This window comes from Neolamprologus brichardi, chromosome 6 (genome assembly GCF_056152115.1).
Source record: "Neolamprologus brichardi isolate AB-2024 chromosome 6, ASM5615211v1, whole genome shotgun sequence".
NCBI lineage: Eukaryota > Metazoa > Chordata > Actinopteri > Cichliformes > Cichlidae > Neolamprologus > Neolamprologus brichardi.
The window spans coordinates 14,490,815-14,561,964 of record NC_142109.1 but is presented as its reverse complement, the minus strand read 5'-3'; the positions used below and the strand labels follow the sequence as shown (position 1 = coordinate 14,561,964).

General features: G+C 40.5%; 4 protein-coding genes and 1 pseudogene across 6 annotated transcripts; 1 reads left to right on the top strand and 4 right to left on the bottom strand.

Moving 5' to 3' along the window:
• The first annotated feature begins 25,278 nt into the window (after nt 1-25,278).
• Nucleotides 25,279-39,375, top strand: LOC102793437 (calcium uniporter protein, mitochondrial-like). Of its 2 annotated transcripts, none has more exons than XM_006787091.3 (8): nt 25,279-25,606; nt 36,053-36,122; nt 36,311-36,478; nt 37,433-37,537; nt 37,688-37,848; nt 37,996-38,199; nt 38,747-38,863; nt 39,083-39,375. In XM_006787091.3, the coding sequence occupies exons 1-8, from the start codon at nt 25,499-25,501 to the stop codon at nt 39,158-39,160; spliced, it is 1,011 nt and encodes a 336-aa protein (XP_006787154.2). In that variant the 5' UTR covers nt 25,279-25,498; the 3' UTR covers nt 39,161-39,375. The 2 variants fall into 2 exon arrangements, with proteins under 2 accessions (XP_006787154.2, XP_006787153.2); XM_006787090.3 differs by having other exon boundaries at nt 36,308-36,478.
• Nucleotides 39,376-39,504: 129 nt separating this feature from the next.
• Nucleotides 39,505-46,133, bottom strand: LOC102793142 (caspase-6-like). The gene is made up of 8 exons (XM_006787089.3): nt 46,043-46,133; nt 45,719-45,763; nt 44,085-44,127; nt 43,845-43,988; nt 43,157-43,233; nt 42,795-42,970; nt 42,236-42,377; nt 39,505-41,768 (listed from the first exon to the last, which is right to left on the bottom strand). The coding sequence occupies exons 1-8, from the start codon at nt 46,071-46,073 to the stop codon at nt 41,533-41,535; spliced, it is 894 nt and encodes a 297-aa protein (XP_006787152.1). The 5' UTR covers nt 46,074-46,133; the 3' UTR covers nt 39,505-41,532.
• A 2,596-nt stretch (nt 46,134-48,729) lies between these two features.
• On the bottom strand, nt 48,730-53,033 carry LOC102792847 (caspase-6-like; annotated as a pseudogene). Its single transcript, XR_015719158.1, has 7 exons — nt 53,003-53,033; nt 51,165-51,219; nt 50,918-51,049; nt 50,489-50,565; nt 50,194-50,334; nt 49,139-49,268; nt 48,730-48,965 (listed from the first exon to the last, which is right to left on the bottom strand). The product of XR_015719158.1 is annotated as a caspase-6-like (transcript).
• A 2,307-nt stretch (nt 53,034-55,340) lies between these two features.
• Nucleotides 55,341-59,421, bottom strand: LOC102792551 (caspase-6-like). The gene is made up of 6 exons (XM_087841728.1): nt 58,653-59,421; nt 58,414-58,557; nt 57,476-57,552; nt 57,125-57,300; nt 56,551-56,698; nt 55,341-56,114 (listed from the first exon to the last, which is right to left on the bottom strand). The coding sequence occupies exons 1-6, from the start codon at nt 58,709-58,711 to the stop codon at nt 55,879-55,881; spliced, it is 840 nt and encodes a 279-aa protein (XP_087697854.1). The 5' UTR covers nt 58,712-59,421; the 3' UTR covers nt 55,341-55,878.
• Nucleotides 59,422-63,894: 4,473 nt separating this feature from the next.
• pla2g12a (phospholipase A2, group XIIA) lies at nt 63,895-70,114 on the bottom strand. The gene is made up of 4 exons (XM_006787087.3): nt 69,405-70,114; nt 67,592-67,668; nt 66,695-66,860; nt 63,895-64,847 (listed from the first exon to the last, which is right to left on the bottom strand). The coding sequence occupies exons 1-4, from the start codon at nt 69,622-69,624 to the stop codon at nt 64,729-64,731; spliced, it is 582 nt and encodes a 193-aa protein (XP_006787150.1). The 5' UTR covers nt 69,625-70,114; the 3' UTR covers nt 63,895-64,728.
• Nucleotides 70,115-71,150: the final 1,036 nt, after the last annotated feature.

Genomic DNA, 71,150 nt, shown 5'->3' with positions numbered 1-71,150 from the left:
TTTGATTTAAGAGGGGGGAAAAGAATCAATTTTTAGATTCTGTAACCTCACATAGGATACGAAAAACTGGATACTTCATCACCGCAGTGCCTAAAGTCAATATTTCTTCCAAAATAGAAATCCATTCTCCCACCTACCCCTCCACCCCAAGCTCCCTTTGATGTGTGGGTGTCTGGGTCTTACATCAGACATCAGGGTCAAAGCCTGAAAAGGCAAGTCAATTTGCAGACAGACATCAGAAGGAGAGGCTTCTCCTGCACAGGTAGGGCCAAGAGAGCCAGAGCAGCAGCAGCAGCGCCGCAGCCTCCTCATCTGTCAAATTTGAATGGAACAGACAGCTCGGATAGCTCGGCTAAAACAGGTTCATTGTTGGGTTCGTTACACACATCGATTTTGCGAGCTAGAGTGCAAACAGTTCAGCGCACAGTCAGGAAGCAGTGGGCTGACTAAGGTGGTGTGTCCAGCAGCAGCCATAAAGGTTCACGTGTCGGTACATCAAAGCACCTGGAGAGCGTGCTCCGACAGCCTGTAAACTGCTTCACGGTATTAGAAATTTGCCCGTGCACCTTTATCTTCACGGCGCTTAAAAAACATGGAGCTCATTCAGAGAGACGTGAGAAGGATGACAGGAAACGAGAGCTCACTCCACCAACAGCGGTTGGTCGAGAGTGACCGATTTCGAACTAGATGTACCGTATTACACAAATAAAGCAAATCTTGTTTACATGCCGGCGGGTGTATTGGAATTCGAGTTTGACCAAAGTTAAGATTGAACTTTTCTGTTTTGATCTGCATGAGGAGTATTCAAACCACTGTAAGCGGGCAAAAAAGAGAAGAAGAAAAAAAACACATATTTTACTTTGAATTGCAGTGAAGTCAGATGTAATATATGTCTTTGCATGAGGAGTTGTCAGACATCAAATAAATGCAGCAACTGGTAAAAAAACAACAACTTTGTTTTCAAATCAGCTTCAGTAGAGCGTTTTAATGTGAACCCCACAGGAGAGGTGGCTGCTTCGGAGAATGAATTGCTCCGACTGTTAAAGAATATTTAATTTCTTGACCAAAATGTGAAATGTGCACACGCGGAAATCTCTGAGATGTTTGGCGAGATCAGATTTCTGTGCACAAGGAAAGCCAATTACACAGCACGAGTTAAACAGACCACATTTCTTATGGCTGCGTTCTTTCCAAACTCTGACTTGTCAACACACCCAAACTAACACTTGACAGACTGCCTGCATACATGTCTCATGTTTTTCTTCACCGTGCCCAAGAAGCATTGATTTTATCGATCACAGCAAACTTCTTTCTTTTCTTTTTTTATGGCATTTTTTCCTCTGTGTAACCCAGATTACACTATATTACAGGAGAGAGCGATGCATCTACCTCCACTACTACTCTCCCTGCAACATTAAGGTCTGGCAGATTCACATCAAATGCAAACATGGATGAAAGACGGAGGCGAAACACCTCGAACACAGGTCCTGTATTTGCCATTACATGCAGCTGAGTTCATTAAGCTGAGTATGTGAGGAGAGATAAAGGCTCCTGCGTTGGGGGATTTCCCCAAGCTCGCATACTGTCTGAACATGACTTCCAGGGTCTTTGAATGCTGTACAAATGCATGGCTGAGGGCGTATTCTCATCAGGCCTTAGATCCCAGATCCTGTCGTCTTTCCACACACAGATAGAAGTTAGTTCTCTTTTCTGTCTAGCTTTTTTTTTTTTTTTACTAGCATGCTAGTTAAATAGTACATACAGAGATTGAAACATGGCTTTGATAGGGATGGAAAATTGATTTATGGCCATACTTTATCACCGCTCACTCATAGCCGACTGCCCCGAGCACTCTATCCTGTGGAGAGGTTTTTGGGGAGGAAACCACCTGCTTTGATTTATAACCCCCATGGATTGAAAGTTGTAGTCTGGAGTGAAGTGTGTGAAATCCCTGACATCTCTTCTAGGTTCGGTCACACTGCTGGACTCTGAGCAGTGCAGACCTGATGGTCTAAATTAGAGGTTATACTTGAGTATGGACTTGAATATGGAAAAATAATCCACAGCAGAGACACCTGGCAAGAGTTAAATGCAATATGCATGATCGACAGTAACATGGGGAAGATTGGGACCAGTGACATGCAACCAATACCCACAACCTGCATGACAAATTACCTTAAAGTCTACAGAATCACCGCTTTCATGTTTACGCCTGACTGACGTTGCACTTTCCCCCACCCTGTTCACAAATATAATATGGCAGCATAAATACAATGGCTCCATGCTTTATGCTTTATTAAGTCAACAGTTTGTAACAGAGAGCTGCACACTTCCTCCAGTTAAGCGCGCTGGCAATATCCCGACTGGCACTTCCGATACTCTGAGATCTGCATTGGAAATGCAGCTCGTCTCCTAGGGCCAGAGGCCCTCCTCCATTGTTTCACGGCTATCTTGACACCCACTCACCAGTATGGAGGCATGCCGCAATGAACCCTGGGATCTGTGATCCTGCCACCGATAGGCACAGCAGTGCCACAGATTCCATTAAGCTCCAAATTAAAGCAGGCACATCAAAGGGCCTGTGAGGAGGCAGCATGGAGATGTGACAGGGAGAGGGGGAACGAAAATGAGTGAGGGGAGAAAAAAGAAAAAAAAGAAGAAGAAGAAGAAGCCTCATTTACGCAATCCCCGAACGTGACAGAGCCTAATCCAAATCAATATCTGTGAGTGGTGGAGTGTTGTTACAATGCTAGTGTGGAACATATTAGCGGAAGATGAAAGCATCGAAGTGGTTAGCTAGATAAAATTATGTCTTTTATATCATGAGAAATAATTGGAAAAATCTGGGAGAGCTGGCATACTTTTTTTTTCTTGCTAACATGCAAATGTTCTTATATGGGGAAGTAGAAGTAGTATCTTTCTTTGTCCCGGGAGTCATTTAACCTGACTGACAGCTATAAGAAGACTGTTTTCCCACTGCGTCCATCAAAATAAATCAACAGCATGTCAAACAGCATCAGTGGAAATCACTTGACTTGGAGACACACCCACGTTGTTTTTGACGGCTGGCAGAAACATTTATGCAACATTTCAAAGCTTTGTTGAGGACCTATAATGTAAATGTGACAGCTTTACTGTACATGTTTCCCATACCAGAAGCCTTTTCTTATTTTTATTCCAAGTCTATATCTGAGAGGCTTTATCTGTGTCCTCATGCAGATGGCAGCATAAGGAAAACCACTGGGATCACACTGTCTCTACAGATAATCTCTATTTATTTTTCTGTCCAGGGTGGAAAATTTGCTACAAATCCCTTGGGTTTCTGTAAGTGTTTTATCACTGAGAGATTCTCCAGGAGATGGTACTGATGATTGGGAAGCGGTAAAAACTCTATGTGATGCCTTCCGCATAATTCCCAAGGCTTCTCCTGAGCCTCGACTGCTCAAACAAGGAGCCTCAGAGCTTGCTGTGAGCATCTCTCTGTAAGGTTCGAAAAGCAGAGGGGTGAAGAGGGGTTTTGGACAGCGGCGGTGGGGGTGGTGTTTGCGGCCCTACAGCAGTCTGCCTGATTACATCGCCACACAAGCGTGCCTTCAAAGCCTTCCCCTCCCCACCGCCCAGTTTGACCAGATAAGGGCCCCCTCACGCTGTGGTTCAGCTAGGGGACAGGAAGACACACGAAGGGGTCAACAGTAGTGCCATCTGCTCCTCGTGTACAGCAAATACTACACATCGACATCGGCACACCGCTGTACTGTCCAGACACGTACCCCACCCCACGATATGGCCTGACTCCTCAGAGTATAGCCTCGGTCACTAAATAGGCTTTATATTGAGGCCTGTACTGAGTAATACAAGTTTCACGAGGACACTGATTGAGACGGCATGTTGCTTCCATCATTTTATGCCTCACTCAAAAAGCAGAAGGCTGGGAGGCCCCGGCAGCAGCCTGGCGCATGCAGTGTTAATGATCTGTGTTAACGGTATGCTGATATGGGTCAGCTCCCATTCCTGTGTCACTAACAACAAGTGCCATGACAGTCACTGACAGCGGGCGCGGCACGCTGAGACGTCTCGTTGGGGTGCAATTTAATCTGCAAGCAACAATCCTAAAAATGAAGGATGGTGTATCATTTGCCTTGTGGCATTCTGGAAGAAGCATGCCAACCCCGACCCCACACAAAAACCGAGCACGCTGCCAGCCATAGCTCCCGACTGGTTCCACAACCTCTGTCTACACATCAAGCAGCATCAGCAGCTGTCACGGAGACCATATCGGGTTGCATGCAGGCAGCCAAGCCACTGCCTCCAGGTCTACTACTCTTTAAGGTGCCTTTTATAACAGCTTTTCACCTTTTTTTGTGTGTGCGTTTGTGTGTCTTTTCCTTCTATTCACTCTAGCATTCCTTTGTGTCATGAACAGGACGCTCACTCCCGGTGCTAACACATTATCAAGCCAATCAGGAGATAATGACTATCATCTGGATCTATGTTTAATTAAGCACTTTCCAGTGTGTTCTAACAGAAGCCTCCTATTTCTCCTACCCTCATCTTGCTACCACAAAAAAAAAAGCAACTGTCTAATGACTTCACCTGGAAAGGTGTTTTCCACTGTTTGGTAGGTAAGACCCGAGGGAGTTTGCGTCTTAACAGCCAGGGCCCCCCACAATCAGAGATCGTTCTAAAAACTTCAATTACATCTGTGGCTCGAGCCATTTGACAAATGAACGGTTTACTTGCCAAGACAACAAAGGAGGGAGCGCTGGATACAGTCACCACGCTGGGTAATAAAACCGGGGAATATCAAAGTCTTTAGTCAGTTTAAAGACGAGCACGAATCTCTGCAGTGAGTGAAACTGCCATGTAGGGACTTGAAAGGGAGCCAATAAAAACAGAATCAGCTTTGCATAAAGAGAAAAGTTACACAATGGAGCCCGTAATACCTGGTCAAACAATCCTGTGACTGATGCTCTCGAGACAATGGAATAGTTCAAGAGAGAACCATGAGAAACATGGGACTCTGACCGAGCAGTCTATAGATGGATGCAGGCAGCGAGTGATTCACTCACTGGTAACCATGTTTTATTTGGAGAAAGGCTGGTTTATATTACAACTAATAGGAAACAAATTGCTTGAACATATAGTTCCCTAAAACTCTGGTATTCCCTACTCAAAAACCCTTAAAGCGCATAACCTTTTCTGTTTGGTTTGGCAGGGAAAGATAATGACAAGCAAGATCGATGGTTACTGGGCCCGTCTTCTCCTGACGTGGGCATGAGAACCTCCCCCCCACCACCACCACCAAAATAATGAAGAAGTGACATAATAATCCACGAGACCACAAGGACACGAAGATGAAGAAGCACTAAACAGGGCCAGGCATATGGCTGGAAGAGAGAAGCGAGGGGACTGGAGGAGGAAAATCTTAGAGAAAAGACTGAGAGACTACAAACAGGCAGAGCAGAACAATGAGGCTCTTTCACTCTGCCTTAATGACGAAGGGAAGATGAGAGGGAAGAGGACAGATGAGGGTGAAGTGTCAACGTAGCTTCCACGGGCTCAAATTGTGGCGAGATGACTGAATCACAGTCAGACGTACATTTGTACAGGTTGTGTTGCTTATCTTTGGATGTGGCTGCACCATGTAATGTGGCCGTGGACTAAAACGTAAGGATCGATGACAAAGTTATAAGTGTGTATAAACGTACACACATAGGCGCACGCATGAGTGCGCATGTCTGCGAGGGAGCATGTGTGTGCGTGCATATGGTGTAAGGGTGGGGCATTGAACAGAGGCCCCTCTAGTCCAGACTTGAAAAGGCATTCTTTCATCATTGCTAATCTCCCAAACATAAACATGAGAGCATCCACACAGTCTCTCTCTCAGGGCCAAAAGGGGTGACCCTCCCATGACTGGAGATGAGGGACTGCACGAGCGCAGGGCTGTGCGTGCTTCTGTCTGCCGGACTGTTTGTTTTAGGGGGAGATGCAGCCACTGTATCAATCAACATATCAGATTCATAACGGTTGTTTGTGTGCAGATTCTAAGAGCGTTTCTGCGTACGTGTGCGCTCCTGGGCGAATCAGACTCCAAACCACGTGAGACAGTTTCATCAACAAAACCATGTAGAACATAATTGCATGTGATTTCAACAGGAAAATTATGTCCAAAAGCATGTAATTCTAAGATATGGGGACACACAAAAAAAGGGAGAGATCTGATATCAGTGCCCGGCAATCCAGAAACCATATTCCAAGAAGCAGATTTGCCACTGAGCACGGACCAAAGAGGAAGAATCGGAAACGGTGTCATCTGGGAACAGCTGCCAGCCTTTCGATGGCACAGGGTCTCTCTCTATAGGGACACTCACTTTTACAGGCCCTGCACTGCTGGCATGAAATAAGCTCACGCGCATACATCCGAGCGTGCGTGCCGCACTGTTCCCCATGCACATCCCAAATCTGTTTTTGCCGAGCATTTAAGAGATAAGGCCAGTGAGTTAATGCAGACATACTGCCATAATCCAGTTCCCCCCCCCCCCCCCCCCCCCTTCCCACTTCTCACTCTCATCCACCCCCCATTCCTTCTCTTCTCTTGCAGCTTCTTTGCACTTCAGCTGCATATCTGTGACAGATTAGGGCAGATCACTGAGGATTACCTCCACCAGACGCAGCCTTCTACACGCTGACCATAGATGCCCCCACAACTACCCCCCACAGGGAGAGGGTAAGAGTCAGGGAGTCAGAATAAGCTTCAGTGGCGAACGGCTTAATTTATTGATCACATGGTGGTATTTGTAACAAAGAGAGAGTGAGATCTGGTGAACGTTATATTTATTTGAGTCTCACATCCTGTGTGGAGTTAATATATCTGCTAGGAGGGTGCACGATGCCCCGGTACCTGTCATTCCTGTGGGATTCTGCTGTAGAGTGAATATAGGTCAGGCCTCATTTTCTGCTGTTATTTGCCTTTGATTGGTGGATTTAAAAAAAAAAAAAAAGGTGTGCAGTCCCGTTACTTGCTAATGATCTGCTTTTACTAAAAACACGAGGAGCGCTTAGTACCCAAAGCCAAATATCTGACAGAGGATTCATTACTTTTATTTTCTTTGTTCCAGACTCAACAACTTCATTTTTGTGCACCGTACGTCTCAGCAACATCAGGTGGTTCATTTGGGTACTGCACGCTGGGGGGGCGGGGGTGGTGGAGTGAAGCGGTTTATCGCATGGATTTGATGTTAGCATGAGATAAAATGAAGCTGATATCATAACACTTTAAAATGTTGTTTTGGGGGCAATCTTTTTTTAAAATGATCAACTTTTTAAATATGAAAGGTATTTAAAATGGGGGGGCGGGGAGACTTTCTGCACAACTTTTGCAGTTGATCACTGTTCCAGTCAAGAGAGAATATTTTACCCACTTCCGTTAGAAGAGAGCCTGAGTAAATTAGTATCAGCTTTATCTTTCTCTGCCCGACTACAGCACTTCATGACATCATCAATCTTGTTTATGATCAATAATATATGTATCTAATCAATATGTATATACATAATTTGTGTATATTATATTAGCTCAGCTTTTTATAATCAGGATTTTAATCATGTTCTTTGTAAAAAAATATATATAAAAAAATCTATATTCTCAAAATAACTTCTACTAAATTGGACGAAACAGATCAAAGGGAATATTTCAGTGTTTTAACATTATAGAGGGATAAATTATTTTATGGGTAAAGTCAGATTTGGATTACAAGCACACTCCTCATCAGAGAATGATATTTAATTAGGAAAAAAAGAGCTTAAAATGCAAAATAATGAATAAAAAAAACAGTCAATCTCTATTTGCATGCATGAAAAACAAAAAGGTGTGTGTGTGTGTGTGTGTGTGTGTGTGTATTTGTGTGTTTGGATGATGGAGCAGGTGTGTGCAAGATAGGCAGATAGGGGGGAGGGAGACTATGATTGGGGTGGGGTGGGGTCGAGGGGGGTACTGAGACTCCACCTGGACTCAGAACAAGCGGGGGACCAACTGGGGACGCGGACACTACACAACACACACACTACAAAGGGCTGGCGGGGCGAGGTGCACGAACGCCATAACACAGCCAAAGTCCCATTGTTCTATCCCCGTTTCATCTCTCCTCCTTCTCTCCAAATATTTGGAGGAACGCTCTGAATAACATACTGGTGCTGAGAATATTGCACTCTGTATATTGTTGAAAGGAACTCGGGCATTTGGAGTTTTTCGCTCTTCAAAGACGTTTGCTTTGTTTTGTTTGGGTTTTGTTTGCTCCTGTGCTTGAATTGTGTACGGCGATTTCGTGGATATCTCATTGTTTCAGGATTTGAGATTGTTGGACAGAGAAGCGCCCACTGGCTCATTTATTTTTATTGCATGATGTGACTCATTGTAATTGCAAGACACTGGGAAGAAGAAGAAGAAGAAGAAGAAGAAGAAAAAAAAAAGAAAAAGCAGGCAGGAATGATGCAAAAAATAACAACTGGCTCCAGTTTCCCACTGCCACTACTGAGAAGCTGTTTGTGAGAGAAGTTTCATTCTCCTTCATCATTAGAGTTTCAATAAGACCATTCCTATATAGACTTCCAGGGTGCTCATTTCCATACCAGAGCAAATGGGAAGTCGGTGATTAAAAATACAAGACCGCAGCTTTTGCGTCGAGTTCAAAAACACAGAGTTGAAAAAGTGTGGAGCTGAGCTATTAATCATGTGATCGGTGGGGGATGAGCGCCAATCTTGATGATGCAGGGTTACGGTGCACCGTCTTGTAGGGCTGTTTGATGGCCCTTTCTCTGGGAACCCAACACTGATTGGGCCCTGAGGGTGCCCTATGGCGCTGCCCTGTCGCTGGGGCATGACTGACAGCTCTAATGAAGCCTGCCATCGACGGGCAAGGGACCACTCAAGAGCAGGCTCCGAACTTCAATGGGCCCGTGTGACATCCAAAGAGTTTTGATTTCTCAGCAGTGGTGAGTGGGGTGAAAAGAAAAGAAGACCCCTTTGGGAGACAGCCAGCCTTGTCCTGCCTTTGAATACTCGTCCGTTTACCGTGTGTCAGTTCTCGGTGCTGGAGACACACAGAAGAGACATGAGGAGTGGGGGGGTGGCTGTGGTGAATTTTTCATAAGCAAAGAGAGAAAAAAACATGGAGAAGGGGGCCCACAGTCCCATGAGATCAGATGCTGGATGCTGTCATGTAAATGTCTCTGTGCCAGTTTACAATTACAGAACAAAGTTTTGGTGATGTACTTAAAAAAAGAGAGTCATGTCAGATAGGATAGGAGTTTTTTTACACTTTAGTGAGGACGGATGGAGAAGTTGCGACTATCCGTGCTTCTCCCTCGCACGCAAACACATCCCCACGCCCTGGCGATGGAGGGATGAGGAAGAGAAGTGGAACCTCAGAAGACTCGTCCTCACTTTGTTCTATTATTCACCATCTCTGGCTTCAGAACTCTCTAGGATCTCCATGGGGTTACACTCTCTATCCTGATGGAAAGACTCCTGTGCCGCTGAGAGGCTGTTTACTCTCCGGCCCCCAGCACCACTGCGTGCCGCTGGAGTATACAACCCGGTCCCTTCGCTACCAAGCTCACATCAGAGCCATCAAAAATAAATCAAAAACGGAGTGGCGCGAGCCATTTGTTAATGCGATGTTCGTTGGCGCTTTCTGAAACCACTTGCTGAATCAAAAAGCTTCATTTTAAAGAGTGGCAGCCTACTTTTAATCTCAGAGAGACGATGGCGATGGTGGCAATGATGATGATGATGATGATGACATCCTGGCAGTCATCGCCGAAACAATTTGCTGTGCTGCACGCTTCCTTTTGTTCCCTTCAATCAGCAGGAATCTTTACATCTTCACTCGCTGTGATACAATGAGATCTCAGAATGCTCATTTGTACCAGCATAAATAGTTATTTGAGAGATAAAAGCAAACATGTTTGTTTTTTTGTTTGTGTTTTCTTTTTTCCCCCCTCTTTTCAACTCCCTAAAGGCATTTATGAGCACTTTGGTAATAAGGACCAAAGAAGGATTTAGCTGAAGAAGAGGAGCAGAGGATGCTTTGATGTACTCTTAGATTAAGCGAAGTCTACAGCAATGTCTACAGAAATACATGCAGTGTATACACTGTGCTCAGCTAGACAGATTCCTCTCTGCTGGCCCTTCCTCTTTGGTCCCAAACCACCACAGCATGAAAGACAGTCTGTATGCTCAGTGGTAGCGGGAGACTTGTATGGACCTTGTCGACAGCTTCAGATGAACCATTCCCCCAAGAAATGCAAACTGGGGAGATTTTTTTTCTTCCCCCAACCCAGAAATTTCCCCCAACAACAACAACAAAAAAAAACTTTTAAAAGCCTGGGTTCACAGTTGCTTTGATTTTTGATGTATTGCTCAGCTTAAAAGAGATTTAGCAACTAGGCAATGCTCAGAAGACGAGCAAGCAACTTGACACAGCGCCAGTGTTTGAGTCAGAGGAAGAACGAGAGAGAATGATTTTGTAACCTGTTATGAAACAGTCAGCATCTTCAATTTTAGATACCATCTGCTAATTTAAACATTGGATTCAGTGTGATGAGATAGTCAGCCAGAGGCGCCAAACAGTCCAAATTCTAACCTTTTCATATTTTATATATTCTAATCACTCCCAAACTAGTTAGTAAGCAGAAAGCGAAAAGAACCGGCTGTTGGGGTTTTGGCCAGAGTGTGTGATTCGCAGTAATAATACACAGTAAGCTGGTTTACAAATCAGCAAGCAGACACTTTCTTAAGAAAACATTCCTTGGCACAGTGTGACTGCTATGATTCCCTCTACTGTATGCTGTGCAATTTGTATTTGCTTAGGGTGTTAATGAAAGCTTGCATGAATAATTTAACATAAACAAAGCATGTGATCTCAAATTAACTGCAGCTCTGCAAACAGGAGAAGCAGCAAAGCTGCATGTGGTAATGCTATGGTGATCAGAGGCTGACCTCTACTGGTCGTTTTTGCTGATGAATGCAAGATTATTCAGACAGACTCAAAAGTAATGTGATGAAGACTGGAATAATGGACGCTGAAGAAAAGTCACACACTGTAAAATTTCGATTGACCGCCTTCGATTGCAAGTTATGCAACGTCACAACCTGTGTGTAAAATCTTTTGCAGCACTTCCCAAAGATTCTCAGTGGGTTTAAGGTCTGGGTTCTGTGGTGGCCAATCTATAATGTCTCATTGTTCCCGAACCACTGATCTCTGGCATAGTCATCTTACATCCATGCTAAAGGAGAAAAACCCACTGATGGAAAAACGTTATTATTCAGTGTTTTCAGGTAGTCAGCTGACCTCATTTTTTTGGCCATATAATTTTGTTGAACCAACTGACGAAAACCCAGATCACAGCAGTAGCCACTGTAGGCATGATGGACTGATCAAACCCCTATGACCTGCTCCAGAGTCTAATCTTTAGACTCCTTAGTAAACCAAAGCCCTTTATTCCACTAAGCCTCCGTGAAAGCGCTCTTTTTAAGGCTACGCAGATGTTCCCTTTGTACTATACATGTGGAAAGGTATTTAAATTTACTATTAATGACCCTTCTAAAATGGAGTAATCTATTTTCTGCAACCACAGCATACATCTTCTAGTATAGTTGTTGTTGCTGGTTGTATCCATCCAGCCATCCAGCCATGTTCTTCCTCTTATCCAAGCTGGGATAGCTAGAGCGAGCTAGAGCCAACAGGATCAGAGGCTGGCTACACCCTGAACATGTCCTCTCTGCATCAGTTAGTCTTAAATGACCTGTTGTCAGCCCAAACATAGTAATCCCTGCAATAATGATCTAGTTAAGCGCTCTTACGTATTTGCTTAGGTGGTGACTTTTTCTTTGTGAGACTATATATATATAAAACAATACGTAATAAATGACTGCTGGTTTGAAAGACTGGTAACTTAATATCATATCTACCATCTTCTTTACTTTCAAACCCCTATGACAGTATTTAAGACTGAAAAGGTATCTATTGTGCCCATTTTTAGTTATGTATTTTAATTTTTAAAATTTCCTAGAACTGGCTTACAGGATTCACTGTACAAAATAATCCCTGTTTATCTTATATGGGCATCGTCTGAAACAAGAGATGATGCATATTAAGGATATCTGCTGTTGTTGACGTTTCTGCAGCAGTGCATTTAGATAAGTTTGAAGCCAAAGCTTCTGCCTCATATGATTTATGTGTACATGTACTGAACTATTTATTTAAAACTTTAAACTTGGTTTGACAATTTTAAGTCTTCATGCACAATATTACAGTTAGACTTTATGCTGTTTGTGGTATACCAAAAATTCCCAGCATTTTTTTATTTTAAGTAGAATACATGTGCTACTCCCTGGTAGATCATATATCTGCAGTTCTACATTACTTGTTTCGAAGCAATATATCAATCCAAGTCTGTCAGTAAAAGCACTTAGAATCTGTTTCTCACAAATTCTGAGGGCTGTTTAGCTAACAAATTCCTCAGTTTACAACAAAGAGTAATACATGCCTAAAAATGTTTATTTCCTTCCTATTATTTGCAAAGTATGCAAAAGTTGAGAACATTTGCAGCCATCCCTTCTGACAACAAAAAACAAACCTTTTTCCTTTTTTGTTGCCCTACAACTTCAGGAAAACCCGCTTCCCATTGCCTCCCTCCACCGTCACCACGCAGACATTTACACACCCGCCAGCACTGCCACCCCACCCCGCTCAATTAACACTGCGGCTCCAAGGGTGTGAATTATTTAGCGATGAATTATTAATAAATAATAACAAAAGGGCCCGGGGGAGACGCAGCCCGGTCAATTAGGGTAGAAGGGAAAAGTGAAGGCAGGCAGCGGGGGGTTGGAAGCAGGGGATCTGCAGCTGATCTGATCTGCGCCTCATCATTATCGCCGCCCGTCAGACGCAATTACCTCACTTCCACGCTCCCCGGCACTTCAAACAACAGCCCGTCCCTCTGACTCTGACAGCCCACCACTTTCTACCGCCTCTGTTCAGCCAACACACACACACACACATGCAGATACACACACACAGAGTCCCGAAATGCATCACAAAGTTGAGTATTAGTTATAAGCTGTAACATGGCCACAAAAATGCATGAAAAGCTATAGCTCACCTTTTTAGATCAGTGAGTGAGTAAGATGAACATTAAACACACCTAACCCGACTATATTCTGATTTTTTTTTCCAGACACTTTATTTTAACAAGTACAGTTAAACATTTACAGTTAATGAGGTGCACTTGGACTTTACCCTGTATGACAACAATTAACTCCCAACACTATAAGGACTCGGACTAGGAGTTTGGTCCATACATTTTTGGATAATAGGTTAGGTTTTTTTGTTTGTAATTTTCCTCCGTACAACCCCACAGTAGACGTCCAGCTTTAATTCATTTTCGTTTAAAAATAGTATTGCATTAGTTCAGGTTTGCAGCATTGTGCTGAATCTGAACAGTATAGCTACAGAATTCACCCGGCTGCTTTTAGGAGCAGTCATATTGTCAATAAACACTAATGATCCCACTGTGTTTGATGTGGTTAACATTCCTTTCTTTCACCATACTTTTCTCTTCCCAATGTTCTGGTACAAGTTAATCTTGTTTTTATCAGACCAAAGATTATTTCTTGCAACTGATCGTCCTCTTTCAGATGCTTTCTGGCAAAGTCTAAGCTGACTTTCCTGCCCTTGAGTGTAACTTTGCACCAAGTTTTAAACCCTCTATATTTCTATTCATGATTCTTGATTGTAGACTTTGACAATGATATGCCTGTCTGCTCAAAAGTGTTCTTGACTTGGTTAGATGTTTTAAAGTGGTTTTTCGAAACCAAGGAAAGAATTTTTCAATTAGTTGTCTTCAGTGGTCTTTGAGGCCTTTTGTTGTTGCAGAGCTGGCCATTCATTCAGTTTTTTTTTTAAAAAAGGTACCAGACTATTAAGCTCCTAATTTCTCTCTGATAAGTTTATTGGGAGTTTCCAGCCTCATTGTGGCATCCTTCATTTGCATTGACATGATATCTTTGAACTTCATATTGAGAGTTCCAGTGAAAAACTACCAAGTTCAACACTTTGAGTCAACTCAAGATCTTTTATCTGCTTAATTTGTCAAGGAATAATTAGAGAACAGGCCTCACCTGGACACGAACCCATCAGTCAATTGTCCAAATAATTGTTAGCCACTGAAAATGAGGGACTATGCATAAAAATCTCTGTAGTTCCTAGACTGTTCATGCAAACCCGAAACTGTACGCTAATGTGAAGGTTACTTTCTTGTCTCCCATAGCAGTTTTTAATTATAAAATGGAAAAACTGATGTGTCAAAACCAGACTGTCATGGTCCCGGGTCAGTGATCCAGTGTTTTTGAGTTTTGTACTTTTGGTTTCTTTCTCTCTGTGTCTAGTTCCTTTGCCTTTTAGTATTTCTTGAGTTCTAGTTCTAGGTTTTGTTATGTGGCTCCCCTGTGTTCCATGTTTCCTGTTTTACTTTGAAGGTTGGTGTCCCTTGTATTGTCATGTCAGTTAGAATCAGCTGTGCCTCCCTCCTGTTTTGCATTCCTCGTTTCCCCTCCATATGTATATATAGTATGTGCTTACCTGTGCTCGTCGTCAGTCCATCTGTGTTACCTCCCTACGTCACCCTGTGCTTCCTTCCTGTCTTCCTGTGTATTCCAGTTTCAGTTCTGTGCTGTTAGTTTTCCCAGTTTAGGTTTTTGCTTAGTTCCCATCCTCGCCATCTCCGTTGCTGTTTGTTTCACCAACCTTAAACAAAGCTCACTTGCACCTCAGCCGTGCCTGCACCTTGGGTCCTAATTTCCACACACCACACGGCTTGCCCCGGCAAACTGTGACACAGACAATACCAAACTTTACAATAGAAATACGTGAAACAGGCAAATTTGAGCAAATATAGACCTAAAAAAATGCAGTATGTGTGTGGTCTGCGTATGAAGATGATTTATTTGCAGCTGTTGAAGTTATATAACAAGAATTAGTAGTTCTGGCTGTGTTTCCTATTTACATTGGAGATGGACATGTATACTGACGTGTGATTTCATTTTTCTGCCAGTTTTATTAGTCGTGGTTGTGGGTTTTTGTACCAGAGGTTTGGGTTTAGAATTTCAATTTCTATTATTATGTCATTTTTCTTTGACTCATAGTTTGTTATTGTTTATACACTTTAGTTTTCCTGGTTGGTTTGCTTATGTCTACATTCTCAGGCCTTTTTACTTTAGTTTAGTTATCTGGGTTCTGTTCCTGGTTATAGTTTCCAGCCTCCACTGTTTTCCTTTTTTCTCATTGTTAAGTCTCCGTCTCTGTGTTTGGAGTTTTCATATTTTGGGTTTCCTCTTTTATTTTGGTAGACTTTGGTCTCTTGTGCTTTGTATTTAATTGTACTTCTCTTGTTTCGCCCACCTCAGATGTATTTAGTTCTCCAGCTGTGTCTCATTTGCATTCTCCCTCGACGTGTGTGAGTGTGTGTATTTAAAACCAACCAGCCAGTGCATGTCTTTACCCGTCCCGGAGTGTTTCCTGTTTCCGTTCTCCTGTCTTCCCTGGATTTTGTTACCGTTTAGGACTTGTTATTTGGAGCCATTATTCATTAAAGATACTCTTTAAGCTTCAGCTCGCCTGCCAATGTTTAAGTCTCCGTTTGAGATTTGCATCCATACCTCTAAACAACTTGTACACTGAAATTAAACAAGCAGGACACATCCAGACCAGTAGCTGGTGTTTTGCCCCTTTGGTATTCCTTCCATTTCCTTCCTGTGCCCTGCTCATGTATTCAGCCATAGCCCCTTGTCTTGATCAAGTGCTGCTTTCCAGTTGTTAAAACCAGTTAAGGTAAAAACTACATCCCTCTCTGCCATATTTCTGACAGGGGAAACCTCACCATTAAAATTATCGGGGAACACTCCCTTCAAATGAATATGACAAGGAAGTTACCCACTGTTTTGGTTTTGTTTGTTTGTTTTTAAACACAGTGACTGTGTTACAGTAGAAATCAGCTAAATTGCAATGGAGATCAGTTTTAGTGGAGCAAAGATCATCTTGAATGACTGACTGGTTTATATTAACCTGCATTCTGCCATGGCGAGCTGAGATGTTTTCATATATCAGATCTGAGTTAATCTGAAGAGAGCAGATAAATAATGTAAGCATTGGGTTATTTAAAAAGTAAGGGTTACTTTTAGATTTACTTTATTCAGATGAATACATTAATATTTATTTGCAAGTGTAATAGACGGCGCCATACAACAATATTTTGTTAGTGTGTGTTAAGTGTTGTGGCAGTGCAGGGTTGACATAAACTATTGAGATAAGAGATCAGAGGATTCTCTGTCAGACAGATGTGTTTCATGCAGAGAGTCATTGTGTTGTGCATGTCCTGTCTCAGTCTTTGTGGCAGCAGTTGAATTAGCCAGATACTGGGTGTCAACGTCGTGATAGAGAATGAATGATTATTATTCATTCAGAAACTCTTTTATTTGAATCCTGTTTTGTACCTGCAGTTGGTTGTCAGACATTTCTCTTCTTAGAGACTGACTGGAAGTCCTCCTTATTCTATGTGCTAAAAATAAATTCATATGTGAGTGAAGAAGAGATTTCAAATGAGAGTTTGAAAATGACTGGTCTGTATCAGAGTAGATTGTTGCTCACATATCCAGCAGAAGACAGTGAGAAGTATTAAAACCAGGAGAGCTGCAGAAACTCCCGCAGCTGCTGGTGTCCATGTCCCTGTGATACTTTGGACAGTGAGAGTCTTTGGAGCAGAGCTGATATCTTTGTTGGTTTTCACAGCACAGGAGTAGCTTCCTGCATTCTCCCTGATAACTCGGTCTAGGATCAGATGTTTGTTCTGGTTCTCTCTCAGGGTCAGAGGTGGACTGTTCAAGTACCAAATGTAGTTTGTGTTGTCAGAGGACAGCTGGTACTACAATTCAGTGTGACTCCCTGACACTCTGTCACCACTGCAGAAGGACTCATCTTCACTCTCAGCTCTGAAAGAGGAACATTGGTCAAAAAAATCTTATCTTATGAAAAATCTGCTCTGGCTTGCACATGAAACATAGTTTTTGAAGGATTATTTACAAGACACTTTAATCCTCCTGTTCAGTGGGGAAACACATTTACTAAGAAGAATTTGTGTAATATTATTCTGCGCTAATAATTATAATAACAATACAAATAATTTTTTCTGTAATTTTAAATATATCTTACAATTTGAACCAAAAGTGCTGACAATTTTTTTTCTTTTCCTTTCACTTATTGCAGTAGGTTGACTTTATTCTTAAGTGGTTCGGACCAGCAAAACCCACTCAGTCAGTGTAAAGAAGTTTAACTACACATTTACGCTGCAATTATGAAATTCAGGTGTTCCAGCAGCAATGTGAAAGCTAGACAGTGCTAAAACTTCACGCTTTAAATCTCATTCTCCCTTTAGACTCTCTTTCATGCAACCAACTCCTTCTTCATCTCCCCCTCACCCATGTCACCTACAGTTCCATCTAAGCCTCATCACCAGCATCTAGACTCTGGGTCCTACCTTAAATCCTGTCACCACTGTCTTTTTGTTCTGTCGTGATGGATCATAGGAGACTAATTGCCAAATAGCTTAATTAATTTCTCAATAAATTATCTTCAGTTTTTCCAAATAGTGGCTCCTACAGAGCATGAATTTGTGGAATCTGCTGTATCTGCAACACTGAGTTGAATTCTGCTTTGGTGGCAGTTGTCTCATTTGCAGCTTCACTAAAACAGTAAAAATGTTCATAACTCTGTTATTTTATTGTTAATGTGAAATTACACTGGTTAGTTTTAAATGTGCATCTTGGTTTATTACCACTGAACTCTTCAAAAGAACATTTCATTACCAAACACTTAACAGATCTATACTATTTCAATCTTCTTTTCTAATGAGATCATCAGAATTTTGTACTTTAATGAAGTTTAAAAATCTTATCATGGCAAAACAATTGAAAATATATTTTACTAACAGAGCATTTCCTGTTAGTAACTTATACAGCAATAACACTGAAGTCATTGCTTATGAGACAACTATTCGGATAATAAGCATACAATGAAAAGCATTTTGAACAACAAATAGTCAATATGACTTAACATCACATAATTGAGTCAGTGATAGATATATTTATTGTGGGTTTTTTGTATGTTGTTAAAAAAGGACACAGAAGGTGTGTCAAATGTGTTTTTGTAGTTACACTCACTGCCAGAAGAGAGATAATAGTAATAAATGTAATTTACTTCTAGTCTCCTAATAAATGTAGACTAGAGAAATAGCAAATAATGTGACAGAGCGAGAGAGTGACACAGTAAGGCTCAGTGAAGCACATGTACACACCATTCATTCTAACAGCTGTCAACAACTGACCATTTTCCTTCTGATTAGGTTGGCTGAGTTTCTGGTGACCTCTTCAGGTTGTACCCTGTCATGACAACCCTGAACTGGATAAGCAGTTGTTGAACGCTCTCTCTCAAACTTTCACAGTAGAGTGAGTCTGTAAGTCTGTGTCTTCTGGAGTGACACCAGATGCTCCGTCAGAGCTGAAGCTGACAGCAGCATAATGAGAATACTCCTGTTTTCTAGGATGATTTGACTGTACGGTGGAATAAAGAGGAACCACATGCCTTTTTCTGAAGTGGACTCTGCTGTAGTGGGCTTCATCCTCCTCCTTTGGTTGTGATGGGATGTTTTCATACACAGGACCAGGACTGAGCTGATGAAGACAAACAGCATTGGATTATCCTGTGTCCAGTGTGGAGGAGCTGGACTACTTGGGGGGGAAAAAACTGTTGCACAATCTCACCGACTTGCTCCTGATGCTGCAGACTCATCTTCCGGATGAAAGAGGAGTAAACAGTTGGTGGGCTTTGGAGGACTCTGTGGTCGGACGCGTAGCAGTTTCCGTACCAGACTGTGATACAGCTGGTTAGGACACTCTCTGTGGTGCCTCTGTAGAAGGTGTAAAGGATTGGTTCACATCACAGGTCATCTGTGTCCTTGCACCAAAGTGCCAGCTGTTGCACCTCCTCTCTGTATGGCTCATCATCATCGTCCCTGATGAGTCCCACCACCGTGGTGTCATCTGCAAACTTGTTAATGTGGTTTCTGTTGTGTGTTGTTCTTTATCAGCACACAGTTAATATGTAATAAACTTTTAGCCATTCAAGTGTACAATGAACCATTTCCTCCTTGAAGTCACATTTTAATCTGGGCAGGGCAGATCCACTGATTAACCTTTGAGAGCAAAGATCTTGGTGTCTCCTCCATTGACATCTTCAACACAAATTTTCATTAGCAAACAGATTTATTTTGCTGTTACTGTCTGCCTGATTTTTCATTAATCTGTCATTAATCACAGAAAAACAGAGATGTACTTTACTGTAAGATCTAATTTAAAATCAGAAAGTAATCTCTAAATTATGCAGTATCAATTTTGTCTATAAAATCATCTCTATTGACTCTTATGTAATATAATAACAAATAATATAATAATTTTTGTCTCATTGGTGACAAAGAATCTCCAGGCTGAATCCTGTTTTCTTATCATTTATCGTAATCCGCTGACACCTTTAACAGCTTTCAGAGTGGTTTATTGCCTTATTACTTACTACTATCTGCCTTTTTGACTTTTATGTCCTTAAAAGCGTTTATGTTGTTCCTATATTTTTTTAGTATGTATGTAGGATTTTATAGTATGGTTTTATGTGATGGCAGGAGTTTTTCATCTTGTTTCAGTTGTGCAAAAAGGTCGGCTGGCATGACATTACATTTGGCGCCAGTATCCACTTTGAGCTCTATTGGTTTTCTATTGATATGCACAGTGGTGAATATGTAATTCTTGTACGGAAAACAGGGATTCACAGTGTCTATATCGACCCCATTCACAAAGAACATTTCCTCATTGCTGTTGGGCGCTTGCATTTCAATGTGGTTTACGGATCTCATTTTAAATCCCCTTGTTTGTGATGACTTGCAGCATTTCTGGAAGTGATTCCATTTTTTGCATTTATGACATTGCTGGCCATATGCTGGGCATTTATCTCTTTTTGCCTCGTGGTTGCCCCCACAGTTATTGCAGCTATTTATTGTGTGAGCGAAACTCTGTTCTGATTGTGTTGCACGCCGCTCGTTGCCTGTCTTTGTCTTGAATTTCTGTAGATGTTTTTTCTTTATTGTGTGATGCAAGGTATTCACCTTTGCTGCCATTTGTTTTGGAGCTGCTAGAGCTTTTGTATGTTGATCTGTCTACTCAAATATCTGGCACATTTCAATTGCTTTGCTCAAAGTTAGGTCACTGTCACACAGCAGTTGCTTTCTCATGCTGTCACTAGTTATGCCACAAACTTTCAATTCAATTCAGTTTTATTTATATAGCACCAATTCACAACAACAGTCGCCTCAAGGCACTTAACATTGTAAGGTAGACCCTACAAAAACACAACAATCAAATGATCCCCTATGAGCAAGCACTTTGGCGACAGTGGGAAGGAAAAACTTGTAACCGTAAGGTTGCTGGTTCAATCTCCAGCTCTGTCTGTCTTGGTCGTTGTGTCCTTGGGCAAGACACTTCACCTACCGCCTACTGGTGATTTCAGCCCAGATCTTGTTGGTAAGCCTCGTGTAGATGGCTACAACTTCTTCATGACTGCGACTGATTTTTTCACCACTCGCTTAACCAGTTCTTCCATACACATTTCCAACAAAAAATTGTATTTTTTTCTGTTTTCTTTGTTGTCTATTGGAGTTCCGGGTTCGTCTTTTCGTGTTGTTTTGTGATTTTGTATTAAAATGTTTTTCCTGCCAATACAGCAGTAACAAGTGGGATTATGAATTTCTTCTTCTGTATTCGTCACAGGGCGTCAGGGGCTTTGCATTTTCTTTACGCTGTGAAATAGCAGCTGGCACAGTGATTTGATGCACCCACAAACTGATTCAGCTGAATTAAATTCAGCTGTCATTATGATTTTTAAACTTATGGATGCAGAATTCAACTGTGTTGGAATTCTGCATGCAGCACAGACTGAGGCAAAACAGTTGGCCTACAGATGAAAAAAACTGACGTATGCAACTTGGTCTCTTGGAGAGAGAAAGAGCACTATATAGTGTATATCTGTATAGATTAGCTCACTGTTAGTAAATCACGCAAAGAACTTCCACATCCACGTTTGTTGTTGTTAAAGCAAACAGACCAAAGCACATAGACCCGGCAACATGGTGCGTTGTCTGATGCTTCATCTGTAGTTCTTCAGTTTTAACAGCAGCTGGAGCTGGAAACTCCACTCAGCTGCTGTGTTTAACAAATGGCTCAGTCCTTTTTCCCTTTATTCACAGGACTCTTTCCAAAAAATAGTGGAGGCTCACAGAGGACCCCACTATTTTTATTCAGGAAACCAACCTTTTTATTTTAGGTTTTAAAGGCACAACACATAATGTCACATAATGTGACTACAAACTGCCAGATACTAGTTTAGGCTCTAGTAACTGCAGGGCTAATGTTTGAAACGGTTGTCAAAGGACAACTGTAGCTTATTTTGATAATCTGGTACAAGAGATTGTTGAATATGTTGTTGATATATTACTTTTGAGTCATTATTTTTAATGATCATCAGAACAGATGTTTTAGGTAGCTGATAAAAATAGTCATATTCACATGACTACCTTGATTATAATAATGATAACATAATTAAGTGTACTAATAATAATAATAATAATAATAATGATAATAATGATAATAACATTTTAAGTAAACAGCTTGCAAACATTCACTTCATCTTTTAGAAACAAGCTTCCCACCATATCAGTGCTGACTGTGAGGATGGGAAACATTCTATTCTTATAGTATGTTATATAATATAGTAGTTACTCTAAGCTAAGAACGATTTCCTTGGTGTTAAATTGCAGATTCACTGAAGGTTAAGGGGGCAGTGCACAGCACTTTAAAATCCTCTGTGGAAACTTGATCTCAGCAAAGCTGCAAAAAAAACTTCAAGAGCGAGAAACACAAAGGAGCACTGACTGTCACACACTTTGCTCCTAAATCATCAGACCACCGCCACACTGTTTATGGAGAGTCACACGTTTCATAAATGTCAAATGTTGCAGGAATTACACGAGTGATGCACACACTTCAGCTAAAGTATAAAAGAGAGGTATACAAAAACCTCCCCATCCACATCCTCTACATTTTCTACAGATATTAAAATACTTAAACTGACACAACTGTTTATTTTGGACTCATTTTGGAGTCATTGTTTAAACTCTGAATCTGTCACAAGCTCAGAATGCACACAATGTGTGAAAGTGATGTCAACAGACTATCTTACAGTCACAAAGACAGTCTCATTTTGCAGAAATTATGTTCCTTTTAGCGTCCACAAGATGGTGCCAAGTATCCATAAGATACAAACCTTCTGAGGAGTACACCAGTCCTGATATTCCACCTATCCAGGGCCGTGTTGCGGGGGCACGAGCCCAAGCAGAGAAGCCCAGACCTCCCTCTCCCCAGCCACCTCCTCCAGCTTGTCTGGGGGAACACCAAGGCGTTCCCAGGCCAGCTGAGAGATATAATCTGTCCAGTTTATAGCCTTGCTGTTAAAATATCCTCACTCTTCTTTCATCATTCTTCATAGCGGAAAAATGCTTTAACGAGACAACAGCTCATAGTTTAGAAGGGCATTCAAATATTAAATGAAGATAAAATGAAAGTCATAAATTACAATGTGTTAATTCCCGCTTGGCGATCACTTGGACTTTCAACATTTTGTCATCACAGATATGGAATCACTCCATGCATCACCTCGCTATTAAATAATTAACTACTATATAATTCTCTGTGCAAGCAGATTTTGTTATTAAAGTGAAGCTTCTTTCAATGGCCCGAAGCACATTTGCCAACTCATTAGAAAATGAAACCTGGCACATTTCCCCTGAATAACTTCATTCAGCCCTGCTGCAGTCTTAATCCACCAGCGTGTGGCCAAAACGAGAGCATAAATATAGCAGCAGGTGACGGGCAACAGATGACCAGAAGAACAACAACTAAGCAGAAAACTTCACCGTAAACAGTATTCAATTTCACTGTGTGTGCTAATAAGGCAACAATTCCTTGCAGTTTGTCTGCAAAACCATGGACAAATGTACATTTAAATCAAAGTAATCTGTCAGTAAAACAGCCTCAGTGGCCACAGGAGCATATCGATTTCATCTAGCCTTTCCGTCATGCATCTTCTCTCTGGGAGTATTGATGCCTCTCACCAGTCTTTAAAGACTCACCACTGTGGACTAAAGCAGATTGCATGAAGAAAGAATCTCTGACAAATGAAGAGTGGCTTTTACCCCCCTCTTGGTATAGAAGAGGGTCCATTGTGTTACTGTTTGATAAAATGCATCATAAATCTAGTAGAGAAGAAGACGCGACAATGTGCAGAACATAATTTTCAAGTGTGCGCTCAAAGAAAGTCACTGTTGTCACGCTTCAAGGCCAGCAGGTTAAAAAGACAGCTCACACTGTGCTGATCAAGTGTTTGCCTTAACTATGGTATACTTAAATATTAATGAACAGGCTAATATAAGTGCATTTTTCCAGACTGGCATTTGGTCCAGTGTGTGGGGTACTTTAGAAAAATTAAATGCATACACAGTGGAGGTAAATATTTTAAACTCAGTGTTGATTAATGACAGTAATGTTCCATTGTTCCATTACCTTCAGCATTTATTACAGCTTTCCCCTAACTTAGTGTATTCCACCCCTGAAAAAAAGTTCAGATTCTTCAAGGCATGGAAAGCGAGACCTACAGGGCTGTGCTGAAGTGTGTAGCACTGGGATGTTTCCAGTTCCTGTGGGCTGCAGTGTGAGGTGTCTGTTGGTGGGGCCTGTTCCAGATCTGAGAACTCGAAGGCTGTTTCATCCATTGTGTTTCGCCTCAGGGTCTCTGAACCTGTTCTCTAAACAGTCGCGCATCGTGGTGGAATGCTGCAGAATTATCCACCACGAATGCCAGGGCCCAAGGTTTCTCAATTTTTTTTTACATTGCCGCTTCACCTGTCAGTGCTTTTAATGTTGTGGCTGACTGGAGTATTATAAATCACCGGATGGGAGTGTTCATAACAGATTTATCTGACCTGTCTGCTTTCAAGACCATTTGTCTCGTTTATGCTCGCATTTTCTGTGACACAATACACCAGCCGTAGCACATACTTCGCTCTGGGGATGAAACACAGAACGCAGTGTGAACATTTTTCATTGTGTGCACAGCTTCCTACTGTCTGCACTGCAGTAGATTATGGTCTATGAGCCCAACCTCACTGGACAGCAGGATACCTCTCTGCACAACACTCAATCTATTATTTTTATTGATTTATTAACTTTACTGGAGCTTCTTTGCACAAGTTTATATCACACCATACCTAATAGTTCCATATCAAACACTGTCCATATCAGGGATATCTACACTCACAGACACAGACTCAAATTGTTTGCCCAGAGCAATCGATTTGAAGTTATTGTCGCAACATTTTGACTAGTTGATTCTAATTTCTGTACAAGTAAACATTTTGGACTTATTACATGTAAATTAATAAAATAATAAGCATACACTTTGACTTACAGATAGCTTTTTTCCCCCACAGGGGCAGAAAGAAGCTTGCATACAGAGCCAAACATTTAAAGAGCTGTCTTTAAATGCTTCAGCAGACTGAGGCCTGAATCTTTATCATTATCCATCTTTGTATTTGAAAGAACAAAGAATTGCGCATCATTGACCTCTATGTCAGTGACACATATTTGTGTGTAAGTGCTCCCCCTGTTGGCTGACAGCTGAAATGCAGTCCTTGCTCATATGTAACACCGTGATTAGAAAGTTCGCTTTATCTCTAAGGGCCTATTTTAATGTGGGATCAGAGGAAATCGATTTGTGGGTGGCATGCTTAAAGTGGAGCTCTTGGCCAAGTTCACCCTTTGAAGTTATGAAGACTTCAAAGTGTAACGTTACAACGGCTCCAGCCCTAATAAGCCTCATATAAATTTGTTATTTTAGCGATCAGACCAACTCGTGATGATTCGTGAGAGGAGAGGGGGTGATGTTTGGGATGTCGGCTTACAGTCCCGTGAGCCTGGCAGGCGCATATGCTTCCCACTTGCTGTTTCATGCAAAACAGACCCAACAGAAAGAAAGAGGAGGGGTGGGGCACAAAGGAAGCGGAGTCTGGCAGAGAGCGCGCGGGTGTAGTCAGGAGGAAATGGTATGCAGCTCAGCCTGCTCTCTTCCTCCTCCTCCTCCTCCGGGTCCCGTAGCGATCCTCCTGTCTGTTGCTACACGCACAGACAGCAGCCCGTTTTAAAGTGAAACACTGAGCTCTGAGGTACTCGTCCTGGACCTCTCTCCTCCCGGCATGCCCCAGCGAGGCGGCTAAAAACGGTTACCGGCTGACGATGGCTTCGGTGCGGGCGGTGTGCAAAGTTGCGACTGGACTCGTGGGAAGTGTTCACACCCTACGCTGCGGTCTCAGACCCGCTCGCCCGGTTACATTTCTACACCAGGTAAATAAACGCTGTACTCCGAGTCCCTCGTGGGCGTCACAGTGTAAAGCTTCCTGCTGAAGCACAAGACGCTGTTTTTGTCTCTATTTTGAGCGCTACTCAAAAACTTTTTTTCATTTTCCTGTCGTCTCTATGCCTGTGGAGCCTGTACAGAAGATCTGGGAGGATCGATCCAAATAACGAGGCTATCGATACCAAAAGTGTCTGATCGATACTAGTGATAGGATCTATACTGTGCTACTAGCTTCAGATTTATTGATTTATTAAGTGCTTTAAGGAGAAATAGATTAAAATTTAAGGTATTAAAAACTGTTTCAAAATATATGAAAAGCTGAAAGGTGTTTTGGCATTTATTGTGGAAAGTAAAAATCACATTGATTTAGTGATCATTAAAATGTGTTCAATGGACTTATTCCATAAGTCATGAGACACTGCTCACCCATACAAAACCTGCCATGAGAGAGTAAAAGTATTGGCATTGGCAATACTGGCCCTGTATTTACCTGGTATTGGACCTGCAATATCCCACAGCACTACCATGCAGCTATACATCACCCATCAACAAACATGTCCAGCCCACAGTCAGGAAATAGTGCAGCAGGGAAATGCTGCAGAAAGTGAAAACCCACGCTCCATCACAGCAAAATCTTGAGATTTTATTTATTTATTTATTTATTGTAGTGAAGCTTTTACTCACAGTTTTATTAAGGCACCAGTTCAGCCCACATCTTTTATTGCCCGCTGCATGAAATTGCTTTGGTCAGCTCAGCTGCAGGGAGGCAGATCTCAATTAAGGTGCCTCAAATCTGTGAGTGTGCAGGGAGAACAGTGCAGTTTCTGTTTTGCTCGGTGCAATCAGAGCCTTCATAGATGGATGCTGAGATAGAGTTTGTTGGATTGGAAAAAAAAAGGAAGCTGTCAGAGGGGCAGGATGCAGTGACTCACTCCTACAAGCCAGAATGACTAAGATGAGTTTTATTTTTAGACTGGACCGTATATAAAAGTGGAGCTTCAGTAAGCGAAGTCCTTACAGCAACCCATGTTTCAGCAAAAAGAATACAATTCATATCGGCTGCAAAAAGAACAGAGTTAGCATGTCAGTGTGTTTTATAAAGTCGTTTTCAGAATTTCTTTCCACTTTATTTGGCAGTTTAGAAGACAGGCAGTGAAACAATAAAGACTGGGAATGCTCTGCCACAAAGGTTTTGTGGTCTTTAACCTCCTCATTCTGTAGACCGACCTATATTGAGCAATAGATTTCAGTTAGACTATAAAATGGGCCGTTTCTCTGCTCTTTGTAATTTTCTTTCCCCAGCCAGAAACGTATCAACCTCAGAGGAGAATCTAAATTACATTACCTTCCAAAAATGGGGCATTCAGAGTGAAAGTGTCTTTTGTAAAGGAGCAGCTGGGCCACAGACTGTTTTTAATAGGAATGTAATGCACTTAGAAAAGCAGAGAGCATGGCTGCATGCAAATGTACAGATCTGGTTTTTAGAATCCACACAGCAAGTTGCCAATTTTTAATCAGATTCCTTCCAATGCAGTGTATCAGAGGACTTGATTGAGTGAAGGAGGCAGAGGTCACTCTGAAGATTGTACATGAGACAGCAGAAAGCTAGGTTCACCGGCATTTTGACATTAAAGATCTGGGTCGCCTCCAAACCCCTCATAAATCCTCAGTTCAAAACCACCGTGTAAGAGTACGTACAGCTACTAAGCACTGTGAGCAGCCTGTGCCCTAAGTTGCTCAGAATTCAGATATGATCTCTTTTGGGTATCTATAGGGCGATATTCATATTCAGGCCACGTCTTTTATGAATTTGTAACACAAGCCTTTCCCTGGTGAGATTCCACTAGAGACAAAACATTCAATATCACCTTTTTGTAAAAGTTTCACCAGAGACGTGACAGGGAGTTAGGGCGTCTCTGTCACTGCTGTAATGCTATATAGGTAAACATAAAACACAAGGATGTTTTAATTAATAGTGCTGAGAGAAACCCGACTGGCCTGCAGGAAACTCAAGTGCTGCTCACTGTTAGTTCTTTGCAGTTTCACACATTCAGATGAGAGAATCGATATCAGCGTTGTTTCTGTGCGTCCACAAAAGTGCTGAATCAATGGGGCTAAGCAGGATGAAAAAACGCAAAAGCATTAGTTTAGTGTATTGAATATGTGTGGAACGCTAAAATGAGACGTCGGGCTTTTGGGAGCATTTATAATACGGGTCTGTTTGAACAGCCCTTGAGGCGCAATGGCAGGACACATGATAAAGTCATCTGCAAGTGAGTTTGTTTGCAGCCTACTTCTAAAAAATGTTCTTCCGTTCCCGGTGAAGTCCGCTGTTGCTCTGGCCGACTAGTTGACCAATCAGCATTTGGCAGATGTACAGTGTCATCCAAGCTGAGCATCATGCAGTTGAGAATTTTGTAAAGGATACAACCGGGGTTGGATAAATTAGGCATAACTATTTGCTCATTTTTCTTTATTGTCTTGGCACTGGGCAGGCAAACACTGTAAAATCTAAGTGGTTTCATTTGAAGAAGCCTGACAACCAAGTGTGGCCATGCCAGGTGCAGATACTTGTATTCATTAGGGCAACAAATAAAGTGACTGTTAATTGTAAGAAGGCTCAGCAGATATCAAGAACTGATCTCGTCATCTGTGGTCCAGCGTTGCTTAAAGAGGAAGCCGTTGCTCAATACAATAACGTGTAGAAAGAACAGTACTGTGGTTTGGTGAGAGTGCAGCGAGTTTTAGAACTCGTTTTCATGATGTGATGTCAGACAGCAAGTTTCCTAAGTTTACTTCTTAAGGGGGGGAAAATTACATGTTTATGCAAGGTGTCATCAGTGATTATGCAACATCACTTCTTCAGCTTGAAAAGGTGGGGCAGGGTGACCTGAGAGAAGTAAAGAAGTTGAGCTAATAGAAAAGTTTGAATTGGAAAATGATCAGATGATGAATGACAACAGGCCCTAGATAAATGAAGCGAAAAACAAAACAAAACGTGTAATTTTCATGTAATTTGTCTTTACGGACATGCCTCTCTTTGCGTAATTAGTGTGTGGAGTGAAACAGTAAACATGTTGTTACCATAAGAGCTTCCTAAACTGTGTTACGTCAAACATGAAAAGAGAGAGTCGTTGTCAGTGTCACTTTGACACTTTGCTGTTAAGTTTAAAAAAAAAAAACAACTATCACAAATGTACAAAAATAACACATTTGCCATTACACTAATGCCCTTCCTCTGTGTTATGTTGGCTCGCCCATCAGCAACTGGTGGATTGATCATAGAACAACATAGAATTTATTAGGTAGATGGGCCACTGGCATCAATGCAGGCTTTAGTTTTATGGTTGGGGGAATCCTTTGTAGCGTTTTGTACTTTTTGTTGCCTGTAGACCTAAATAGTTTTTTATGTTTACATAGTAAACACATTGATATATATAGTGTGTAAAGAAAATATCACCACACCATAACACCACCACTTCCATCATCCTGAACCATTGAAAGAGGGCAGGATGGATCCATGCTTTCATCATCTTTATCGGGGGCGATCGTGGCTCAAGAGTTAGGAGTTTGCCTTGTAATTGGAAGGTTGCCGGTTCGAGCCCCAACTTGGACAGTCTCGGTCGTTGTGTCCTTGGGCAAGACACTTCACCCGTTGCCTACTGGTGGTGGTCAGAGGGCCCGGTGGCGCCAGTGTCCAGCAGCCTCGCCTCTGTCAGTGTGCCCCAGGGTGGCTGTGGCTACAATGTAGCTTACCATCACCAGTGTGTGTGAATGTTTGTGTGGATGACTGGATGTGAAGCGCTTTGGGGTCCTTAGGGACTAGTAAAGCGCTATACAAATACAGGCCATTTACCATCTTTATGCCATATTCTGACCCTACCATCCAAGAGTGCAACTCATGCCGGCTAAGAACAGGAAACTGGCTGCTTAGCCGGCACTCGGCATGGTCTTCTGCTGCAGCTCATCTGCTTCAAGGTTCCACGTTGTATTCATTCAGAGATGCTCTTCTGCATACCTTCGTTGTAACGAGTGGTTATTTGAGTTACTGTTGCCTTCCTGTCAGCACTCTGGCCATTCTCCTCTGGCATCAGCAGGGCTTTTTCTCTCAGAGAACTGCAGCTCACTGTATATTTACTCTTTCAGACCGTTCTTTGTAAACATTAGAGATGGCTCATCAGCATTTTCAGAACTACTCAGACCAGCCCATCTGGCACCAATAACAATGCCACGTTCAAAGTCACTTAAACCACCTTTCTTCTCTGTTCTGATTCTCGGTTCGAACTTCAGCAGCTCAGCTTGACCACATCTACAGGCGTATCTAAAATTAGATAATAATAGTTCTCAGTTCAATCAATATTTTTACAATAGCATTAATACACATAAAGCTAAAAAAACATATTATTCCTAATCTGTGCCACAACAGTCGCTGATAAATTTAGAACAGATTTAAAGCACATCCAGTCAAAGGAACATTCCAGTAGCTCGCTTAATACCATGGTAATGGTGCCGCTGTCTTTACAGAAGCATGTACACAGTGGGTGTGATGGTGTTGACCCTGCATTGTTATAGTCTTGCGATAACAGCCCATCAGAGCACTGCGCTGTGTGTGATAAGTAGTGAAAGTTGCTCTGGTGTTTATAGTCACAAATAAACTCCTCTTCAATCCTTGTGTAAATGAGGGCATTTTTCTCACTGAGGGTTTAATAAGTAAACTCAGTATAGCTGATACTCATCTTTATGGGCTGTTCTTGTCCTGTTGCGACCTTGTGATGAAGCTTTGCTAAGCCACGTGTCACTAAAGTGGTAATGTGAATCACTCAGAGGGTTTTTTGTATCGGCTTTGCGTTTGTTTTTCTGCTCCTTTTTAATCAACTTTTTTAGATCCGTCTGTTCTGGACCTTTGCGAACACCACATGAATTCCTTAATTTCTGCCCTCCTGTTTTTTCCTCCTCCTCCATGTTTTTCAGTATTCAGCTCCTTCTCTGTGGCATTCAGGGTTGAAAGTTGCACCACTCTTTGCTGAGATAAGCTTGGGGAATGATGAGTTGGTTATAAATGTGGACGTTTGGACTGAGAGATGACTAACTGTAAGATTAAATGGGCTAAATGTGAGTACGTGCTCCACCCTTTTTAGTGTAGTTGTACAGTGGTCGCAGATGGGAACGCTCTGCTTGTTGCGCCTTCCTTTTAAAGCTCACTTTGTATTCCCAGAAGACATTTTTGATTTGGAGAAATAGTTTTTGTGTGTGTGTGCTGCTGTTTGTTTAATAGTGTTACAAAACGTTTTATTCATTGTATTTGCATGAAACACAACCTCAGCCTCGTGTTCGTACAGCACACCAACCCCGCAGTCATCTTCTTCCCGCTTCCCACCTTCTCTTTGTTCTCTTAAGCGATCCGGATCATTAACTGAGTAGGAGAAGATAAATGGTTCAATGCAAATCGTTTTCATGCCAGAGTGCTGGCTGTTCTCAATCATAATGGCAACACAGAGTAATTCAATTTCTCTTCCTGGCAGCCGTAGTTTATCACGCTCGCACATTTTTCTTTATGCCTCGGGTCATGCTGGATAGACACTGTAAGTTATTCTCTTATGATTCCTTATACGACGGCAAAAATCTCTTTCCCCTTTGCTTGGCAATATCAAATCTGTGGCCAGAGTGGGAGCCGATTCCTTTAGGAGGCCATAGCTCAGTTGTGACAGGATTGATAATGGAGGGAACTGATGGAAGACTGCAGGGAAAATGAAGCTGGCGATAGACGCCGATCATTACTGGAGCAGCAAGCCACAGCCTCTGCGTGAGGAAGGAGAGAGGCTGGCAGATTGTCACCATATTCCCAAGTTTTCACTGCCCGGCTTCTCTCTCCTCCTTCCCTGTTTGCGTGACATAAATAAAAAATGCTTAGCTCACGGCGTAAATACACCTTCAGCTGATTGTTCTGTGAAAGAACAGTTGGATGAAACGATTCGGTGATGAGGGGCAGATGTGCAGTGATGTTCCCTGCAGCTCCAGGAATGTGTGAAGGACAATAGATAGGCAACAACCACTCTGCGCTCTGAATATTGATGCGCTGCGTATCAGGGAAGTGTGTTTTGTTTTGATAAGAAGACAAATTTAGGCAATGGCAATTTCTGCCAAAGCAGAGAGCCCAATCGTTTCTCCGAGTCAGGCGTGTTTTGTGCCATGAGAGGCATTCGGTTAGCTGTTACTCATGTGTTTGTCATGTGTGGGCTTGTTCAGGCACTACAGTCTTCAACCTGCAGGACGGGATAACCAGTCATGTATGTGTGCTGCATAAGCTATGGGCGGGTCCGGCCGTTTGCACTAGAGTAGCTCAAGTAAAACTTGAGCTCAGTGAAAATGAAGCCAAAGGGGAAGTTTCAATCCTCATATGCCACCATGTTATCATGTCAAACTGTGCTGGAGAAATAAGCATGCTGATTGGGAGGTGGATGCCAACACAGGCAGCTGTAACTGATAACTGTTCGCCAATTTTAAACTCCATTAATTTGGGTCAGTGGAACTGAGAAATGTGTATTTGTTGATTGGTTGGCGAGTGTTTGCCGGAATTTGTGAGCAGCCACTGTGAAATTGATCGCTAAAGCCTCAGTCACACAGCCATAGAGACCAGTCACTGACCCCCTGACAGCTACAAATCATCATGGGACCTTCTGCTCAGCCGCTTACAATTTACTTAACAACTTTAAGGTCCAGAGATATTTGGATATATATAATTAATAATAATCTGAGGTTATGTTTGAACATAAACGTCTCAAAACCTGTTAAAGATAGCATAAACATGAACCAGGACCTGCAATTGAACACTAATGCAAAAGGAATTTTTTTTTAAAATTAAATTCTTATATACAAAAATAAAGAAAATCTTCATTCAGCTTTCATGCTGGATTGAGCAAATATGTCAAGTTGTTCCACAGAAACAGAATATCAGTAGATAGTCTAACCCAAAGTGAAAAGTTTCCAGATAGAACTGTAATTATAATAAAGAAGTAATTGTATTACATATGTGCATGTTTTTCATTTCCCAGACAATCTTTGTAGGCATGCACGATGTCCTGGAAGAGCTGGATAACTCAGGTTAAATTAGAATGACACTAACAGGCATTCTGTCCCAGATTACAGCTCTGATCCATTTTCTTTATGGTAAGAAAGGCCATGTGTTATTCCAGGCTTTTGACTGTAATAGTTTTTGAGATATTCATGTTCAAACACTGCCTATTTCGACGTGAAAATTGAAAATGCAAATAAAGACATTTGATTTGGGCCTCAGTTTTCAGTTTCAAACCCTACAATCTTTGGAGGTCATCTGTCACCCTGTAAATGTTGATCGGTTTGCTAGCATTCCCAAATTGTTCTTTAATGTTTTTTTTTTCTTTGTAGCTGCCACAGGAAGGTAAGAGACAAACGAAGGTCAGTATTCATCATGCACTGTGTTAGAGGCTATAATAACAGAGGGCTGAGAGCATGGCTTTGGAAGTGGACTATTATTCATCACACAGCCCTGAAGCTGTATTATCTGCCATGGTAGCCACGTTGTGTTGATTTAAAAATGGGATTGGTAACGTGTGTACACAGAATATAAAATGCCTGTAGGCACTCAGCTGTTGAATTGTCTCCGGTCAGTGATCTCTCTCACACACACACACACCCATTCAGCAAACAGTCTGTCCTCGTCCTTAATGCTTAACTTCAGCTCTGCTGTTTTCACATTAGCAGATCACCGATGCGCAAAGAGTGCAAAAACCTTCGCTGCGCTCACACCGGCCGTTAAACCACTTCTGGCCTGAACTGTTTGCTAATGTGAGTCTAGTGTTGAATGCATTTTTTTTCAAGCACCTATCGTGTGTGTTGGCAGTGAATGCCTGCAACTCTCAGTTTAATGAAGCACAGTGACTGTTGGAGCAGAGGTGGCAAGTAAAAGGTTTTCCTAGTCTGTTGTTAAATATGCTGGGAAGGTGTTTGGTGTCAGAGGTTAACTCTGTAGTGACAGAGTAACTAGATTATTTCTGGCCACTTTGGATAGCGTGGTTATGTTTTCCGGGATTAATGTGACTGGGAGAAAAGTCAAATTTGGCAGCGGCTGAAAACAGCACACAAAGCACTTATCAATATTAAATCTCTCTGGGTGTGTTGGGCCACTTGTTGTCGATCTATTTTCGCTTGTGAGCCCTTAAAACGAAGCTCTGTCCCTCATTGTAGGTTATGGTCTTATTGTGGACATACCCATACAGGGCCAAATGGCTACCTGTGGTTTAATGTGGACTGCCCTACAGCATGCTGTGTGGGTCTACCCACAGTGTTTTCTGGGCGAGTTGTTAGCAGGGAAGCAAAAGTATGTTTTTAGCCTCTCAAATGGTGTATATTTGAACATTTAAAGGCTAAAGAAGTGTGGTATTGTCTGAGGAAAGTCAAGAGTGGCAGAAAGGGTCATGCGTGACATTTATGAGGACAGTGAGACAGCGCTCAGGTGTGCAGCAGGGGTGGGACTCCTTGTCTGCATTGGTGAAGGACAGGTTTACAGGTAAGGTCAGGCAGCAGTCTCCGTGGACTATGATTTTCGCAGCCAACATTATGATCTGTAGTGAGAGTAGGGAGCAAGTATACGCTGGAGAGAGGAGGAATGAAAGTCAACGAACACAAGACAGAACACACGTGTGTAAACGAGAGGGAGACAGGTGTAACAGTCAGCCATCTGAACAAGAGAGGTGACGAAGAGAGTGCAGGCAGGTTGGAGTGGGTAGAGACGAGAGAAAAGGTAGGTTTACAGGTGATAGTGAGACCTGCTGTGATGTATGGTGTGGAGATTTTGGCGCTAGCAAAAAGACAGGAGGCCAAGCTGAAGAGTTTGAGATTTTCATTGGGAGACACCAGAATGGACGAGATTGGGAGAGTACATCAGAGAGACAGCTCAGGTTGTGCAGGGTGGAGACACAGTAAGAGAGGCAAGGATGAGGTGGTTTGGACGTGTGCAGAGGAGGGGTAGTGGATATGTTGTAGATGGTCTCTATAAGGGATGGAGGGTGGGTGCGCTGTAAATGGATATTTAACTTGTTACGGGCAAATTATAGTGAGGGAGTGTCAGGATCTCACGATGTTCCTGTTCATTCTACTAATTCGACGTCTTTTACAGTCCTGATAAGAAAGCTGAGACTTTGACACTACAGCTTATTCAGGTTTCCTTACCCAGTGCACTGCAGCTTTTAGACATTTTTCAGTGTGTGCTATCAGACAGAAGGCACCTTCATATTGGTTTCACCGCAAGTGTGGGCAGCCCTTAATTGCTCTCTATCTCTATCTGCAGCAACTCGAATTTGACTCATGGGACCAATTTGCTTCACTCTTGCTGTCCACATTTTTCTTCATTGTGTGATACATAACTGATACACAAGCCCTTGTATCCTGAGGTTTTAGGTAATTGTCAGTAACTTTTTAAAGCACTTTCACAGTTTGCTTGAACCACTGCGGTACTAAAAGTTTTAGGTTAAGCTTCAGCTTAAAGTGCGTGTTACTTATTGCTCGTTTGAAACGTTTTCCCTCTTAAAGCGCTCACTCCAAAGCTGCGTGAGAAACGGCACATCTGGTCTCTTCGTGTCTATGTTCCTGTGATAGGAGACTTGCCTGCCCCCTTCCTCTCATGAAAACGGACAGCTCCCTTGTTCTTCTTTAATGTAATATTGATTGACCAAACTCCCAGCTTGAAGGCCAAGGGATGGGAGAGTGTCTGCAGCATCACTGGGCATTAGTGGGATGAAGATGTATCCAAGCGGGAACCCTTCTGACTTTCTGAGTGTGCAGATTGTGGTCAGATTTAGTGCGCTTTAGTATTTAGTGTGTTAAATTATGCTTGCAACTTAAATACCTGCACTGTGAAGGCATACAAGCATGGATTAAAAAGACAGCAGAAGGACTACGCCCAGTGAATGCCAAGCGTAGGACAAAGAAGTACTCCTGCTGATTAGAATAATGAACTTCTCAGTGGATGTGTTCTCCATACTCAGGAGTCTGGGAGAAACCTGAGGTCTCACTGTGTGACAGTACGTCTCTTATTTACAAATGCACTTGTCTTTCATTTAAGCATTTAATACCATTGTCACAAAAATAATTAAAGTCATGCATCAGTTTGCTCCTTGTGACATAAAAGCATATTAGGAAGCCACGATGTAATTAAACACCACTGTGAACTGGCTTGTGGCAGAAGGTTTCCAAGTGCTTCTTTTTGGTTGTTCAGATGCTTCCTTTTAGTATTCCGTGGATCTGTTTACTCTCCAACATCTGCTGACATGACAGTTTGCAGAGGGCGGGGTTTGTGTGTCTGTGTGTGTGTGTCTGTGTGTACGTGAGAACACAAAGAAAAAAACTGAGTCATTTCTTTCCTTTCATTCATTCTCCCTTCATATCCTTCTTTACAGATTCAGCACAGAAGGCCTCCGCTTGGAAGTTATCCAGCTCTTTTCTACGCTACAAATGCTCCCTCTAGCGGTAATATGATGTTATTACATCCACATAATATTAAAACTTTTATGTCACACGTGTGCACCTGGTTTGTGACTTTACTTGTGGGTGGTCAGACTGGCCTTATCTGTGCACATATTTGGAATAATAAATGCAAAACTTAACACTCAAACTAACCATAACCCCCCACCCCCACCCCCTTCACTGTGCAGCAGATGTATCTTTGAAGTACAAACATGGGCGTTTGGTTCTGGAAGTCCCCTTGCCATCCAGGAATGAGAAGTGTCTGTTTTTTTTAAGGCCCATGTTGATGAGCGTGGGCGACTTGATCGGCAATCTGCAGAAAGAGGACCCAGGAGCTACCGCCTCAGTTCTCTCTAAAGGTAAAACATGCTCAGTATGCAACAGGTGCAGTCGGTCTGGTTCGCTGGGTTGTGCACAAAAAGGATGAACGATAGCAAGTCAAGCAAGATGCCTCCACAATAATCATTTACTCATTTTCACATTTACACTGAGCAGTTATCAGTCAATCACCTTCCACTGCGAGTAACTGTGGCTGTTTGTAGTACAATAGGTCGCGGTTCCCTGCGCTTTAAAACAGGGCGGTGTCTGTTTTATGATCTTGTAGCACAGATCATTGCTTTTAAAAGAAATTCATAAACCGTGCAATTCTGGGGAATACTGCAGTGTATTTTACATGCAGATAGTCTTGCAAACCTCTGTGGCTCCTCAGTGAGCAGGAGGGAGTGGCACAAGGTTACACTGGTCTACACGATCTTCACACACCTGTGTCTATCAAGTTATGTGTTGCCTTGAGCGTGCCATTTTTTGACACAGTGGAGAAAAATAGGACAATTTTCTGTAACAGTACTCCACACTTCCTTTTCAAACTTCTAATCATTTTGTAGCCACTCACATCTGAGTTGGTATGAGAACCAGAGCGGTTAGGAAGAGTATCTGATGCAGTCCTCCTTAAGTTACCTTAAGGGTAACTCGTGAAAAGTGTATTTTTCCATGAAAGAGACAGGTGAGGCAGGTTGTGGCAAAGATTTTTATCACTTTAGAAGACGGGACATGTTAGACCAGAGCAGCAGAGATTAGCAGATGAGCTTTTTCCCACACAGATCTCGTTCCCATACATGAACTGTAGTTATGCAGTGCTGAACTACATTCTGTAAGCTGTAAATTACTGACTTTGTCAATCACCGGGGGGTTTATTTGATAAACTTTTTGTTGCTATAATGTTTTATTGAATTTGTTTGGTCCCTCTGCCCGCAAACCTTTTTTTTCACGGTATAAAAGATAAAGTTAAATCAGTTCAGCACTTGCTTTGACAGATGGGGAGCGCATTGCCAACAGCACGCTGATCGATGCCCTGCTGGACAAGGACTTTCAGCTTGTCATCAACAACGCAGTTTATAATATCTGCGCTCCTGAAAGGGGTACATTTATCTCCATTCATAAATTCTCCATTTGGCAGTTTTCCAATTACACTTGATCCTGGTGATAAAATGTGGTTATTATCTTCTATTCTTCTCATATTTCACTTTTACTTTCTCCTCGTTGTCTGCCCTGTTGCTCCCCCGTTACAGTGTGTGCATCTGCTGAGCACGCTATAGAGCTGGAGGACATGAAACATGTTGTGCACCTGCTGCACACGGCACTCCACCAGCCCGAACACCAGCTGCTGAAGGAGAGGGAGCTCCTGGAGAAACTGGACAACCTCAAACAGGAGCTTTCTCCTCTGGAGAAGGTACTCGATGTGTTGCAACAACCACTCACCCATGAAATTACTTTGTACCTTGTTATACTTGCTTGAAAGCTTCATTTAAAGGTAATGATGACATTTCAGCCTTAAAGACTTGGTAACCCATTTTTCTCTGCATTTTATTGGTGACAGATGAAGGCAGACCTGTCCGGTAAAGCAAACTTCCAGACATCCAGGGCTCTGTATGTTGGCCTGGCGCTGCTGTCCGTGCAGGGCGGCGCTCTGGCCTGGCTCACCTGGTGGGTCTATTCATGGGACGTCATGGAGCCCGTCACATATTTCATCACCTACTCGACCAGCATGGCAGCTTTAGCCTACTATATCCTCACCAAACAGGTAAGACTCAGAGACACCTGACTGACTTCACCGTTTTCCTCTAGGTGTAGATGACAGCTGCTCCTCAGGCCATTTCACAAGTTGTTCCTTCAGACTTGGGCATGTGATATATTGTGGACTGTGAAAACAACATGGAAGCTACAATAAAGATGTCCTGTATTGCTCTGAAGGGGTGAAGGTTGTTTGTAGTGTAAATAAATATGGCTCAACTTGACTTCTTATCAGGGTAACTGACAACTAGCAGTTAGAACCTATTACTCAGCAAGTCACGTACCAGAACTTTCACTGACTTTCGAATCACATTTCATATTTCACATTTTGGGAAATACATCTATTTGCTCTGCCCAGTAAATAGTCTAGAAAAAGCCATAAAATCTACCCCAACTCTCTAGACCCAAGAAATGATAATAACCTCCTTTAGAAGGCTGATCTTACACTTTAGATGTTAAAAAGCAAAATATAGTTACACCTAATGCTCATTTGTGTAAAATTGTCATGTGTGCAGATATATTTTTAAATAATTAACCTACTTTATTCTCTCCTACAGGATTATGTATACCCAGACGCCCAGGACAGGCAGTTCCTGCGTTATTTTTATAAGGGGGCCAGGAAAAAGAGATTCAATGTGGAAAAATACAATGAACTCAAAGACAAGCTGGCCCAGGTTGGCTGACTGTTTTGTTTTACAATAAATCAGTCAGAATCTTTGTTACTGAATGTGTTTGTTTTTTTCTTAAACAAATCTACAAGGAACTGTTTGTTTTTTTTAATTAAAGGAAATATCAGCCAAAAATAAAAGCTCTGATAAATTTATTTCAGAAACCTGTAAAAGGTATGAACACCTGCTTTTACAGTCTTTGATTTTCTGTTTTCTGCGTTTCAGGTGGAGGAAGACCTGAGGCGTCTGAGATATCCAACCCAACTCCAGCTACCAATTGAACAAATCCAGCCGAAGCCATAAATGAAGCCAAGCCATGAATGATGGTCCCTCAAACTTTAACAGAGGAAAAACAAAACTAATTTTCCTGCTTTATTTTGATAATAGCATCTTTTTATCTCAAATCCATGAAATTGTTTTCTTTAAGTATTAATAATGATGCCAATTATATCATCAAAAGAAAAAAAAAATAGAACAAAGATTGATTGCTAATGAAATGAAATGTTTCCCAAACCCCATTTGAATCTGGTGTCTTCCTGGTCTGATTGTGTGATTGTGAAGCACTTTGATTAAATCTGCATCGCAGCCGTTACAGGATTATTAAATAAAGAATGCAAACGCACTTTCTAACACAAATGCAATGAAGATTTTTATAAAACACCTTTTTATTGAGGGCAAGTAAAGTAACTAAATTATGACCACAAAAATACAGCATTGTTGTGTGTTCTGGCATATTCACCCCACCCACGCCACACACATACACCACATGACACAGTTTTAGGTCCAAAGTACAACTTTAAAGAACACACCCTCCTCCCTGAGGTACTTTTCACACTGGTATTGTCGTCTAGGTGCAAATATGCAGGAGTAAATGTACTATAAGTTACTGACACATAAAGAACATGAAATCCCTTTGTAAAGCAGTAAGGCTTAAGGAAACACACTGTTTATGTAGTGCTTGGACAGTTTGTTAAAGTGTTGGCTACTTGAGGCTTATAGTGAGATAATAATGAAACTGATGAGTAGGAGCATTCCACCGGAAAATTCCAGCTAAGAACTAAGAAATTCCAGTTTTAAGTGGAATGCACTGCATGTCGCCTATTTCTGAAGATGAACTGGAAAATATTTGTCTGGCTGAAAAAAAAAATCCTCAAAAACCCGTGAAACAGACTCCCTGAGTTTTCAAGCTTCCACAGACAGCGCTGAGCCGGTGAACAGCTCGGTGTTCAAGGCCGCTGCAAACTATGTGCTTTGAACTTGTTATAAAAGAAGGCAAACTGAACGCACTGCCGTGCAGTAAGACATCGTTCTGTACTACCAAAGTTATTTCAGTAGTTTTACGAAGCAGCCGAAAAAGACTGATTCATAACCATCATAATTTAAATACAGATGGGTTGTAATCCACATGGACGGGGATAGAAAAACTAACAGGAATACCAAATTTAACACAGCTACGCCATCAATGGCAGTAATTAAACGATGACAGTAGTTTTAATGTTGCCCGTTTTGGCAAATTTGTTGTCTTTTACACACCCCTGTCCCCCAGAACAAAACATCTCTGCTAGTTTTCCTCTGGCCTGTAGTGCCTTTTCTTCATTTCCAGCTCCAGGCATGTCTGCCTTCTCTTTTATATAATAAAATTAAATGTCAGTTATCTCGTTATGCTTAAAGGACTAAAACGACAAGTCAAATTTAAGAACTATTTTCCTTGTATGGAACTAAATCTGATCATCAAAAGAAACGTGAAGCTCAGCCACTAACTTGAACATCCTGGCATTCCCACATGAACTCTTTTTAATACTCAGGAAATAATTCCTGAAAGGGGACATCTGAGAAATATATTTCTGGGTCCTTGTGTCTTACGAGATAAGTGCCATTTAGTTGTGTTAAATTCAGGCAGAGTGGTCGTTTCAACAGCTGCTATCACAAAACTCTGTAATTAATACATTACTAATGCAATCAAGATGGATAGCCACAACTACAGGCCTGAGGTAAATACAACTGATTTTCAATTGGATGTTCTCTATAAACTCATTAGATCTTGTTATATTTTGTGTCATAAGCAGCTTAGTCAGACTGGCAACCTGTCCTGGGTGTACCCTGCCTCTCGACCTATGGCAGCTGGCCCTGACAACCCTGAATTGGATAAGCAGGAGAGGATGGATGGATGGATATTCAACTTAGTCAGAAGACAGCCACAGTTGTGTTCACTAAGTAAAACAGCATCTCTATTTCCAACAACAGTTCAAATATCAGTTACTGTAGGGGTTGTTGGGTTGGACTCCATTATAATCCCAACTATTGGTTTGCATTCAGAGATAACTGGGAAAGTCTGACCAAGATTAAAGAGTTCATTTGTTTGTTTGCTTTCATCTTCTGGAAACCACGTTTTCACTGTTTAGTTATTTAAATTTTGCCATAAGAACAACACTAATTCTTTGCCAAAGAAACATGTTTTACATATGACCCCCATAGAGCCTAACAGCCACTGAATGAAGCAATAAACTGGATTAGATGGTCACTTTGCATGTGTTCATATTCAGATGGTGATACAGAAAATTATATACATTTAGTCCTAATCTAGTGCCAAGTGTAAATTCCTGTTCAGAAGCCCTATCTAGTTAAAAAAAAAACCCACATAAACCCGCTTATTGAAAGACTGAGGTGTGACAGTGTTACTTTTTTGGTCGGAAGTAAAGTTTCTTGGTGAGCATTGAAGCAAAACAAGGTACTTGCTTCTTCCCAATAGCGTGTAGGTCACGAGCTCTCAGAACACTCCTCATGGACACTTTTCTATTGACCAGCGTGAGTAACTCTGTGAATTCCAGGGTATCACCATGCTTTTGGAGCAATTCACACAGATCTTGGATATACCAGGAGCCATTGATAGTCTCCCGGTGTGAGTAATAACCTAAAAAATATTGAAAAGAAAAGTTAATATGGAAGGTGAAGAAAACGCAAACGGAAGAAGTATGGATTTTTAGGAAGCTATGAAATGTTAAATGCTTTACAGCAGGATTTATAGTGGCTCAATTGTACTGTTTTATTAAGAAAAATAAACCTATTTAGGCACTGGTCCAACTCTTGATCACCAATAAATGAGCTTAGACATATAAATACAAATACACAAACAGTGTATAACACTAGCTGGACAGTTTGTGACACTGTAATCACGTGTCACTGGTAGCCAAGTGGAGACATTTTAGCTTTATATTATTATATAAAACAGAATAAACTATTAGATATATTTGAGGATACTATTATTCTAACATCACATATCTACCCTGTGATTAAAAATACACTCAGTTCAGTGTCTTTGATATTTCCTCTGAGCCCAAATAAAAAGCAAAAGGTTGAGTCAAATCCCAGAAGACTCACCTTCAGCCACAGAATAGCACATGATGAAATCAGCCCCAGCAGGCAGCGTGTGTATGGCACTGGCATCCACAAACACCTCTACTTTGCTATCCACTGCATCAGCAGGGGTAACCGGATCATCATGCTTTTCTCCTCGACATGCCTGGAGATGGATGGATGGAGCATTAAACTAAGGTAATGCAGCAAGTTAACGTGCTCTAATATAGCGGTCCCCAACCTTTTTTGCGCCACGGACCGGTTTATGCCCGACATTATTTTCACGGACCGGCCTTTAAGGTGTCGCGGATAAATACAACAAAATAAAACTAGTACCGGTACCGAAAAAAAGAAGATTTATTCACAACACACGTGAAAAGACCCAGGAAAACTGAGTTAACGATAAAAATAATAACAAAATAACGCTGAAAACCGATAAAAACCCTGAAAACAATACATTTCACACCTGAGCCTCAACTCTCACGGCCCGGTACCAAACGACTCACGGACCGGTACCGGTCCGAGGCCCGGGGGTCGGGGACCGCTGCTCTAATAGACTTGACTGATTTTGGCTAGTGTGTACCTGTATTACGAAGATCTTTGGCTTTCCAACAAGGTCCTGGCACTTGTCTCCCTTGAACATGGACGTGATCTCCTGGATACTGATTTTTCCATCGTAGCAATAAACATGGTTATCCTCTCCATGGCTCAGGAAGGCGAGAAAAAAGCAATCCGCATCTGAGTGATCTTCCTCCGCAGCTAGTGGGACAAAAAGTACTTGTTATTAAACTTGCAGCTGTATGTTAGATTTGAGACAGATATGTTTGCAGGAGAGCAAAGAGTTATGGGAGAAATCAAACTACGGTGATGATTTTCTTGATGATTTTTATGTCCATCTTGGATGCATGCTAGTTATTTAAGAGTTACAAGTGATTATGTGGGTACCTTTGGCGATTTCATCTAGGACTGCCTCCTGCTTGTAGTTATCATAACACCTTACTTCAAAGTTTAGATCCTTCAATCTGCACAGAAAGTGAAAATGAGTCGATTATTTTAACAGATCAAGGACCAAAAATAATTTTATTGCTCTTTATGAGCAATATAAATTCTTTAGACAAGGGTTTGTTTGGATCAGGATTGACTGGACCTTTTTCAGAGTCCTATAAATTTCAATGCCTCAATATTTCTGCTTCTGCAGACACTCCAAAGCATCAGCTATTACCACCACAGGAGAGACGGTCATAGGATTCTTTCTAAAATCCACAACCATCTCTTCAGTTGTTGATGCAGTGGGAACAACTTGGACCACTGTGAAATCAACCTCTATAGGGCCACGATCACACTCTGTAGTGGGGATTGTGATCAGGGTCATCACTACTCAGGAGAGAAACAATCACAGAGTTCTCTGTGAACTTAAAAATATAGCGCACATATTGTCCTTGGCACTCGCTGGTGCACTGCAGTGAAAGAACTCAGCCTCAGGGCAATCCAACAGAGAAAAGAATAACATTTAATAACCAGGAAAAACATTTGAAATTCTTACACGATATTACCACAGAACAGATCTAAACCTGCCATGAAAGCGCAGCCTAATGCAATTTCCTTTTCTTAAGCAGGTAGATGGAAGTTGTACCTTTTCTCCAAATTGTAACGATCAGCATTGGTTCCATTTCTGTCATGCAAGCCCAGGCGCCAGAAGAAGCACTCCTGATTAAAGATGAGTGCAAGACCTCGTCGTTTGTTGCCCATCTTGTACTCCTCTGCAGGATCCAGGTAGCTGAATATCGAGTGAAAATTGGGCACATGAATACAGAGCAATAACCTAAGTGAGAATTTCAAGTAACAGCCACAAAACGTGGAAGTAAGAATTTACCTTCTGATGAAGGAGTCGGTCTCTGTTTGGTTTTCCGTGCATACTATTGAAAAGCACATGCATAAATAACCAGTGCAATAACTACAAAATAATAATGCTGTGGCAAGTCTTGCTTGCAACATGCCAGTGTTAATGATAAACATGATATTGGAAAGAAAGTAGTAACACAAGTATGACAGTATCCTAGATCGTACTGTGCCAGTAACTACCTGCTTAATGTGCTAGTAAGAGTGTTAGAATAAACCGAGCACAGACGACAACCGTGATATTTTAAAATCTCAGTATTGCATCAATAATGCACTTGACAATATCATAGTTGTGTAATTGTTCCTTTTCTTCAGGCTGTCCTCACTAACTCCACACGCAAACGTCTTAAAATAATTAAGATAAATTTGACCATTAACATATATCTAATATCCTGTCAATACAGGAAATTAGGTTTCTTAATATTGTAATTGAGAAACCTTTTGTGTAGTGAAAATTAATTCAATTCAAGTCAATTTATATTTATAAATACTTATAAATATTATAAATACTTATAAATATTATAAATACTTATAAATATATTTATACATTTATATATTTATTTATACAGCGCTAAATAACAACAACAGTTGCCTTAATGTGTTTCATACTGTGAGGACCCTACGGTATTCAGGAGAAAGCGTCAACAATTAAATGATCTTTTATGAGGAAGCACTTTTGAGTGGTGGGAAGGAAGAACTCCCTTGTAACAGAAAGAAACCTCCAGCAGAAACACGCACAAGGAGAAGCCACCCTCATCCTCATCCTCCAACCATGCGGGAAAAGGAAAAAGAAAACACAGCAGAGGACTTATCCATAGCAGGATTTAGCTTTTCAGACTTTTGTTTTTGTTTAAGAGTACAGCTACAAGTGCTGCTAGTGTGGGGGTCAAGCAGCCATTGTTCCATCCGCTCAAAGTCCTGACAGCTGTCAATGGCTGAGTGACGGGTGGAGAAAGATAGCAAAGGCTGCTAAAAGAACAAAGCCAAGAGGAACAGCTCTATTCTCCACCCTACAGATACATAGGACAGAGTATTTGTGCAAATGAGGTAGAATGGGTGTATTTGAAGGTAAAAGGTTATTTGAGGTGACTGTTGTTGGTTCTATGTAAATAAACCTTTGTTAAAGTGAATCCATGAGGGCAATTTGCTCATTTTTATTTCCATAGCCTGGCTCTGAGGCAATCTTTACTATCACTTTAGATGTTTTGCTTTTGTTATTAGTTACTCACATATATAAATAAACTCACAGCTGAATACAAAACAAGCAAGCAACAAAAACTCTGGAAGTGCACCTGGAAGTCCAACACTGATAATTAGGAGAAAAAATGTTAGGTATAAAGCAGCCATAAAGCAGCTTCCTGACCTGGACTGAGGGGTACAGTATGAAAGCGATAGTAAAAATCTTTGAGCTGATGATTAATCACACGCTGTTTTACACGCCCTGTTTGTTTCACCAGCAACAAAACATTACTTTTATTACATTGTTTGTACAACTTTACAGCTTTTAGTGTTTCGCTTTTTGCTTTTGGTATGAGCAAGTACTTTGTCGTTCATGTTTTAAAAAAAGATTTTAGAATTTTTATATACTTCACGGTAGGAAATACTCACCTAGCTTGCTTTCACCTGTTGGTTTGCTGTCTGTGGCAACACTTCCTAGGAAAGTCAGAGAAGGAGGAGCAGTGAAGTCCCGACTTCATTGCTATTACATTAAAAAAAAAAACCTGACACACGTTGTACTAACGTGGTGACTGACTTAAAGAAACGCTTATAGTAAATGTGTGACAACATTTATAACAGAGCATACAAAACAGTTTAAAATACATTGAGCTCAGCGTAGATCGAAACTTAGTAGCGTTGCACTTATTGTTCGGCTTTCAAATTAACAGGTCGCCTGTCTGTTTCTAATATTTTTTAAAAATGCAAATTTATTACCTCCGCAGTCGTCTTTTTGCTTGTCAGACATGTTCACGGTTCGTCTTTTTTTCGGACTAACGCCGTGAGAAGAAAACGTCACCGTCGTAAAACCCACCCTAAAAAGAGTGTATGTGTGGTTCCGCCCACCGTAATCTCATTGGCTCAGATTTTCACCTATTGGCTGTCGCATCTGTCATTCAAAGATTTAAAGACTAGTATTTCCGTGTTTGCAACATTGTAATAGAACAAGTTCAGGCAACTACCAAATCACGAACAACTACAAGAGCATGAGAAGAAAGTAAAAGATTAAGTGGGCTAAAAGCCTAATCCAGATTTATGTTACGAGCCTCATCTCATACATGACTAAAAACATAAAGCCTACACTTCATTGTTCTTAAGACATTTAAAGGTCCACATATTTATAAACGAATGACAGGTAACAAATTAAAAAGATGCTTCTGCAAGTCACATTAGTGCCATCTTTACCATCGCATTCAGTTACATTCTGTGGAAGGGCAGGGAGGATGTGCTAACACTGCCAACTCATCATATGTTCCGTTTTCCTCATGGTATAAGGAACTGGATACTGACCGCCTTATTTTACACAGTTTTGTAATAATGTCCTGTTTGGCAGTTTTAGGAGATATGGGGGAATTATATTGGAAATATTTCAAATGAAGCTCTGTTTCCCTCTGTTGGAAACGGTATGCATAACAACACATAATCACTTTCACGTCAATACACAAACACACATTCCGATATTATCTTTAGACTACAGCAACGTTCTATATCTTTATTCGTACAGTAATAATATGAAGATTGCATCATTTACTTTGATGTAAGTTTCAGTAACACCTTTAATATTACTAATTACAATTAATTAAAACATTAATTTAAAAAAATATAAACTCAGCTCGAACACTGGGGAAAAAAGGAAGAGGAACAATGGGCAAATTACTACACTATGACAAGTACAGGCATTACTAATGGCATGAAATGAATGTTTCCCCAAGTCTGTTTGAATTGGTTGTATTTTGAATAAATTTGTTTTCAAACCGATTCTGGACAAATAAAGGATGCGCACACACTTTCTGTCACAAAAACAATGGAGATTTTTATTTAAAACAAAATTAACGATGGCAAAGCCATAACTACATTGGTTCACAAAGTATAACCAAAGTCTGTGTGTAATTTGGTGTATTTCCTTTTTCTTCATACGGGTCATGACTACAAGTGTTTTTGACTAGAGTAGAACTTTAAAAAAACACAGCCTCTTACTTTTCACACTAGTGTGATCACTGAGGTGCAAATACACATGAGTACATGTACCATAAACTGCTGACAGGTCATTAATTCCATTCCTCAAGTAGTAAGCTTGAGGAAACACTCTGATTAGGAAGTGCTTGGACAGGTTGTAAGTGTTACTGGCACCCTGAGGCTTAGAGTGAGAAAAGTAAGAATGAAACTGATGAGTACAGAATCCAATTTTCTGATTGCTAAGCTATCACGTCATCTGCCTCTCATGATAAGTTGGGAAACAACTGGCTGTTGACACCAAGCAAACCAGACTCCCTGACTTTCCGGTGAAAACTTTTCTGTGCAAGACTGCTGACTATGTGTTTTGAACCTGATATAAAATAAGGCCACGTGAATGCATTTCTGTGCAGTAAGGCATCATTCTGTGCTGCTAGAGTAATTTGAGTAATTTTACAAAGTAGCCAGCAAAGACTGTGGTCCATAATCATTCTGTATTCTGCTTTAATGTAACTCAAGTACGTATAGACAAAAACAACAGCTTTACAGTATTTAAAAAATGACAGAAGTTTTAATATTGCCTATTTTGACAAACTTGTTTCCTTCATACAAAACAAACAGCTTGATTAAGAAAGTTAAAGGAACAGTTCACCCCCAAATCAAATGAATGTCATTTTCCTCTTGTGGCATTTATCGCCATTGTTTTGATGCTAGTTGATCAGTTTCTCAGACACCATCTGTAGAAATGTGTGCCTCCTCTTTGACATAATGGAACTAAATGCCAGTTTGTGATGCCTAAATAGTAATATGAAGAATTACATTTTAAAACTATTTAAATTCTATGGAATTAAATTGGACAACCAAGACAAAGATGCGGTTAGTTTCACTACAGCTCAGCTGGCTGGGACACCTTTAACTTGAACATCTCACCATCCTGCCACATGTCTATACATTCTTGCTTCTACAAACAGTTAAAGAGAAAACAGTTCCAAAATTAAACCGTTTCAGTATTTAGAACATCATTTCTGGAAAAAGACTTTGCTACTGGGTTTTACATTTCATTTAGTTCTGTTAAATTCAAGTAGCGAAACATTTCAACAGCTGATATCACCAAACTGTGTAACTAACAGCAAAGCAATCAAGTGGGGTAAAAAGCAGCCCAAACCTGAATTATATACAACTGTATAAAATCAGTACTTTAAGTGTCTACTTAGTTACTCAGGAGACAGCTATAGTTGTAACCATTAAGTAAAATAGCACAGATGTACCTCTATAATACATAGATAGTTCATAGTCTAGAGGATGTTCCCATGATTTTATAAGAACTCTGTCACTAGAAATATTGAGGATTCTAATTAGCGTTATAAAAGATCTTTTGTTTTCTGTGGTGAGATGTTGGTTTTAGTTAAAAAATATAAATCAGCTGATTTAAAGACTGAGGTGAGACAGTGTTACTTTTTTGGTCAGAAGTAAAGTTTCTTAGTGAGCATTGAAGCAAAACAAGGCATTTGCTTTTTCCCAACAAGCTGTGTGTCACAGGATTTTGGAACGTTCCTCATCGACACTTTTCTGTTGACTAGTGTGAGTAATTCTGTGAATTCAAGGGAGTTGTCATATTTTCGGAGCATCTCACACAGAGCCTGAATGTACCAGGAGCCTTTCTTAGTCTCCCGGAAGGAGTAGTAACCTATCAAATGACAAAAACAGCAAAACATGGCAGGTGGTCTAGTGTGGTTATGAAATATCAAATACTTTACACAGGATTCATAAAGGGTCACTCATATGGTTAAAAAAATCTGTCCAGCGATTTTTTTACTTCTCCTCTAAGCTGAAGGTTCAGTCTAATCCCAGAAGACTCACCTTCAGCTACAGAAGAGCATATTATAAAATCAGCCCCGGCGGGGAGGGTGCGTATGGCACTGGCATCTGCAAACACCGCATCAGCAGGGGTCACTGTAACACCTTCATCAAACAGTTTTCCACGACATGCCTGGAGATTAAAGATGGACATTGGCATTAACTGGGTGCTGGACTTGATAATAAACATAAGACAGACTGACGACCTCACTTCCTCCGTTACATCCTCCCCCATTATCCTCAACACAGGCTCCCCTCGGGGATGTGTTTTGAGCCTCCTGCTGTACTCTCTACTCCCTTGTAACTGCTCAGCCACATTCCCAAGCACCCACGTTGTCAAGTTTTTGGTGGAACCAATTTCCAGCAACTATGAGACAAAGTACAGGTTGCAGGAAGAACATCTGGGGGATTAGTGCCTCTCCATTAATGTTAAGAAAATGAAAGTGGCATTCATGAACTTTTAAAAAAAGCTGCTGAGAGCTCTCTTGCCCCTTGGTGATCTCCAGCTTCAAGTACCTGGGTATAAACATCAACAACGGCCTCACATGAACACCAACTTCAGCAGGCTAATAAAGAAGCCCCACTTGTAACTACTGATGCTCTCCACAGTCCAGTTCAGTGGAGAGTATCCTCACACCTGTGAGTCGTGGAACCTGCTCTGCTGCTGATGGGAAGTTTCTACGAGTGTGTGCAGAAACTCAGCAGCAGCCTCTCTCTTATCAACTGAAGACATCAAGATCAGTTCAGATGTATAAATTCTGCCACACATCAGAGACTTTTCACGTGTGTACCCACACACCACATTACACATTATGGTTTCTATCTTATGTTCATTAATGTTCATATTTGTACTCACATTTCACTTTCTTGCATTCTTACACTCACTGCTCTTTAAATTGTATTTTTTTCATTGTGTTACTGAGTTTTGCTTGTTTTTGCAGTGCTGTTTCACCAGTACCTCATTACTTAGTGATTCTCATCCATCATCATTTTTTGGGATGACAATAACAGCAGGTTTACATAATCTGATGGACTTGACTGGGTTGTGTATTTTGCACCTGTATTAAAAAGATCTTTGGCTTTCCAACATGTCCCCGCAGTTGTCTCCTTTGAACATGGACATCATGTCCTGGATACCTCTCCGTGACTCAAGAAGGCAAGCAAAAAGCAATCAGCATCTGAGTGATCTGCCTCCGCAACTGGTGGGACAACAAGTACTTGTTAAACTTGCGGCGAATTGTTGGATTTGACACATATATCTTTGCAGCAGAGCAAAGAGTTATGGGAGAAATCAAACTTCATGTACATCCTGGATGCATTCCATTTGAGAGTTACAAGTGATTGTGTGGGTACCTTTAGCGATTTCATCTAGGACATCCACCTGCTTGTAGTTATCATAACACCTCACTTCAAAGTTTAGATCCTTCAGTCTGAACAGAAAGTGAAAATGAGTTGATTAGTTTAACAGATCATCCATCAGTCTATTTAGAATCACCTCTTCACTACAGGACCAACATTATTCTCTACAGTGGGAATTTGTGAAAATATAGCACATCAAATATTGGTTTTGGCACTAACTGTAGCACAAAGGTGAAATCAGCACCAAGAGGCTTGAGGAGAGAAAATAACATTTCATTATCAGGAAAAATCTGTGGAAATTCTCACACAGTTTTACCACAGAAAGGAGCTACAGCTGCTAAACAAGTGCTGGCATGTTCTTTAGCACAAAGCTGCGTCAAATACAGTGTTTCCCTTTCTTCAGCAGATAGCTGGAAATTGTACCTTTCCTTCAAGTTGTAACGATCAACTCTGTCATTCAAGCCCAGGCGCCCGAAGAACTTCTCCTGATTAAAAATGAGAGCAAGACCTGATCGTTTGTTACACATTTTGTACTCCTCTGCAGGATCCAAGGAGCTGATTTAAAAAAAAAAAAAAAAGAGTAATGAATGCAGTGTGTCTGAGTGCTTGGTACCAGATTAAAGCGATCATTTCCAGCTAATAGCCAAAAAAGTTGGAAGTAAGAATTTACCTTCTGATAAAGGAGGTGTTCTCTGTTTGTTTCTCTTTGCATACTATTGAAAAACAAATTCATATTCATAAATAACCAGCGCAACAATTACATAGTAATAATAATATAGAGCCAAGTCCTGCTTTACAACTTATCTAAATATTGATGATTATGATTACCAATGATAACCATTGTATTGAAAAGAACATAGGACGGTATGGACATATTTGTGTATCACCAACCACCTTCACACAAACACACACACACACATTAAAATAATTGAGCTTGGTGTGACAGTTCTCATTACAGTATTAACAAAAAAAATGGCCAAAAATGCACAAAAATTATTCTACTTCTGTCGTCAAATATGGTCATGCAGTTATTGTTCCATCCATTCAGAGTCCTGACAGCTGTTAACAGCTGGGTGATGCATGGTGAAAGATGGCAAAGGCTGCTAAAAGAATAGAGACAGAGAGGGACAGCTTTACTCTACAGATAATATACTGTATAGGGTAGACTAAGGGTGGCATGGGTGTATTTGACAGAAGGAATTTCATTTGGTTTAGTTTTTGTTTCTGTTTCTAAAGTTCCTGCCATGGCTGAGCAGCCCGTGTGTTTAAGGAAACGAACCCAAATGCAGACACCGAAGGAGATGGAACTGAGCTGTAAACAAAAAGCGAGCCTTTTATTGTGGCTGATGACATAAATACACAGAATAAGGCAAAAAGCGAACAGGGGCAAAAACTAAACTAAAATCTAAACTGGGCAAACTAAACTGTGATTACTATCATTAAACTATGATAACTACTGACAGGAACATGATCCTGAGCAGGAACATGCAAATAACTATGATGAAAAACCAAGAACGTGAACATGACCTGAGCAAACACATGAAAAACGTCTAACCTGATGTGAAGTGAAAGGAAGGAACACAGATGACATTGACTGAATGAAACACAGAGACTAAATACACAACTGGGGAAACAGCTGACACAAATGAACATAACAACATCACAGGGAAAGAGTAAAACTAAACACACTGAACAAAGAAACACAAGAATAAAAAAAAAAATCAGGAAACACGGAGAGACGGAGACATGATAACACAGGCTTGACAACATGAAACACAGACACGAAATACAAGTCATACTGACACAGAGGACAAGAACAGACTCACACAAGGGGACATGAAAACTTAAACTAGAATAACATTCAACTAAATCCTAAATGATAATACAAACACAAGACTTAACATATTTTCAGTATGATATAAGAAATCAAAAATACAAAATGAACTCAACATGTTGGGTCACAGGCCCAGCCCCTGACAGCACATTATCATGGTCATAGGCTCTACTTTGAACTGTGTGTTTCATATTTACTCCACACTCATACATATTTTAGTACAAAATGACAGGATGGTGGACAGAATACTGTGGACATCAACATTTGTTGAGATCCACCTTAAAAATCCAGCACAGGTAATTAGATCAATGTCACCCTATTTAATTTGAATTCAATGTTGATTTTGCCATAATAAAATATTACTTTTTTAAATTTTGTAACTTTGCACTTTGTTTCACTTGTGCTTCGGTATGAACAAGTATTCTCTCTTCCATATTTCAAAATAAGTTTTCAGTTTATATAAATCACAGTCTGAAATACTCACCTGCCTTATTCTCAGTTTCTACTGTCTGTAGCAAAACTTAATGGGAAGGTCACAGAGAACCTGGTACCTGTTGTAGTAACATCGTGATTGGCTTAAGGAAATTAAAAAAAAATTATATTAAAGGTGTGACAGCACTTAAACAGGTCAGGTGTCTTTTTTTAAAATAAAGACAAAAATTGTAATTTGTTACCTCCACATTCGTCTTCGTCCCTGTTAGACATGGCCGCAGGTCACCTTGCCTTCGACTGACGCAGAGAGAAAAACACATTTATCTGGTGAAATCATCCTAAAGAGGCATTTTGTAGCCCTGCCCCCAGCTGTCTTGTTGAATCTGAAGTATTGCCTTCCGTCAAGGATCTGAGTTGTCAGAAATCTCCACCCACGGTCATTCATTCATGTATGCAGATGATGAAAGGTTGCAGTGGTATCACTTTACTACAGATGTCTGTGTTTGGTGATAATTTTGCTACAGAGATGATTGTGAAAGTATAAGTTTATACTGAGCAAAATCAGTTAAGCAGTTTTAGTAGCTCAGTGCTTACAATTTCCTACTACTGAAATATTTTTTATTTATTTTCTTCCTATGTTTGATCAACATAGGCTACTGACTGTGAACTACAATAATGGAGAAGTGTTCACAGTTTCAGCTGCTCGAGAGAAGAATGGTGATTGCAGTCCAAAGATATGTAGATCAACCAGCTGACATACAGAAAGCACAAGATATCGTTGATAACAAATATAGCTGAACTCTAGACCAGCCTTTGTGTGTCCTAAAGGAGCTTTCAAGAAATTATTTGGAGTGTAAACCAGACAAGGAGGTGGGTGATGTAGGCTATTTATTTATTTATGATGCTGAGGCGAAGGAAGTAATGTAGATAAGAAAGACTTTTTTGCTACAGTTAAAGATCACCTTTTATCAGTGCATCAGCAACCTTAGACCTGAATAACTAGATCAGGTTGAAAACACCGTTAAAGTGTAATGACACAGATTAAATTTAACACGAATCACATAAGAATGATTATGTTGATTTAATAAACTGCTCTCTCAGTGCCTGCGATCATCCTCTACCAGCAAAGCCTAACTGCTGTTCTTCATCATGGGAGAAATCAAACTTCTGCTTATTGATCAGAAAAAATTATGGTTTTAAATATTAGTTTGATCAAGTTTATTTTGTTATGCATGTTCATGTCATGGATTGTAAACATCTCAGAGAGGAGACGTGCTTGCATCCCAACAAGGATCGCCTAGACAATCTGAAACACTGTGGGTGGACCAATGTAAATATTAATAGCATCAATACCAACACTGGTTGGTATGAGATTGATACTAGGACAAAGACTGTTACTGTGATTCTCTCCTCTAAATTCAGTTTATTGCTCCCGTTCATTTGAAAACAGGTCTGTGCAAACACCCCACCTCTCACGCAGGCACGCTTGGCTCCGCCCCCTCCTGCATGCTCTGCTGTGTTTTGTTGACTGGCAGTCGTGTGACAGTACACAACCCATCTATGGGAAGCAGAATATTTACATCACTCAACGATAGGCAAATGACATTTGGTTGATATTCTGTCTCTCCCCATTGAACTGAAACTGCCATTAAAATAAGAGACTGTCCATTTCTTTCTAAGCAAAGAAGCCTACAAGCAAACTTAAAAAAAAAAAAGTGGAACATGATCCTGCATAGCATCAGTGTTACTTTTTCATTACTTCCTGTTAATGGAAAAAAAATTTGAGTCAGGTATGCAAAATCCTGAGGTTGTTTTTTTCTTCTTTTCCATTGTGTAACTGTCGGTAAACATAGCATTTTGCTGTAATCATTTAGTTCTGTTTCACAGCAGCATTCAGGATGGCAGGTTGTTAGTCTCCCCTGAAAAACTAACCTTCGGAAAAGTCAAGAGGACACTTCGACACTTTTTACTGTCGATCATGAATTCTTACTCAGTGTTTAAATCACAATAAAGACATGAAAAGTGTCTTCGTGGATGATTCAAGTTGTATAGATTTGTGACTTTGCTAAAGATTAAATCACAAGTTAGATTGTCCGATTATTATAATCTCAATCTAATGACAGACAGAACGAGCCTGTTGACTTCTTACTCAGTGCAAACACTGGGAAAAGAAGGAAGTAAAACACATAACATACTGGCTACTGGCATTTATCTCATACTGAGTATGACAAGCACGGACTGTTTCCCAAGTCACCTCAGTGGTTTCGACGTGGAAGACACTCATATTTTGAACTGACACTTTGGTGGCATTTTGATGTATTTTGTAGTAATGTCTCCTTCCTGTTTTGTTGTTTGTATTTGATGTGGAGCACCTTGTGATTTTATCTTGCAAGGTGCTGTGAAAAGTAATAAAACTTACTTCTTTGCTGTAAATCAGTTTTATTTTGATTTAACCTACTTCTAAACCATTTCAGGACAAATAAGAGAATCCACACACACACACACACACACACACACACACACACACACACACACTTAATGCAAGAAAACTAATAAAGTTAGAAATTTTATTGAGGGCAAAGCAGTAAGTAAAATCCATAAAATCATTAAAGTAATGCAAAAAAAAAAATACACTGTCAGTGTGTAAATGCAAATACACATTACAGAACAGAAATTCCCTTTTTTTAAGTAGTAAGCTTCAGGAAACACTGTGATTATGTAATGTTTAGACAGTTTGTTAATGTTATTGGATCCCTGAGGCTTACAGTGAGATATGTAAGGATGAAACTAATGTGTACAAAAATCCTGATTTTGTTTCCTGATTGCTAAGCTGTCTCGTCACCTGCCTCCCGCCTGAAAAATAATTGGCTCAAAGACAAAGTCAAAACTGACTCAACCGCCAAGACTCCCTGACTTTTCGGTGGAAGGTTCCACTGTAAACTGCAATAAAGCATCATTCTGTTGCTTCTAGAGTCATTTCAGTACAGTAGTTTTACATAATCAGCATGCAATTTTAAAGCAATTCAAGCACTAAAGCTTAAAAATAATAGGGACACAGAACAACATAGTTGAAAAACAAATATAAACCTGATCATTTTGAGACTGAGGTGTGTCATTGTTACTTTTTTGGTCGGAAGTAAAGTTTCTTGGTGAGCATTGAAGCGAAACAAGGCATTTGCTTCTTCCCGATAAATCTTGGTTGACATGGTGTTGGAATATTCCTCAGTGACACTTTTCTGTTGACCCGCGTGAGTAACTCTGTGAATTCAAGGCTATCACCATACTTTTGAAGCAGCTGACAGAGATCCTGGATATACCATGAACCGTTTTCCCTCTTCCGGAAGGAGTAGTAGCCTAACGAATAATGACAACAGCAAAACGGCAAAAATGAACATGGATGTTGAGGTAAAAGTAAAGAGGACAGATTTTCTGAGGACTATGAAATATTAAATATTTTATACCAGGATTTATTAAAGCTGACTCTTATGGTTTCACTTAAGAAATAAAATTCTATTGAAGCATTTGTTCAGTTTTTGCTCACTAATAAATGAGCTTACAAGCACATATAAACAAACAGTGTATAGCAAGAGTTGGATAGTTTGTGACACTGTAGTGACGGTGACACACTCAGAGCATTACCAAAGCAGGGAAGATTTGTCAGAAGCCTTTAAAATAATACTAACATCACATTTCTACCTTATGGGAAAAAAACACTCTGCTTTGTGTCTTTGATATTTCCTCTCAGTCAAAATAAAAATAAAAAGGTTTAGTCAAATGCCAGAAGACTCACCCTGAGCCACAGAATAGCACATGATGAAATCAGCCCCAGCAGGGAGGGTCTGTATGGTGCTGGCATCCATGAACACCTTTTCTTCAGACTCCATCGTAGAAGCTTCGGTCACTGCAACTGACACATCAAACTCTTTTCCACGACATGCCTGGAGATGGGAGATGAACATTGGTTTCCAGTTGAATTAAATTAACTGGTTGTTGGACTTTCTGACAAACAGAAGACAGACTGACAGACTTCACTTCCTCCTACACCTCCTTCCCCATCATCTTCAACACTGGCTCTCCTCAGGGATGTGTTTTAAGGCCCCTGCTGCACACTCTACTCTCTTATAAGTGCTCAGCCACAAAGTCAGGTTTGCAGATGACACAGCAGTGGTGGAACTCATTTCTGGCACATATGAGACAGTTTTGTTTACCCAACTCTCATCACAAAGAAGGCAACACAACAAAACATCCAGACTGAGACTCATGACTACGTTATGAGTTGGAATGACTGCAAACCTGTTGAATCTTTAAAAAATGGCTACATCAGGTTAATCTGATGGACTCGTATGGGTTTTTGTGTTTTGTACCTGTATTATGAAGATCTTTGGCTTTCCAACAAGGTCCGGGCACTTGTCCCCTTTGAACATGGACGTGATCTCCTGGATACTGATTTTTCCATCGTGGCAATAAACGTGGTTATCCTCTCCGTGACTCAGGAAGGCGAGCAAAAAGCAATCAGCATCTGAGTGATCTGCCTCCGCAGCTGGTGGGACAACAAATACTTGTTAAACTTGCAGTGAAAGTTGGATTTGACAAAGATATTTTTGCAGCAAAGCAACAAATTGAATTATGTAAGAACTCAAACTATGGTGATGATTTTCTTTGTCCATCTCGATGCATGCTAGCCATTTGAGAGAAACAAATGATTATGTGGATACCTTTTGCGATTTCATCTAGGACTGCCTCCAGCTTGAGGTTATTGTGACACTTCACTTCAAAGTTTAGATCCTTCAGTCTGAACAGAAAGTGAAAATGAGTTGATTAGTTTAGCAGATCAAGGGTCAAAAATATTTTTATTGTTCTTTATTAGCAATATAAATTCCTTAGACAAGGATCTGCTCGGATCAGGATTGATTGGACCTTTTTCAGAGTCCTATAAATTATACTGCAACGGCACTTCTGCTGGTGCAGACACTCCAAAGCATCATCTATTACCACCACAGGAGAGACGGTCATAGGATTCTTTCTAAAATCCACAACCATCTCTTCAGTTGTTGATGCAGTGTCTTTTATCCTGTCTTCCTTCTCTCACCCCAACCGGTCGCAGCAGATGGCCGCCCCTCCCTGAGCCTGGTTCTGCCGGAGGTTTCTTCCTGTTAAAAGGGAGTTTTTCCTTCCCACTGTTGCCAAAGTGCTTGCTCATAGGGGGTCATATGATTGTTGGGTTTTTCTCTGTATCTATGAAGTGCCTTGAGGCGACTTTTGTTGTGATTTGGCGCTATATAAATAAAATTTAATTGAATTGAATTGAATTGAACAACTTGGACCACTGTGAAATCAACCTCTACAAGGCCACGATCACAGTCTATAGTGGGGATTGTGATCAGGGTCATCACTATTCAGGAGAGAAACAATCACCAAGTTCTCCGTGAACTTAAAAATAAAAATATAGCATATGACATATTGTCTTTGGCACTCGCTGGGGCACAGAGGTAAAAGATTGCAGCCCTGGGCCGATACTAGTAAAGAAGAAAAATATTCAGTTTTACCACAGAAATGATCAACAACTCTAAACACATGCTGGCATGCTCTTGAGCATGAAGCTGTGCCAAAAACAGGTTTCCTCATTCTTCAGCAGATAGCTAGGAGGTTGTACCTTTTCTCCAAGTTGTCACGATCAACTTTGGTTCCACTCCTCTCTGACAGTTCCAGGCGCCAGAAGAACTCTTCCTGGTTAAAAATGAGTGCAAGACCTCGTCGTTTGTTGCCCATCTGGTACTCCTCTGCACCATCCGAGGAGCTGATTTTAGAGTAAACAATTTGCAGTAAATGCAGGCAATATTCTCAGTGTCTGGTACCAGAATAAAGTAAGATTTTTCAGCTAATAGTGTTTACCTTCCAATGGTGGCCTCATTCTGTCTTTGGTTCTCTGTGCACATTATCAAAAAGCGCATTCGTAAATAACCAGTGCAAAAATTACAATAATGCAGTGTAATAATGCAAATCTTGCTTTACAGCTTATTTAAATACTGCAATATTCTTTTTTGTTAAACCATAGAGCTATAAGTGCTGCTAGTGCTGGGGTCAAGCAGCCATTTTTCCATACACTCAGAGTCCTGATAGTTGTCAATAGCTGGGTTACAGGCGGAGAAAGGTGGAGAAAGACTGTTGAAAGACCAGAAGCCATGTAGAACAGCTCTATTCTCCACACCCATTCTGCAGAATGGGTGTGTCTGGCATAGAGGCAGAAATGTATTATACTGCCTAAATAAGGTGTCTTGACATGAATGCTGCTGTCTCTCTATAAACTGTATATCCTCTGTGACACAGCAAAATCCAACCTCAATAACCTTCATGCAGCTATGATTTTTTTTATTTTATTTTATTTATTTTTAAATCCAGCCCAGGTTATTAGGGGAAAACTGTTGGATATCCATTCACGCATATGAAGCACTTTTATAGATTTATGCAGGTCAGTTTCCTCAAGACATCAAGTCACTTTGAATGATATTTACTATAATTATTATTTGCATGACAGTCAAATCAAAAGGAAAGTTACGTGGATAATTAATGTCACCCTGTTGGCTTTGTTTTACAGTTTGTTTCACTTTTTCTTTGTAGGAATATTCTCTCTTCCCTATTTCAAAAGAAGCTTGTTGCATTGAAATGCTCACCTGTCATATTGTTAGTTTGTGGTCGTCTGTGTAGGAACACTTCCTGGGAAGGTCATAAAGAAACAAAAGTTTTCACTTTGTAAATGATACAACATGAGGCACCTGATTCAAAAGGTGACTGACCTGATCAAATTTAAGACTTGTAGCAAAGGTGTGACAGCGCCTGTAGATGTCACGCGTCTATTCTCAATTTAAAACAAAAATCTTTATCTGTTACCTGTACAATAGTCTTCTGTCCTGTTAGACCTTTCTTCCGACTGACACAGCGAGAAAAACATATTTGCCAGATTAAATTATGAATGAAGAACCAGGCTGTAGCCCCGCCCACCGGAATCTCATTGGATTGCAGCACTGTTCTGTGCTCCTACAGGGCAGGGGAGGTGTCTCTACTGCCAGCAGCAGATACCGACACAGAGGCTGCAACTCAACTGCCTGCTCAGAGCCACAGTCAGTGTGACCTTTGAACAGCCTGTAATGACAAACTTCAGTTGACATTATAAAGTTTGGTGCGTACGGCCTGCTCTGACAGCCAAATTTGCACTGCAGTATATACATGTTGTACCCAGTTGTACCCAGTTTCTCAAAAGCAAATATTTCTTCAATCTTTGCTTTAGCTGTTTGGCCTAAAGAGGTTGGGTCATTACTGCCTTGCCTCATCCTGTCACGTGATCACCTGACACAACATGCGTTTCTTTCCGATGTTGTTCTTGGTGGTTAAAGCCCACAAGAGCACCTGGCTGCAGCCAGACCCTTCTCGGTTAAAGGGAGCAGTTTGCAGCAGGTGTTCGTTTAAGCTGTAGTGCTACCGAGTGACCACAAGGAAGCGCTGTTTTCTTACCTAACTTTAAATATTGATATCAAAAGTGGAAAGTCAAACAGGAACGCTTTGTCAGTGTGTGTCAGGCTAATACTGTGTGAGATTGTTTAATGTGATGAGGTGAAAACTTGACAATCTTATCAGGAACCAATATGACGACAATATTCTCAGGAGTTTCTAGGAAGTCTCCCCTTCTTCACTTCTCCTAATGTAGTTTTTAATAAAATTATAAAGATGTGTTTCCAAATGTGCCCAAAGGAAAACGTTTTTTGTTGGAATAACTGAAAAAGTAAAATCCTCTTAATCAAGATATATATGATTTTAGGTTACAGTGTTTAACATTTTTAGTTAATGAAAAATTGATTAAACTGAAAATTTTTAAATTGAATTTTTTTAATCAACTCATGGTTATTCTGCTTAAATAAAATTTCACTACTGCGAGCAAGTTTTTTTTTTGTACCTTTATTTAAACTGTTTATTTCCCATGTATAAAAATCATGCTACATCTAATTGATTTTTTTCTTGTTATGTTTTAGTTTGACCAGAAAACCAGATTAAATATATTTGAGCACCCAGTCTGGCATTTAAAGCATTTACCATCACCATAAAGAAGATCCCTTTATGAAAGCTGGAAAGAAACCCTACCCAAAATCAAAACTGAGGATCTAAGTCTTCTCTCTGTGGCCTAAGACTGACAGTTACATATCAATCTGAACAAAGGGCTAAGGTTTACACAAGATCATCATCTACTCTGAAGAGACAAAACAGCTAACTATGCCAGAACTTGCAGTGCCCTGGGAAGATGATGTGGAAGAAGCAATTGAGACAAAACATGCAAAGTACCAAGAGCCCATTGAGAAGAGACGGAAAGGGCCCTCTGTCAGCTCAGCTCAAAAAGGCTGGCTATTTTGTATCAGGTTTTTTATTACAGGAGAGGCAAAGAAGATGGCCATTAAAACCATGAGTGAAGCTGGGTTTTGATTAAAGGGCTGACCTGTGGGTGGTTTCTGCTGGGGCACAAGTCAGGGCTTGATCAACCTCAGCTGGGTCACCTGTGTAGGATGTCTGATGCAGGTTTTGGTCCATTTTGGAGTGTGGTTTGACATTCTGCATGCTTATATGAAATAAAATAATGAAACACACTCTCATCAATCACCGGCTTGACAACCTCCAAGTCTGATGACTGAGGTTTTTTTTTTTTTGTCATTTTTTAGGTATGGTGTAAATTAAAGCTCATTTGGGTTGATCTTTGCTATAAAACCTTCTTCAGGAATAGTTCTCCAGGCTTCTTGAAGGACATTGAAAGCTCTTCTTTGAATCTTGATTGCTTTTTGTTCTAATCTATGTCAAGATGATCCTACACTGCTTCAATAATATTGAGGTCCAGGCTCTGGGGAGGCCAATCCATGATTGATAGTCTTCCACTGTGTGTTTTTCTATGCAGGTATGCTTTTACTGAACTGGGACTTCTGGGACCCTTTTTGGGATCATTGTCATGCTGAGAAATATAGCTAATGCCAGTAAGACATTTTCCAGTATTACATGGTAGATCAAAACATAATGGTACTTTTCTGCATTATTAATTTTATCAAGACTCCCAACACCACTGAAATGCAGCACAAAACCATGACAGAGCCTCACTGTGTTTGACAGATGAATGTAGACGCTTGCTTTTGTATTGCTCTACTGACCTCATCCATAGTGATGACCAAAATGAACCAAAAGATTTTACATTTGAATTCATGGCATCCAAGACCTGTTATCTCAGATTTTTAGTCCAGTTCTCATGTTTTGGCAAACCCCAGTCTGTTCTCAGTTTCCTTTCATTAAGTATGGCTTCTTGACAGCCACCCTTCCACTGACACCATTTCTGATGAGGATTTGCAAACAGTAGATGGATCTGCTCCTGTGCCAATTCACTGGCCTTATCCAACATATATATAGATATGATTAAAACATGTCACCTTAGACCATAGGTAGTGATGTGACGTTCTGTATCGAGGTTTCGAAGCATGTGTCGAGTAATGGAGGGGGCGTTTCCGCGATGCGCGTATCGAGGCTTGCTTCATTTACGGGAGGAGCTGAAAATGATGACGTCCGAAGCCTCGCTGCCCGGCTGTACCACGTGACTGGTTCATGAAGTGGTTCGAACTTTGCCGCGAGATATGACAGCGATATAAACCCCTCAGACTTCATTCAAAAATGTGGGTGTTTGATGGAGAGTTGCAGTTAGTGAGAGTTTGGAGACAGTTTGGAGGTTTATGAGAGTGAGGAGAGAAAGTCAGGAGAAAATGGAGCCAGCTAAGAAGAGGAGGATGTCCTCCCCTGTGTGGGAACATTTTGATTTTATTCCTCCCAACAAGGTATGTAAATTTCTACAGAAGATGTATTTTCATAATACTGATGGTGCAATATAATTTATGTTAAGCTGTCTTTACTTTTGTACAAGGTGAAGTGTTTGTTTGCTATGTGCCAGGGAGCTGGGATATAACAACAACACCTCACCCATGCTTAGGCACTACAGAGCTTTGCATGAGAATAGGGGGAACACCAATTGTGGAGCAAGACCAGGTGAGCCATCAAATGCCAGGATAATATAGCATGCAGTAATGTTACTAAATGATATAACAATATTATACAATGCAATAAGTTACGTGTGTGATATTTATATTTGTGCTTTGTTTTTGTTGTCTTTCCTCAGGAGAACAATCTCAAATAGATGAAGACCTGGTTAGCATGGTGATTGAGGACTCCCAGCCATTTAGCATTGTGGAGGACAAAGGATTTAAAAGATTTGTTAAATCATTAAATCCTAGCTATGTTCTCCCCACTAAAAGGTCATAAAAGCAGTGAAAATTTAGTTTTTACTGAATAAAATGTGAACAGGCAGGACTGAGGCTCAAAGCCTCAGTGTGTAGCTGTCCATACCTCAACGTTACAAAAGCACAACCACTGTCCACACCCCAACCACACCTCACCTCACAGTAAATGATCATTTCCATTTTAAGCATTTCCAAATAATCATTTTCCATACTGCCAGTATAAATATACACAGTATACTGCTATCACTACAATATACATGTTTTACACACTCCTTTTGTTGTTGACATTTACAGGCTGTGTGCAAAAGGCCACACTCTTCAAATTCATGCCAACTAATATTTTTACGTCCAGTAGATGTCCTACTAGAGCAAATGAAGCTTCAAGAAGCTTTGCACTGGGGTGAACCAATTGAATGAAAAGCTTCAGTGCTTCATAAAGCTTCATCTGCCCATCACTAACCATAGGTGTCAAACTCTGGCCCACGGGCCAAATTTGGCCCGCAGCCTAATTACATTTGGCCTGCGAAGCCATACCAAATTACTATTAGAGCTGGCCTACTGGTATTATACAGCTAATATATATATTGTTTAGTATTAAGCTTTGCTTGTTCCATATTCAGTTTTTCAGCAAAACTTGTTTGAGTCCCTAAGAAGAGATTCATTCTTAAATCTGGAGGAAGATTTTTTTTTTTCCAATAAATATTAATGTTAGCCCGCGACCTTGTTCCAGTTTTGAATTTTGGCCCACTGTGTATTTGAGTTTGACACCCCTGCCTTAGACACTCAAAGACTCGATGGATAACAAGGTAACAGTTAAAGCACAACTATTTTTATTGCAAATTTAAAAGATGTTTCTACAAGTCACATCTGCACCAGTCAGCACTTCAGATACAGTAGAGATAAACATCAACTTAATCACAAGTTCTTGTTATTGTCACAGAAAAGGGAAATTTGCTGTGCTGTTTTCTTTTACAGTTCACTATTTGCTAATGACATCTTGAAAATTAAGCGATTACAGGAAATCTAGACGAGGCTCTAGCAGGTTACTCAGGTTGTGATAAGTTTAAAAGAAATTGGTGAACTGATCTCTGGGGGTGGGTGAAACAAATAAAAAAATTAAAAAAAAACAGCTCCATCTATTATAATTAAATAAAGTAACCAATAATGGTTTGGTACTGGAAGCGACATTTATACATACATCAATATATTTCTCATTGTCATCGTACATTAATTTTAACAACAAAACAAGACAAAACAAAACTCATTATCCTTTTACAGCTGAGGGGTAAAAACAGTTTTTTCCCATTGAATTAAAACAGATCAATCAGTAGTGTTCAAACTGAACATGGTCACAGTCTTTTTTTAATGTAAACTTCTGAGGAAGTTATGCAGACTTCACAGTAATATAAAATAAACTGCTGGTTTAAAGGCAAACCACAGAAACCCTGAACAATATATATAAATAATCAATGACATAGGAAAGATATTAATTGTCCACTCTCCATCTAAAAAAGGAGGCAACAGACACAGATTAGTGCAAACCCAGTAGCTCTATCCCTGAGAACATCTAAGAAAGACAGAAAGTTTATTGCTAGCATCCTTCTGTTAGCGTTGAGTTTCTGAAAGGGTCAGCCGACAGTCTCGTGGCTGTGGTGGCGTCACAGCTCAGTCTTTACTTCATACTGGCACACACATGACGCTCGCTGACTGTCCAGGTAAGGCTTACATCCCAAGTGCATAACTGCATCGAAAAGCAAAGTCACTGCTGACTCACATGCTGTAAAACAGACAACACGAGAAATAATATGAACAGAAAAATCAGCTCACATCAATTCAAGCTCATTTATATAGCACCGAAGCGTAACAGCTGCCTCAAAGTGCTTTAAACTGTGGGGTAAAAACTGTACAGCAAACACTTTATGATGGTCGGGAGTGAAAAAAAACGTCCTTTTAACAGAAAGAAACCGTGAGGTGCAGCCATCTGCAATGAAGGGTTGTGGGTGAGAGGAGAGTGGAAAGAAAAGAGGAAGAAACAGGAAGAGAGAAGGCAAAAATGTAATGACATGCTGCGGTGGCATATAAACCTGTGGGGTTAAATAAAAGGAGATGAGTAGAGAAGAAGTGCTCACAGTGTATCACATTACATCCTGCAGCAACCTGAACAATTTAGCAGCAAGGGATCCTGAAAGGGTGGTTCAGGGTCACCTGACCAAGCTTCACCACAGACTTTATCAAAAAGAAACTCTTTCAATCTAATCTTAAAACTAGAGAACGTGTCTGAGTTCCAAATTCAAACTGGGAGCTCTGCCTCTCATTCAACTTTTAGAAACTCTAGGAAAAACAAGTAAGCCTGCAGTCTGAGAGTGAAGTGCTTTGTTGTATGTAATATGATAGAACTTAGGGCCAAATATAATAACCTCAGTTTTGTCTTAATTTATAAGAAAAACACTACAGGACATCCAGGTGTTTAATACGTCACTGGAGTTTAACTCATTGAATGTTGTTATCTGACTTCATTTATAAATAAAGCTGGAGTCTGCATATCACTGAAACTGTTTTCTAATAATACTGCCTCAGGGAAGCATGCATACTGGTAATATAAACAGAATCAGACTCAATACAGAACCTCGTAGAACTCCATGAATAACTTTTGTATTCACAGACAGCAGCGTAGGCATCCAAATTGCTGAGAATTGCCAGGATTATAGAATTAATTGCTGACTTTCCCCTAGTCCTAAATATAGACAAAAAGACAGCAAAAACAATTTTTAGATCACCCCACTTACAAAACTCTTAATTTCTTCAGTTTATCAATAATAGAAGGATGACTGAACAGTGCCTTTTGCACCATTAACAACAGCTGGGTCTCAGAGGCTTTTCTCCATTTACACCTTTCCGCTACAGTTATAGTATGCATATTGCTAAAACTTTATTAATACTAAAATGACTGCTTCAAGTCATTCGGAATATTCATCATTCCTGTGCAGTATTATAGCATCTGTTCGATTACTTCCTGGAATAAAATGGTGAAAAAAGCAGGAAAAAGGCTTGAAAGGAACTTAGGATTGTAAAAGCTGAGTTACTAACACCATGCCTCTGTTTAAATAAAGTATCACGGTGTGACAGTGAGTCAGCATGCAGTTGTGTGCCTAAAGTGCAAAGCAGCTAAATGGAATTAATGTCTTTACTGTAATGCAGCTAACTGGCTAATCTAAACAGATTGAAGCAGTGCACTTCCCCCTGTTTAAGATGTGTTTTATCACCTGTGTAACAAGCTGTGGGTGATTCACAGGTTCTTTAAAGTAACCTCCCAATTTTACTAACGTAGCACTCTTACAATCCTACAAGGCTGTAAGAGCGGCATGTTCGATAAAGCCAATCAAATCATAACACAGACAAGTGATTTAGAGAGCAAATATGTATGTTGTAGTTGTAACAGATTTGTATTGTATGACATGCAAAACTACTGTATAATATGGTATGATATATTTGTTTTTTACTTGAGTTTCTATTCATTTCTATAAAGATCTCCAAACGTAGCACCTAAGCTAACTTAGTCCACAAAATCTGTTTGCCTTTTTGCACAACCTCTTAAAATTACTTCCTAAACCACTGCTCTCTTACCTTGGACAGTTTGGGCCAATCCCAGAGTCCTCTGCACATTCCTGCAGATTTTCTCCAGACAGACCTGGAACTCCTCATCACAGTCGTGTTTCTCCCGGCCACAGGTGTCATAGCAGCGGTCATGTTGGTTACAACATTTGGTCATGGACGGGATGCCAACATCAAACTGGATGAACACATATCAGTTACTCAGCAGCTGTTGGTTATACGCACGTTTTGGACTTGACTAGAGAAGGACACTACCAGAATGAGATGCACTCTTCTGTAAATGTAAGTTATAGTACTGCAGTTCTGTGCTCTGTTGCTGAAGTTAATTCAATTAACTGTATTAATTAAGTTGATTAAACATGTTTCTACAGCCTTGTTCATCATCTACAGACCGCTCCAGCAATATTCTGTTAGTTTCTGGTTTGACCCGCTGTGGTCAGAAACCTTTGGATTTCTGGTCAACTCTCTGTCCAGGAACTTTGAATTTTACTGTGAATATTTTCAAAGACTTCCTTGGATTTCAGCGTGTATTATGGTATCTTTTATACACTGGTGTTTGTGTCATATCGATTAAATTTGAAACACGAGTTCTTCTTCTATCTCAAGGATTATTACATGACATTTATTAAGTGCATATTATGGGAACAAAATGCCAATTTTAGCCATTTAAGAATAAATGTACAGAACTTTAACGTGTGCAAAAAGTGAAGTGAATACTGGAGCTAACACTGCCAATAATACTGACCTAGGCAGTTTAGCTACATTTTAAACAAACTGCAGCTTGTACTATGGACTTGCGTGTGTATTTCTGTGTGTAAACTCAATGTATTTAAATAAGACAAATAAAATGATATACAAAATGATGCCCTTCAGCATGCTGGATGCACATGGCAACACGCTTTGAACTACCTGAATTCCAAACAGGGGGGAACCACATCCGTTGGGCGGTGGATTTTTGTACCCGGGACGAGGCACCGGCTTGTACCCTTTGAGACAGGAGCAAAGTTGATTAGATTTCTTACTCTTCAACTATCTGTTATCTTGCAGTCAGAGGTTACATGTTTACAGATAATTAAAAAAGGCTAGCGGTGCCAGAGATAGTGCTGTGCAAATGTCTTGAAACACCCCTCATTTCTTTATATTTTAATTTCAATAACCCAGACTTTCTTGTCATTTTTAAAGTGGTCTCAAGCAATAGTTCTCCAGCCTTTCTGAAAGTCTTTCAAAGGTCTTTCTGCTTTTTCATTCATCTTGAGTCCAAGCCTTGGACCTGGCCATTTTCACCAGTCACGCAAAAAAAGGGTCTTAACTCAAAAAAAGAGCAAAAAAAAGAAGCTTAACTTAGCAAAGAACCACCATATGAAACTGTATTTTTAGTCTCTTTGTTGCAAAAGTACAACAGGCTTCTGTCCCATTACTATAATTGAATCTGTGAAAATGCTAAAGACAACACAGCTTGACAAGTATATGATTGTATTTTTACATCCATAAGTTGAATCCCAAAGAGCTATTAGCTAAAAACCAGTATGGTGTTCAGGGAATCCTTAAAAAAAATTGGGGAAACTCAACAAGTGCAGGACAGAAGAAGTAGTGGCACGCATGAAAAAGCCTCTCTACAGCTGATGTACAGTATCTAAAAAGTTTTTGCTATTTTTAAAGGACATAACTAGCACAGGACCTGAGAGATACATCTTGCATCAGCTGACCATCTATTGTTTGCTGAAGCCTCATCTAAAACTGTCTCAGCTGAATAATGCCTGTCAAGAAGCCAATCTTAATTAAGGGAAACAGGAAGAAAAGGCTGTGGTACGCCAAAGTACACAAGACCTGGACTGAAAATTAGTGGGAACAGGTCTCGTGGAGTGAAAAATCCAAGTTTAAATGTTTTGGGTGTCAATACATACAGAGGTGGTCAGGAAAGAGGTACATCAGGGAGTGTCTACAACCATCAGTACAACAAAGTGGAAGCTCTTTGAGGATGTTTTTTAGCCAGTGGTGTTGGGTCTTTTCGAAACTGATGGAAATATGCAGTAAAGTGCCATCACATTTTGACCCACCATGCATTATAATCTGGAAAGAGTCTGATTGGCAATGCAGTACCAATTTAGTAAAGCATACCTGGTTAGAAAAACACAGTGTAAAAAAATCAGTCATGGATTGACCTCCTCAGATCCCGGATGTCAAAATTATTGAAGCAGTGTGGGATCATCTTGACAGAGAACAAAAGGAAAGGCCAACATCCAGAAAAGAGCTTTGAATGTCTTTCAAGAAGCCTGGACAAACATTCACAAAGACGACCCAAAGAAATTATAAGAAAACTTATCTAAGAGAGTTCAGGCTGTGTTCAAGAATAATGCAGGTGATACCAAATTATGTTTTTGCGTTGTATACTGTATTTCCATGTATGTTTGCACATGTTTCAATTCATTCATTTCTGCATTAACTTCTCATTCTTTTCATAAGAAAGTATGAAGAGATGAGGGTTGTTTGAGACTTCTACATAGGACTGGAGATGGTCGCGCCAACTATTAAATTAACGCAAATCCTTTTCAAGCTGATCTAAGAGAAAGTTGTGGCATAAATAATTAATTTACAAGCCTGACTAATAACAGGGAAATTCCTAAATTACACACTCTAGATGTCATGAGCCAATAATTACTTTAATAAACCCATTCTTAACTTGGAGAAAGAGCTTGAAAGCTGGAGTAATGACCTAGCTTACCATCAGTACATCTGTAATGACACAGTCCGTCATCCCCACCAAACAAGTCCAGTGCTGCATTCAAGTACGTGTCAATCTTGTGGATCCCGTTGCGAATGGTTTTTAGAGTCATCCTCCAGTCTGGAGTCTCCGGCTCGTGGTTGCTAGCAGACACTCGTGAAAAATATCCGCAACAGCAGAAACCCAACAGAAAGACACAGATGTAGCTGGGGTACTTCATGGTCTACTTATCGTCAGGGCCAAAAAGCAGCGTTTTCTTGCACATTGGTTTTGATTTATTCCTAAATACGTTGTCTTGATAGCATTTTAACTGTCACACTAGCTTGTTTTCATTCCGAAAACACATAGGTGGCATGAGCTATGACGTCGTTTCCGGGTTTGGTGGTGTCACGTGACCTCTGGTAAACAAATTATGGTGACGTTACAATAAAGAAAAAGTGCGCTGTCTATATTAGTGATGAGATTTCCGGCTCTTTTTAGAGAACCGGCTCTTTCGGTTCGACTCACTAAAAAGATCCGAATCTTCAGGTTGTTTTGTTGCTTTAATTAATTTATTATTAACAACAATATAAAATTATGCAGAAAAGGAATTACTAATGTAAAAAAAGAACAACGTGGTTTTATTTATATATGTTTATATATAAATATATACGGTGGCCCCTAGAGACAAAGCAGTACAAACTCCAAAGCACATATATATTCAAATAATTTTAAAAAAAAGTTTATTTACCTGTTACTACCACACACCAAATCCGGTCGTTGGTACTTCCTGGCGTGTGTGGCCACTAGGTAACAAAAGCTCAACACTGCCCCTAGCATCCTGGAGCACTTCTGTTGTGTTTTGTACGTGATTCGGAGTTTTTACGTGCTTCGTTGCTAGGGGCCACCGTAAATATACTTTTATTTATTCACTCCACATAAAATGTAGTAAATAAATCATATAATACAAAAAATAACTATTTAAATTTCAAATTTTAACTATTAAAATTTTCAGCTTTTTCCTTTTAAACAAATTTAAAGTGAAACAACATAAAACAACACAATTAAATATAAATATGAAAAAATATGAAAACAAAAAGAAGATGCACATTCTCTGTCATATGGGCCTGCATGAATAAACTTTCTCAATCCTTTATCATCCGCAACTGAAAATAGTTATGGATGATTACTATACCTTTCTAATGTGAAGTTGTTGTCCCTGGGTCTCTTTCTCTCCTGCGCTACTGCGAGTGTCTCTACCGCACAAGGCTCGCTTGCGGAGTGAAGCGGAAAAAAGTGCGAAAGAAAGGGTGAGAGAAAGAAAAAAAAAAACCCACGGCTCCAAATAAGGAGCCAGCTCGCGTTGTTCACTTCAAAGATTCGGCGACCGACACATCACTAGTCTGTATCGCCATCTCTAGTCTCTATCGCTATCTCTAGTTCGGTCCAGGACCAACGTTCGAATTTATGTAATTTAAATGTTATAGAAATGTTAAAATAATATTTTTTAACTATGTTTCGTAACGTACCTTCGCCTTACGTCACAGCAGACTGTAGTACCAACTACTGGTAGAAACTCTGCTATTACACATACTTCTGAAATAACGTAAAATAAAATGCACTCATGGGCTTAATATAATTAATTAAAAAAATATTTTACATAATTATATGTGCAAAGTATACAAGAGCTCAGCATGGTCTGCACAACACCTCAAACGTTCATGCAAATAGCCTACAGCAGCAGAAGACCACAGCAGGTGCCATTCC

Coding starts and splice junctions, on each gene's coding strand:
- pla2g12a (XM_006787087.3), bottom strand. CDS start 69,624: ATGAAGTACCCCAGCTACATCTGTGTCTTTCTGTTGGGTTTCTGCTGT. Junction 66,861..67,591: donor CCCCCCTGTTTGGAATTCAG/GTAGTTCAAAGC, acceptor GTGTTCATCCAG/TTTGATGTTGGCATCCCGTC. Junction 64,848..66,694: donor ATTGGCCCAAACTGTCCAAG/GTAAGAGAGCAG, acceptor TCTGTTTTACAG/CATGTGAGTCAGCAGTGACT.
- LOC102792551 (XM_087841728.1), bottom strand. CDS start 58,711: ATGCGCTTTTTGATAATGTGCACAGAGAACCAAAGACAGAATGAGGCC. Junction 57,553..58,413: donor CGTGACAACTTGGAGAAAAG/GTACAACCTCCT, acceptor CTTTCTGTTCAG/ACTGAAGGATCTAAACTTTG. Junction 56,115..56,550: donor GTGCTATTCTGTGGCTCAGG/GTGAGTCTTCTG, acceptor ATTATTCGTTAG/GCTACTACTCCTTCCGGAAG.
- LOC102793142 (XM_006787089.3), bottom strand. CDS start 46,073: ATGTCTGACAAGCAAAAAGACGACTGCGGAG. Junction 43,989..44,084: donor ACCGACTCCTTCATCAGAAG/GTAAATTCTTAC, acceptor CTCGATATTCAG/CTACCTGGATCCTGCAGAGG. Junction 42,971..43,156: donor CCTAGATGAAATCGCCAAAG/GTACCCACATAA, acceptor TTGTCCCACTAG/CTGCGGAGGAAGATCACTCA.
- LOC102793437 (XM_006787090.3), top strand. CDS start 25,499: ATGGCTTCGGTGCGGGCGGTGTGCAAAGTTGCGACTGGACTCGTGGGA. Junction 25,607..36,052: donor CGGTTACATTTCTACACCAG/GTAAATAAACGC, acceptor CCTTCTTTACAG/ATTCAGCACAGAAGGCCTCC. Junction 36,479..37,432: donor CGCCTCAGTTCTCTCTAAAG/GTAAAACATGCT, acceptor TTGCTTTGACAG/ATGGGGAGCGCATTGCCAAC.